This window comes from Dromaius novaehollandiae, chromosome 11 (genome assembly GCF_036370855.1).
Source record: "Dromaius novaehollandiae isolate bDroNov1 chromosome 11, bDroNov1.hap1, whole genome shotgun sequence".
In the NCBI taxonomy this organism is placed as follows: Eukaryota; Metazoa; Chordata; class Aves; order Casuariiformes; family Dromaiidae; genus Dromaius; species Dromaius novaehollandiae.
The window spans coordinates 3,671,245-3,732,192 of record NC_088108.1 but is presented as its reverse complement, the minus strand read 5'-3'; the positions used below and the strand labels follow the sequence as shown (position 1 = coordinate 3,732,192).

The 60,948-nt window shown below is 52.2% G+C and overlaps 1 protein-coding gene across 6 annotated transcripts; it reads left to right on the top strand.

The window, feature by feature from the left end:
• The first annotated feature begins 6,709 nt into the window (after nucleotides 1-6,709).
• Nucleotides 6,710-44,966, top strand: LOC112983309 (Krueppel-like factor 5). Of its 6 annotated transcripts, none has more exons than XM_064518065.1 (6): nucleotides 6,710-7,183; nucleotides 27,507-27,551; nucleotides 28,391-28,471; nucleotides 30,918-31,821; nucleotides 36,479-36,538; nucleotides 40,274-44,966. In XM_064518065.1, exons 1-6 carry the CDS (start codon nucleotides 7,016-7,018, stop codon nucleotides 40,450-40,452), a joined length of 1,437 nt encoding a protein of 478 aa, XP_064374135.1. In that variant the 5' UTR covers nucleotides 6,710-7,015; the 3' UTR covers nucleotides 40,453-44,966. The 6 variants fall into 6 exon arrangements, with proteins under 6 accessions (XP_064374135.1, XP_025956138.2, XP_064374137.1 ...); XM_064518067.1 differs by lacking the exon at nucleotides 6,710-7,183 and adding an exon at nucleotides 7,541-7,610; XM_064518066.1 differs by lacking the exon at nucleotides 6,710-7,183 and adding an exon at nucleotides 7,676-7,881.
• Nucleotides 44,967-60,948: the final 15,982 nt, after the last annotated feature.

Genomic DNA, 60,948 nt, shown 5'->3' with positions numbered 1-60,948 from the left:
TGTGCCACGCTGCTGGGCAGGGGGTCCTGTGTCGGGCGGGGCTGTGGGAAAGGTGCTGCCAGCACTGCTCCGAATGGTGGGGGGTTCCTGCAGGGATGCCCAGCCTCGCAGTGTCCCTGTCCTGCTGGGCCCATGCCATGCACACCTGATGTCTGGGGAGCAAGACTTGTATGCTGCAAACATGCAAGAGTGGGATGGAGCTGCGAAGGGACAGAGCAAGGGAGCAGGACAGATGAGCATTAGCCTCATCTCAGGCCAGAGATAACTGCTGGGACTAGCAGGAGGTAGAGGATGGGCCTGGAGTTGCCTTCATCCGAGAGGGATCTGATGCTCATCAAGGTCTTTGCTTTGGGGGGGTCACACAAGGTCTCTCCACTGCAGCTGACCAACTAGCTGATTTCTCAGCAGTTTCCTGGTCCTGTCTCTGGCCCAGCTCGTCGTCCCCGCTGATTCCTGTTGCGTCAGGGAGGTGGGGTGCCGGAGGCCTCCCTTGTCTCTCCTGGCCTCTCCTCGGAGCCAGGACCGCAGTGATCAGACTGGTTTAGCAAGTGGATGGGCTGCGAGGCTTGGGGGGCTGGGAGGGGCGGCTGCTTTCCCTTTGAAGGGCTCCCAGGAAGGATTTGATGGCTGGAAATTTCACAAGGAGGAGAAAGAAAAAGACAAAATAGGTGGTTTTGGGTTTCGGTGGGGGAGCGGGAGTCGAGACAGCCGGCCACTGGCTGTTCTGTCAGCTTTGCAGACCTTTGTTTTCTGGCTGTGCTGAGAGGCAGGCGGCAGAGTGCGTGCGGGGGGGACTTTCCCCCCTCTCCTCTGGCCAGTATGCCTCTCCCGTAAGGCTCCAAATGAGCATCTGAAAGCACAGAGGCTGAAGCACAGCTCCTTGCTCAAATCTGGTTTGGAGTCACCCCAGTGAGCTGGAATCGGAGAGGATTTGGGGACATTCACTTCTCTGCCATGGTGCAGCGAGAGGTTGGTGCTTCGGTCTCTGAGCAGTTCCCACTGCTGTGACACTGAAGCTCTGGCTGGCTGTAATAACAGCGGGTGAAGGGCTGTATCAGGCTTGCAGCAGGTGCAGGGAGCTTGGGTTTTGCTGCGTGTGAGTTTTGGACCATAGCAAGGTGGGGAAAAGCCGCTGCAGAACGAAAGCAGGGCTCAGCAGCCCCTAGCTAGATATCCACAGGAGAAATCAAACCTGCAGCACCTTAGACCCCAAGTGTCATCCCCCCTCCTGTTCCCCAAGTGTCAGCCTGCCACAACCTCCTTGGCAGAGCATGCTGTGCATTCGCAACCTCCTGGGGACCCCAGGCAGAGCTGCAATCTGGGGTTTGCGGCTCAGCTGTGACCCCCTGGGGGTCCTGGGGTGGGAGGGAAGTAGAGACCCTCAGGGATGTGGCTACCTCATGACCTGACTCAGTGGGGGCTGGGCATATTGTGTTGCACAGGCTGGGACCCCACTAACTGGAGGGGTGGGGGGAAGGATCTAAATATCTGGGTCCCAGGAAACAGTGCTGGGTACTGGCCTGGAGGGTTTGGGATCATGGTTCTGCAGCTGCCAGCAGTGGCAGGGATGGTTTTGGAGGTGGGATCTGAGATTCATTTCTCATCCTGATCCAAACTTCCTTAAAGTGCAGAGACTTTCTTGCTTCTATCTAATCAGTAAACTGTTAGCTCAAAACTCCACATAACTCAGTCCAGGGCTTTTACCTCCTGGCTCCTGCACCTTACTCCTCTGCTTGCTGTTGAGGAAAGGACCTGGGCATCCTTCCTCACCATTCTCACAAATCCTGACTGCTTGATTCCCCACCCGCTCAGAGCCAGGAGGAGAACTGAGGGCCAGCTCCCTAGTTCTTCCCCCCTGACCACCAGAAAGCCCCCTTCCCTTCCCTCTCCTTGCATTAGTGAAGGGAAGATGCCAGATATGGCCCTAGGTTTGAATGTCTGATGTCCAGTTGCCTCTGTCAGCTCCACAGTGAACCCTCCTTAAGCCTTTCCAGGGCATTCCTGATCTAAAATCCCTTCAGCACCTCGGAGTCAGCTTTCCACCACAAAAGAGATTTTAACAGCACTTTTTGTACTCTCAGAATGACTGGAAGAAAGTGGATTGCGCAGTCAGGTCATAAGAGAGCTGCTGTTATCATTGTACCTCAGTTAAGCAAGACATGTTGTCCTCGCTGTTGCGTGACACATCAGGACAAAATGGAATTTTAGACCAACGCCTCTCAGGTTTAGTCTTACTTCACGGATTTGGTATCTCAGGGCCTCCTTGGAGGCAATATCTGCCGTTGATTGGAAAGGCTGCAAAGGCGTTGTATGAAGCAAAGTGCCCTGAATGTTGATAGACTCAAGGCCATTTCCTTTCGATTGGACTCATGGCAGATAAGAGTGCTGGAGATTGCTTTGTCTGATTCCTGAAATCAAAAGCTCCTCTTCCTTGGGAAATCATTTACAGACAGAGCTCTCCAGGGGCCCCCATGGCTCGGGTGGCCTGGATGTGAAGTGGGCTCTGAAGCAGTAGAGAGCTGGATAGGCCTCCATCTTGAAGGCTCAGGCCCGGCTTTCACTCTGCTTCCAAGAGTAGGATTCATCTGGTCTCACTTCTGAAGTCTGCAGGTCTTGCTGCTTCCATTTAAGGTGATCACCAGGCTCTCTGGATAAGCCCAGCAAGAAATGAGTGCTTTCTGGGCCATGTTTTGAGTATCTTCTTTAGGTGAGATGAATTGCTCTCCCCAGTGTCTCTGTCAGCTGCAAAGGGAGCCCATGGCAGTTGTCACCCTCCGCTCAGATGAGTCCACCCCAGGCAGCCCTGCTGCGCTGGCAGCCTCGTGGGGGCTATGTGCTGGGGACCTGAGCTGTAGCAAGCTCTGGCCCATGCCACCTGGTCCATCCACACTGTGGGGCTGAAAGCTCAGCCCCACCGAACTGGGACAGGCATTTTCCTCTCGGGGATGCTCCAGAGCAGGCCCTGTGCTTGTCCTGACCACGTGCATCTCTTAGTGCTTGGTGCAAGCTGCACTGGGGTCCGGTTGGTGTGCGGATAGCACGCTGAGGCCCTCCACCCTTAGCTGACAGCGCTCACTGGCTACGGCCTGGCAGGGCTCAAACCGGACACAGCAGCGACTGAAAAGAAAAACACCTGATGATCCCCTTGAACTCTTAGGGAGCCTCAGGAAATCTGAGAGGCAGTGGAAGATCTGTTTGCTGCAAGGGGAACAGTCTGGGTTATAGTCACCTTAAAATGAGAACATGAATATCTGGTTTCAGAGCCGGGGTCCTCGGAAACACCCCCTTCCTCGGTACTTCACAGGCCCTGATAAAGATGATCGGAGATACTGTTTTTTTTCCAAAAGGGGGGTTATAAAAACCACAAGATCATGTATATTTCTTTATCCTCAGCTGTGCACTGGGAACACTTTTAACGCTGCTGGAGGAGAGTTAGTGTTGGAAAGTGCTTGCCCTGCTGATGTTGTTCCACTGACTTGTTTCATTCATCACTGACGGTGAATGCTTGTTTTTGCTTTCACTTCCCTGCCTCTGGTGTTCATTTCATGGCCCGAGGAACTTTCATCTGAGTTCATAAGCTCTGTCGGTTGCTTGGTTTAAGTTTCCAAGTGTGGCTATGCACGTTCTGCAATGTTTTGTGGAAAATGTCCCAGATTTCCCCACCAGCCCCAGCATGATTTGAGAATTATGAGCTTTGCACTCGGACTGCTCCTGTCCTGGTTCCCAGTCTGTGGTGCTGCAGGTATACGGCCGGCTCCCAAGAACAACACTTGCTACAATTCTGCCGTGACTGGGTTCCCTGGAAAACAAAGAAACACCAGGAAGACTCTTCTGTCAAAGCCTGATTTATTTCCACTTGTTTACTATGAAAGGGACCAACGTTTCTGAACATCTAGTCCTTTCGCCACATTAGCTGGACTTTTCCTCATTCAGCTGGCTCGGAGCTGCTCCTGGGAGGATCTGAATGTTGGTTGGTGTCCTTGGGTCCAAAGTCTTGCATCTGATATAACAAATATGTAAACCAGATATGCGTTACACTGCCGGAAGCAGAGGGTGATTAAAAGCTATCATACATTGCTTTTCCAGTGTTATTGAGTGGTGGTTGTGTTCAGGGCCTCATCCTGCTCAGGGCCGGTTGCCTTCGTTTCTCACATGCTGCTGTCTGCTGCAGGGCCGTTGGGTACGTAGCTGCCTGTCCATACAGCTACGACTGCAGTTTACTCGCACTGTTGCTGTGATGAGGGGCCAGGGACTGGCTGTATAGAGGCTGTTGATGAGTGTGCTAGTGAAAACCTTTAGATGCTTTGGCTTATTAAAAAAACACCCTACTAAAGCAGCTGTGATGGCTCCTGCTCTGCCCCCATCAGCAAAGGTTTCTTGTAATTGGAGGATGTTTTACGCCAGGCACCGAGCATTTGGTCCAACTCTTCAGACCTGATGCTCTAAGGGAAGGCATTTCCCAGGCTGAAGGCCTAAAGCTGTTGTCCTGGTCAGCTAGACCCGCTTTCACAGTGCACAGGGTAACCCAGGGAAACTGAACACAGCTGGCTTCTTAGCATGACCCCAGCATCTTCATCCCACCATCCAGATGGCTTCAGCATGGCCAGGCCCAGCCTGGCCCACCAGCAGGTACCTGGCACAGGGTTTTTGTACACCAGTTTGGATGCAGCAGCTCCAGCAGGGTAAAGAGTCAGCTGCAAGACCCGAAAACTCACCAGCCACAGATCCAGGCATGGTTTGGTTTGTAAATAATTGTGGGCCTCAAACGTTTGTATGGCTGGTGCTGAAGAGGTCTGCATGGCCTGAAAGGATGAGGGAGAAAAACGTTCCATGCTCTTTGGGAAGGTAGCAACCCCGTGAGAACAGGCTTTTTCCCTTCCCTTGCAGGAACCTAGCTCTTTTCTGCCTCCCTTTGGCATGGGGGCAGAGTGACCTTAGGTGGGCAGGTTTCCTGGGACCTACTTCTGTGGTCCATGCATCACCTCAAGGTGCTGGGGATGTGTTGTGAGGTGGTGACAGTGGCAGCACTAGGTATCTGATGTGCCCTTCTGCAGGGGCTCAGCCTATGCTGGATCACGTTCAAGAGGCAAGGGGCTGCGGCAAAGGGCTGAGAGGGCGACTAGAAATCAGGGAAGGAAGTTCTTGGGGTTGATTTGGGGTTGAAAAGCAGTAAGGAGAAGGAAAGAGCCTGGGACTGGGTTCCTTCTTAGTGTAATGGTGGCTTGGATATAGCTTGGGAGGGAAGGAGGGTGAGAGGGTGCTGGGGAGACATTGGGCTGGGGATGTCTCCAGCGTGTCTGGAGGAGAAGTCACTGAGCTGGGAGCTCCAGTGGCACCAGACCTACTGCAGCTGGCAGTGCCCCCACCACTACACTGAGATGCCACAAGGAGAGGCTGCCAGGGAGCAGAGAGACTCTGCTTTGCCCGCAGTGGCAGTACTGATGGTTGTGGCAAATGCTGGAGGAGGCGGGAGCCAGAGGCACTGGGAAGAGGCAGTGTCCTGGCAGGGTTGGGGAGGTGACCTGCAGACCCTGGGAGCAGCAGTGCTGGGCAGCGGTGCCTCTGCTTGGAGCAGAGGGAGCAGCACCTTGGGGTTTCCTCTGAGAACCCATGGAAGGGACCAATGGACAGATGATTTTTAATTCCCTGGCTTTTCATACTCCATTTTTCCCACTCAAAAGAGACCAAAAAATGACTGCTTGGTTTCTCCATAGGAACCGAGCTGGAAAGTGCTGTGTCCTCTTCTCACATATGCACCTTTTGAACTTCTCCTTTGCTTTTTTTCCTAGTGGACGAAAAGTAAGATTTATTCTCCACCTCTCCTCCACTTAATCTATTTATTTTTAATCCTTCTTCTTTTCTCCCTGGGAATAAGAAATGAGATGAAGCGGGAATCTTCTTGCCATTGAAAAGGGGGGGCAGAAGTTTTTCCACAAGCTTTTGTGTGAAAAAACGAGATATTCATGTGAAAATGGCATTTTCTCATAAAAATGCCATCCCTTTTAAAAAATAAGTTAAAAAAGATCACTTTTCAGTACAGGGTGACCAAACTCGGGAGGTACAAAAGTTTGTGCTGCGCACTGTTTTGGCCTTGGAGGGCAGGGTGGTGGGGTGGGGGCCGAGGCCAGGGCTGGCCGAGGCGGCGAGCAGTGGCGTGAGCGGGGACCCAGCTGTGGCCAGGTCCTCTCCAGCCAGCCGTGGGCGCTGGTGGAGACCCAGCTTGTGCAGAGAGAGCTGAGCTGTTGTGCCGGGCGCGAAACGTGCCTTTGCCCCGGGGTTGCACCCGGGCGGTCTCCGCGTTGTGCCAGGCCCCGCGGTGACGGCAGCAGCTCTGCAGGGGGATTTGGAGGCCTGCAGCTCTCCAGGAGCCTCCCGGGCACCGTGTCCCCCTGGGAGCGCGGCCGGGCTTTGCTGTGATGCCGGTGCCTCTGCCCATGCCCCCAGGGGGAGAGCGGCCACGGGGCACGCTTCCCACCACCGAGGAGATGCTCCTGGGCCGCAGCCCTCGCCGGGAACGCCCTCCCGCAAACGCCCCGAGACGGGGAGCGCCGTCCTGCAAGCGGGTGTTTCTGCCCCGGCGGGTGGGGTCTGGGGCGATAATCCCCGCCTCGGGGGCTGCCGGGCGGCAGCGGGGAGGGCGGCGGGCGGCAGGGCTCCCGGCGCCCCGCTCGGGCTCCCAGCAGGCCTTTTATGCGCCCGTGGCCCGCCGGCGCTGTCAGCTGGCTCATTGGCGGGGCGGCGGGAGCCTGATTGGCTCGTCCCGGCGTCGCCGGCTTCCAGGTTGGCGTTCCTCCTCCCGCAGCCCAGGTAAAGCCTTCCCGCACCGCTCCGGCTCCCGGCCGCACCTGGCTCCCGAGGATTAGCTCACCAGCTCACGCTTCTGGGTTGCGTGTTTTTTTTTTTTTAATTATTTTTTCTTTTTCGCCCCCTCCCCCCCGTCGCTATCTTTTTTTCAGATCTTGTTTTTGCTCTCGGGGCAGCGGGGCGCGGGGAGCTAGCGGGGCGCGCGGGAGGAATGAGCAGCGGCGGGCTGGTGCTGCGCTCCCCGCTGCCCGACGAGAGCTCCGCGTTCGCGCCCCTGAAGCCCGTCGCCATGTCGGGGGAGTCCGGCGAGGACGCCTCGGTCTTTGAGGACATCAAGCCGGCCGGCCGGAGCCTGGAAAGCCAGCCCGACTTGGCGCAGGTAAGGCGGAGGCCGGCAGCTCTCCGCGCGCGTCGGTGAGACGGGGCCGGGCCCCCTCCGCCCAGAAGGGGTTCGTGTGCCGGACTTGGCGTTTCCCTCTTCCATCCCTGAGTGATTTTCTTCCAGGGCCCCCAAGTTATTTGGTGCTTTTTGACGTAACCTTTTGTGAGGCCGAAGGGATCACAGATGATCCGTTTGGGAACAAGGAGCAGAAAACCGGGGAGAGGTACCGGCTGCTCCGCAGGCGTGTGGTTGGGCGGGTGCCGTGGTGTCCTGGAGAGCTGCGCTGATTTACAGCCACAGAGACTTTTTTTTTTTGCCCAATTAGGTGTGCTCAGACTTCTAATGCCTTCAGCTAAAGCCAGTTGATTGCACAATGATAGCTGCGTGGCTGTGATTTAATTCTGCCCTTTATTTTTTTTTTCGGGTAAGACATTTCCGTTGCTTCGTACACTTTGTTTCCCCTCCTGCTGGCTTTTCTCCTGGCTTTTGGGGCGGGTTTTGTTCTGTATTTTGCTTCTCCCTTTTCAACACCCCCAAACCATTGAAACCCTTGGAGGAGCGTGCTGCCGGACGGCTTTGCTGCCGGGAACAGGTTTTGCTCGCTCTCCGGAACATGGTTTCGCCTCGTCTCTGCCGGCGGGTTGCTGTGTGCCGGGGAGGGCTCCGGCCCCGCGGCGTCCCGGGGAGGCGCCCAGGTGAGGGGGCATGGCGGGGCCGGGAGCGACCCGGCTTTGCGCTGCCTGTTGGGAGGACGTGGGAGCGGGCTCTGTCCCGCCGTTGGAGTCGTGCCGATGCGTACGTGCGCGCAGCGGGGGGATGCCTCTCCCCCCGCACCTGGCGGAGGCAGGGAAGGAATTCTCCTTGAAATTCCCTGGCTCCGCCGCTTCCCCCTGTGAGCGGCCAGGCCGGAGATAAAGCGCAGGATAAGCGGCTCCGGGACGGAGCGGTGCGCGGCCGCACGCGCGCAGCCTGCGGCGGGGGCACGCGCGGCCTTGCACGTGCGCGGGGTCAGGCGCCCGCGGCGGGGCCGGCTGCCCCACGGGGAGAGCGGAGGCCCGGACGCCCCGCGGCAGGCGGTGGCCTGTGGCCTGCCCCGAGGCGGTGCCCCGCGGCGACGCGCCTGGGCACCATGTTACGGCCCAGCCACGCTGCTCCCCCGCGGCCGCCTCCCGGCCCCGTCGGAGGCGAAGGCCGGGCTCCCGAGGGCTGGCGCCGTATCGCTGTTTTCCCCTCCGGGTGGAGGGAGAAACGGCCTTTCCCCCGTCTCGGCCCCGCTGCGGGGGGACAGGGAAGAGTTTGGAGCTGCTCGTCCCGGGGGAAGAAACCCCGGGGCGAGCGGGGCTGGCGCAGCCCGGCCGTGCCCCTGTGCCTGGCCTTTCCCACGAGGCAGGACGAGGCGACCTGGAGGGCCGCGGCCTGGCGAGGCGGCGGTGCCATCCTGCCGGGGCGCCCGCGGCCGCGTGCTCGCCTTCGCCCCCGCGGCGGCAGCTAATGATTAACCCCGCGCTCCGGCTCCCCAGCGCCATTTTGGTTCGGGGTCCCCGTTCAGGAGCGCCTTCCCCGGGGCAGGCCGTGGCCGCGGTTGCCCCCCCCGGTCCTTAGCTTCCCGCTGCCGGGTCGCCGTGGCTCGGCCGGGCGCGTCCTCCGCCAGCCCTCCCCAGCAGCCCCGGCCCGGCGCCGGGAAGCCGCCTGTCCCAGCGGGCCGGGACCGCCGGCGCCGCCCGGGAGGCTGCAGCACGCAGCCCACCCACCGCGCCGCCCCAGCCCCCGGCCGCAGCCGGCCCCTCCGCGGCTGCCGGGCGTGCAGAGGGGGCGGCTCCCGGGAGCCCGGCGGCAGGGAGGGGGACACGGCGCCAGCGCTTTCCCCCAGCCCCAGAAGGGCTCTGCCTGTCCCGTGGTGGCTGCGAGACGGCCACCTGCTCGTGGCTGCGAGCAGCCCAAGGCCAGGCTGAGGGAGGCCCTGGATGGCAGCTCCGGAGGGACCCCGGCCACCGGCAGCGTCGCCAGGGTTTGGCAGCCCGTGAGCTGCCTGTGCTGGTGCACGGCTCGCTGCTGTGCCCCAGGCACGCAGCCTCCCCGCAGACCCCGGCGGGGACTCATCCCACCCGCCTCCCGCCCTTCCCCTCGCCCCACCCGCCAGCCACGCGGGGGGCCTCGGTTTGCAGAGACCCCCCACTTGCTCTGCCCCAGGCACCTCACAGTATTTCCTTGCATACATTAAAACCCTCCTCCGCAAGAAATCCTGCACCCCCTCCGCTAGCGCTTGCTGCTGGGGGCTGGAGACCCTCCGGCGGCCCAGCCTCGCCTCCAACAGCCGTTCCCTTCCCGCGCCCTCCCAGGGAGGCTCTAGTACTGGCGGCACTGCAGACTGCCTTGATGGGGATCTCAGGAAGGGATCCCCAAAGCCCAGTGTGTCCATGAGACGGGTGTGTAATCTGTGAGAGCGCTCACCCCATGCAGCTTGGAAAGGGAGCTTTAATTTGGGCTCTGTGATGGATCAGGCCCGCTCAGGTTGTTATCCCCATGGCAGGTTGCTCCTGTCTGGGTGCAGGGCTTGGGCAGAAGTGCGGAGCTATGGAGAAGGGGTTAGGGCTTTGTCCTGCTCTTTCCTCACTCGCTGTCCTTGGTTCACGTCTCCCAGCAGCAGCAGTGCCACTCCGAAGCCTGAAGGGTCAATCTTGGGGCTCCTAGCCTGGCTTGCTTCCTAGCTAGTTGCCCTCCACCAATTGCAGGGCTTGAGAACAGCAGCCGAATGGACGTCTGCTCAGGGAGCTCTTTCTTTTCCTAGGAAAAGTAGCCCCAGTGCAGAGAAGGCCAAGAAGGGAGTTAGAGCCCAGGACGGCCGTCTCCTGGGGAACTGCTGTTCTCCCTGCCCGATGAGCTGATTGCTGGATGCATGTGCTGTGCTGGTGGTCCTGAGTGGGGCCAACCTACGTCCACATGTTGCTTGGGCCGAGGGGCTGCAGTCAGGGATGTCCTTCAGAGGAAGGTTGTGAAATGAAGGCAGTGGCTCCTCTTATTATATTTTCATTTCTATAATTCCCTGGTGATCCAGCAACTAAAAGAAAAGTGCAAAACAGTGGCAAGAGGTCGTTATGGATGTGTAGGGATCAAATCAGGAGCGAGAGAGCATTTGCCACCCAGCCCTCCCCTTTCCCAGCAGTCCCTGTATTTCTCATTGCTCAGAGCCGCTGTGTTCTCCCCGTCATCCACAGGCTTTGCCACTCCTTGTGCTGCTCCCTTTCTCCCCAGAGCCCCTGTCCCTCAGTGCCTGATTTGGGCAGGTTATCTGAAGTTGGATAGTAAAGAACCACTGCTTAAAAAAGGAGGTGTGGGTTATCTTGAGTGCAGGTTATACATGTGAAAGTATGGTAGCTCCCTATTTGATCTGGGAGGAGGGTGAAGTTTGCTTTCTCCCCGTTGTGCGGCTCATTAACAGGCTGTAACCCAGGCTGCCCAAGGATTAGGCAACAGGGCTGGTGCTTACTACTGCACCAAGGGTTCAGCACGTGACCGGGGGAGCGGAGCTCGCGCCTTGTCCCTGCCTGGTGGGAAGCGCTATGGGGAGGGACGGGCAGCGGCTCTCTCCGGCGTGGTGGCTCCTCTCTTTGGTCAGCCCATTGCCACATCTTGTCCTTGCATGGGCATGGTGAACGTGGGGACGCAGAGTCCACCGCGCCTCTTCCACTGCAGCTGGGAATGCCTTCGTCTCAGGATGCTGTCCTCGCTGCCCTGCAGAGGGAAGAAGCATTTCTCGCCCCAGTTTGGTCACTGGGGCAATTCAGCCCCACTGCCAGATTCCCTGGGTTGGAGGCAGACAAGGGGAAGGGTGGGTCTGGTGGAAAGCCCTAGGGGTAGCAAATTAGCCAAGTCAGCTTTTTGGCACAGAAGCACCGTTGTGCCACTCAAAAAGTCCCTATTGGGACAAAGGGGCCCCTGATGCTGGGGACCGTTTGGATGCTCAGATCTGTTGGTGGTGACTGGAGGCATTTCCATGGGAGCGTGACGAACACCTCGCTGTGGGCATGCCCCGTGTGTTGTGCAAGGTGGTGTGTAAGGGTGTGTGAGGCAGAGATTTCTTGCCAGCAATCCGTATCCAGCTGGAAGGAGGCTGGAAAGCGGGGAAGCTGTCCTCAGCAATGATGTCCTGTGCCTCGCCAGCTCAGCCTCCCACAGCTGTGGCAGGACTTTTGACCAAACCCAGCTTGGGCCCTATAGCTAGGGGAGGAAAAACCCTCAAGGAGCAGGACTGGCCCCAGATCTCCCAGGGAGGAGCTTTCTATGACTTGGCCCACACAGCTTTTATGAATGCCAAATGCTCTGATCGCTGTAGAAAAGAGACACTGAAGAAGCTGCCATAGCTGCAGGGTTGAAAAGCCGGATTGCTTTAAGTTTGGGAAACCCTTTGCTTGAGAAGGCTGGGGTTTTTTTTGCTCCAGGAGGCTGTTTTTTCAGAGCCATTTGACAAGGCTTATGAAAAGGGCTATGACCTGTCAGAGATCCAGCAGTGGCTGTTGCCCACAGGGCATTTCTAGCTGTATAGTGCTTGAGTTGTCCTGCCTCTCTCTCTCTCTGCTCACCAGCAAAGACACTAACAAACTCCAGCCATTCTCTTTATCTTATTCATTGGAAAGTTCCCCCCTCCTCCACAAATAGTTTTTCAAACAATAGGGGGGGGGGGCGGGAGATATTTTCTACTGAAAATATTATTCAATATCTGGTTCAGGTGGAAATGGCTCATTTGTGGAGTTTACGGATAATTTTACCCTCCTCTCTGCCTTTCCAGCCACCTCTTCTCACCTTGCCTCAAAATAAAAAAAAAAGAAAAAAAGAAAAAAAAGCAGTGTGGTGAGAAAAAGGATCCACATTTATAAAAGAAAAGTGTTTTCCCTTTCTGATTTGAGTCGGATTGACTGGAAATAGAATTTTCCCCTTTTAATCTCAAGAGATGAATGCTAGAAGGAAGATAAAGAAGAAAAACGAATGAAACCAAAAGCAAAGCATGATCAGGGAAGCGTTTCAGAACAGAATGGCAAAGTATGGTGTGTAGATCTGGAGCGAGGGGACTGAGCGGGATGCCAGGGCTCGTCTGCTATCCTGCCTCGAGGGCTGGGCTTGTAAGGCCAGTCCCTGCCCTTGCAGGGTCTCTTGCCCTGCCTGTTCCTTGCTCTTCCCTCCCACCCTGAGCTTTGGGGGCCTGGGAGGTGTGGGAGAGCAGGAGGGTGGCAGCATTTCCCCTCTTCCCTGCCAAACACATGCAGGACAGTAGTGGTGGACGCTGGCTCCTAATACCCGGTCATGGAGTCAGCGGAGCAGGTGCTGGTGAGGTGGAAGGGCTGGCCCACACTCATCACCATGACTGGATTTGCTAAAACTAAGGAGGTGGGGAGAACTGGGGCCAACACGAGTGTTAGCTTGCTGGTTGCAATAGCCTGTGCTCAGCGGATCAGGGGAAGGAAGTAGGAAGTGCATATCTCAGTGAGTTGCACTGCCTGCAAATTCAGGCCTGCTCTGCTGATTTTGGAGGAGTCACTCATCAGAGTTACCTGGATGTGCAGCGACTGAGTGAGGTCAGGACCCAGGGAAGGGGAGGAGTGACTGGGAAGACAGATGGGAAAAAACCAGCCTGTCCCACTGGGTTAATCCCTCGCCTGCCTCCATCAGGAGCAGTTGGGTTGAGGCCAGTGGGCACCTGGGGGGGGCACAGGCTGTCATGGTGTGACAGAGGAAGGCCTCGGTGAGTGTAGCTGGGGAAGGCCCTGAGCTGGCATGTCACTCATTGCCTCCATTTCCTTGGGTGCACTGTGCAAGTAGAGAAACAGGAGCACGTGGCTCCCCCAGGCTGGCTCCAACAGCTGCTGAACTGGGTTGGGGCTGGTTTGCTGCATGGAGCTGTCCCATGAGTGGTGAGGAGGTCCTCCACTTTCAGCTGCTCCAGAGTGGAAAGTTGGCCCCTTGGCCCTATGTGCTGTCTGCTCTTCTTTTAAGCCCCACAAGGCCCCAAACTGCAGGTTGATCCGAGCTCTCCTTGGGTCCTCTAAGCCCAAGTTCTACCCCACATGCCATGCTTGGCACACCTTCCTTCTGCCCTGCCCAAGGGCCCAGTGCGGGGCTAACACAGGATGAAAACAGCTCCAGCATCAGGGAGGCACTTGAGCAGATTAGGTGCTATCAGAATGGTACTGGTCCCTGAGAGCTTTCCTTGGCACTTCAAGTCCTTGCTTCCCAGAATGGAGTTTCCCAGGCCTTTTCAAAGGAGCAGAGGTATGTGTTGTGGTGTTCCTTTGCCTCTGGTATCGCAGGAGACATTGGATGAAATAATTTTAACTGTGCTCTGGCTTTCTGAACAGTTTTGGAGCTGTTTCATTCTTGCTCGCTCCATGCTGGGCCCTTTGTGCTGTGTCCTGCTTCTCACGGGTCTCAGCCCTTTCAGCCACGTTGTTGTTGTAATGCGTGTGGCTGCCCTGTAGTGATGACTAGATGGTTTGCCTTTTTTGGACCGGGGACTGGCCTCCCTGGTCTCCAGTGGTACCGCACCTTGCATGGCCTAGTCGGAACCTGGGTGACGGGTCTTGCTCATACAGATACGGTTTGTACTGGGGTTGCAAAGCTTCACTTTATTCATTAGTAGAGACACAGAAGTCCACGGCACAGCCATCAAAGAGCAATTCTTTTCCTTGGGCCATCAGGATTTTCATGTAGTGAATGAATGCAGCTTTTCTGGGGGGGAAAGGAAAGACAGCAGCTTTGGAATTTTACTGCAGACCTGAAATTTGTAAAGGGATATTGACAGTTAGTTTTGGCTGGGGGTGGCTGATCTTGTGGATCTCTGTGCAGTTTAATGCCACTCCTTGGATGGCCTGTGCCCAGGGAGGACTGAAAGCATTGTGCTCCTTCATCCCTTCTAGCCCTCTCCTGGTTTTCTCATAGTACCCAGCAAACTGAGGTCAAGGAGCTCACAATACTTCCCTGAACACTGGCCCAAGTGTGGGGACACCGCAGACGTGAGCTCAACAGTGCAGTGCCCATTTTCAAGGCTGTGTCCATGTTTGAGGAATGGCTTTGTGTGTAATGCTGAGCTCTTGATGTTGCAATGTGGAGGTGTTTCCTGGCCTCTTTGCCAAATCATGACATTGCAAGGGGACTGTGCAAGCTTTACACCATCATGCATCAGGCAAGTCATGATTCAGAACAGTGCACGGGACCTGTGTGCTGCCTTGAAGCCTCACCCACCCCTTGCTCCACATGCAGAACAGGGAGCTGAGCCCAGACATCTGTACCAGGATCCCATGACTATGACTGTGCAAACAGGTGTGGAAACGGAGCGGAGTGGTAGTATTGCCTCGGATTCGGTGACTCAGTCCTTTCTTCCTCTTTTCAAGCTGTCTAGTTTGCATAATGCACTCTTTTGGGCAGTGTGAAGTCAGGGCACGCATCTTCCTCCTAGGTGGCCAGGACATTCTGCTCTCTCGGATCTTCCTGACTTTGTGGAAGAGGTTAGAAATGTCTGTGCATCCCAGAAAGGAGTGCAAAATGTTGCGTGCCAATCATATTCATTTTTCAAGGGTGCCAGCAACCCAAGCAGGCTCTACGGCTGTGCAGGAACAGATCAGTGATACTGAGATGTAGAATTAAAGGCTGGGCAAGGAAGAACTTGCTCACTTCATCCCTCTTAGTACAACTGGAGATTGTCAGTTGACAGCCCTGAGTCAAAAAGAGCTGGTGCGGCTAAAGGGATCTCATGAGGGGGTGATCCTCTCAGGCTGTTTTGCTTGCGGGTCAGATGGAGCCTGATCCTTTCAGGGCCAGCTGCAGTTTGCCAAGTCTGATGAGCCTTCCCTGTCTGCTAAGTGGCTGCAGGGTCAGTGGAAAATAAGGTGAAGCCCCCAGAAAGAGGACTTTGTCGCTCTGCTCCTGCAGGAAGATCGCATCGGAGCCCATCCTAGGCCAGATGCCTGCCTGCCATAGCCCTGTGTCCAGGTGGTGATGGGTGCTGTGACTTGCGGATTGGATCCTACCGTGGGGGCAGGGATGGGCAGGTTGCTCGCCTGGACAGATGCTCAGTTCCTGGCCATGCCACAGATTCCCTGTGTGACCGTGGCCGGACCTTGTTTCAGTCCTTCCACTTCCTGATTCGCACATCTCAGGTGAGAGCCTTGCAGAGCCTCTGAGCTGCGCAGATACTCTGGCATCATGGTTGTATAAACACTTGTGTCTGCCAGAGTTGGGAGAAGTTGGGACTTTGCTATTTTGCTTCCTGGTGGTTTTCTGTGACCTTTATGGCCAGGTCCAAAGTCAGTGGTGAGCTTCCTACTGCTCAGCAGGCTTTGGACAACACCCATGTTACCGGTGAGCCAAAGACTGGGCAATTTGGGGGAACTTAGCCACCACAACTGTTATTATTTTTTTTTTTAAGTCCCCCAAACCAACAGATTTCATTGTGTTTGTGGGCGTGCGCACGCAAGAGCTGCTGGAAGCAGACAAGGTATAGGATGAAATGGTTTGCTCGAACTTTGAGCTCATTCGAGCACAATGGCTTTGTCCACGTGATACAAAGGCCGATTGTTCTGCTTCGGGGAAGTTTAGCTCTGCAAGGTGGGGAGCGAGTGAAAGGGACAACACAGAAAAAGAACAAGATTATAGGCCTGCAGTTCCTTTTCCTCCTGCACAGGCCTTTCTGGAACCCGGTTTCCATTTCCTGACACAGGAGAGGCTACAGGTTAGCTAGAAAAGCACGTTTCATTTTTGAACATTAAAAAAGCAGGTATTTAAGTGAGGAAATGAGCAGGGGACTCCCACTCTATAATAAATGTGATGGATTTCCCTTTATCGCTATTTCTGAGTGATCTGTGGGAAGCAAACACAATCATCTGAAATTAATCATGAATGTCTTGGAAAGTGTGTTTTTGGCTGGTGGTGCATCATCAAATGTGATTTTTCACATCTCAAACCTGTTTGGTCAGATACGTGTACTGCTTTACTCTCATTCCCTGGTCCAGTGAGTTCCTTTATCTAACCCATGCACTGCAAATAATCACACTTATGACCGTCTTGTTAGCTGAACTCCTTGATTAGAATATTTGCTTTTCTTGTGCTCTATTGGTGAATTACATAAGTCACAGGGTACAGTTGGTATTTGGGGATTGGATAACTAATGTTTACAATTCAGATGTTCTCGGAACTTGAGCTAGCTTGAAAACACTCAAAAAACCATGGGCTGTTTCCCACATCAAAGAGGTTCAGCTCCCTCCAAGCTCGAATTGAAACTCAAACAAAGAAACCTTCATTAAGTTCAGAAATGCTTGGAGAGTTCTTTTAAAATTATTATTACTTTTTTAAGGTGATGGGGACCTTCAAGTTTCCACCAAAGACAGGATTTCCAAGTATTAAAATATATTTAACAGCCTTGCTCTTTGTAGTACTTCTGATGCACTTAAGAGAAGAGAACTGCAAGTAATTGGTCATAGTATAACCTAGTCAGATCTTTCAGCTTCCAAAGCTGCAAGTACTTATCCCTTGCTGTAGAGGACATCCATCCATTATCACGTCTATCATGTCTGTGGCAATTGTTTCACAAATCTGAATGCATCCAGGAGAGGGCAGAGATCTGTGGATACCTACTCACCAACCAGTTCAGCCCATCACTTTAATGTTGCCAGTAGAGCGTTATCATTTTCCATTTTGCTGCTCCTCAAGGACAGTTTATGGAGCTGAAGCGATAGATGGTTGAACAGTTTCAAGTGAAAATTCTTCTTGTAATGAATAGAAAGTGTGATGGTGTTCTTTAAAGTGTGGAAATTACCCAAGTCTGTGACACTGAATGAAAAAAATGGACCATTTCTCCTTTCCAATTCACTATTCAAAAATTTGGCATTTTAGAACAAAATGTTTTGTTGTGAGTAACTTCCGTATTTGATACTGTGGTGGTTCTGTGTCGTGCTTCTGGGAGAACTCAAAATGTTTAGTTTGGTTGACTGTTGTAGCTCACCTTTTGGACACAACCAGTGTCACAGTCCTCACATTTCCCAGGGGTTGGCAATTCTAAGTCTCTGAAATGCTCCTGCTGGAACTTCTCCAGGGCTCAGTGCCTTCTCCGCAGGAACTGCCAATTGCTTGTTAATCAACCTGTGCCATAATCAGTCTCCCTTAATTAACATCACTTGGCAATTCATTTCCATACAGGGGACATGTGGAAAAGAGAGGGTTTAAACTGAGTTTTTCTCTAAATTCGCTGGCTGTGGCGATCTTGATCTTTGAGGCTCTCTCCTCCTGGGCTAAGGGAGAGACTCTCCTAGAAGCACACATGCTAGGAAACACAGATGGTAGGAGCACATGCAAGAAGGGGCTGCAGCAGGCATACCTGCTCCCATGCCATGTCACTGATTCTGGTAGTATTTAATTGGCCCTATACGGCGCTAGGTGCTATGCAAGCCTGTAAGAGAGAAGTTGGCCCAAAGACCTGTTCACTCAAACACCATGTTTTCACATGTCTTAGTTTTCTCTTGCTTGCCATGCGATGCCACTTTCTCCCAGCAAGGCTACCAGTCTTGTCAAGGGCCTAAGCAGTGCCCAGCCTTTTCCCTTACATCCGTCTCTGACTGGCTTACCTTCCTCTTCCCCTCAACCTCCCGCCGCCCCTGCCTATCAGCCAAATAGCCCTTAAGGACTGAAGAATCAGGAGGGTTATTGTAGCTAGGGGGAAAGAAATTGCTCAATATTACCTGAAGAGGGTTCAGACTCCCGCACTAGCTGGGCAATCCCTACGCTGCTTGCCTAATCGTTTGACAAGGAAGCTGAGGGCCATGCTGATGGAAGGATTTGCTGTCTGCGCATGAAACCTGACCTGCTTTTCCCAGAAATGCATGGGGTATTGGGTCTGCTTTGCTGCTTGTACGGGGAAGAACACGCTTTATGGCCTGTTTTATTACTTGCTGAATGCCATGAGGACTTCACAAGCCCCAGCAAGCAGCAGATGACTCATTCTGCCTTTGTCAGACCCTGCTCTGGGAATGTGCATCATCTCTTCTGATCGGAGGAGACTAGATGACGTGTGTGAGCTTTTAGGTGGTGAGAAGTGGAATGAATCCCACCCATCATTCAGGAGGGTCTGGGGAAAGCTCCCCCTGTGCTCTAACAGCCTCTCCCATGCCATGCTCAATTCAAGACCTGCAGCATGGATGCATAACTGGAAGAGAGCTGGAGAGCTCAAGGACACACCCTGTGTCCTGTGGCCATGCAATAGCTAGAAACAGGTGGATGAATTTGTTCAGGTAATCCTGCAGACTGGTGACATTTGAGATGCTCCATCTTCTCAGGTGCAGAAGGGAGAGAAGAAGAGAGGGAGTGCTGGAGCAGAAGCTGCAGCCAAGGAAGAGAAATGAAGCTGCAGGTGGGCCTTCTCCTAGCTGATGATGCCAGCTGGGGCTATGTGGCTATCCAAATTCAACTTTTGATTGTATGCAAGCATAAACTGGGGAAACACTTGAGGGCCTGGGTGTCGTGGTTGTGGCTGAAATAGCTCCAAGCCTCCTGATTTTCCAGGAGTCGAAAGAACATTAGACCATCTGATCTTTCCAGAAAAGTATCCAAAGGGCTGCACCAGCTCATACCAAAGTCCACCCAGCTCAGCCTCCTGTATCCAACAGTGGGTGCCCTCTTAGGCTGATGGAAAGCCTCCGGTTGGCTTTGATGGGCTTGACCCAGGCCTTTGCTGAGCAACAGCAGTTTGGAAATAGAAAATTGCATACAAAAACATGAAATGGGTGTTTTCATGCCCCCCCTTTCCATACACACTCACTTTAACAGAGTTGCCCTCCTTTCAGGGCAGAGCAGTGAGCAGTGGGTAAGAAGAGAGGGCTGTTCTCCTTTCCCTATCTGCCTTCAGACTCCCTCCAGCTGTTTGTTCTGTGCTGAGGTTGTGCAAGGATTGCGTTTGGCAGATCTGGGAGAGGGGAAACCAGTGTGGAGATATTCTAATATTGACCTGTGACTTCCTCCCACGAGTGTAGATCTATCTAAGGCCAGACGGGGAAGCTGCCTTCAGCACCTGCAGAGCAGTCTGTTTATTCTGGTATCCTGCTTGGTCTCAGCAGGGAAGGCCAATGTTTTCTGCCACAGCCAGTGACTCTGGATGGCCACAGCATTCAGTACAGCCTAGAGATGATGCAGCAGTGCCACAGCTTCCTCCAAGCTTGCTCTCTCCAAGGTTTATTGGGGTAGTTGTTTTTCAGTCCAGGTATGGCACTATCTCTGGAAAGATTTCTGCTCACTCTCTCAAAGCTCCCCTTGGAGCCTGGCTGTTCCAAACTGCTCCTCTTCCAGGCACTTGATCTTGGACTGGAATGACGATTTTCTCCTGGTTTCTCTCTCCCTTGGGATCACTGCCTGTAGTGGCATGGTTTCTGTGATAAAAGATCAAGGTAGTCTGCCTTTTAGTGAGTCTTTCTAAGTTGTAGGAGGAAAGGAACAGTGAACAGAGTCACCAAGTCTGCTGGGAACGTTGCAGCCTACTGTCTCAGCCAGAGACCAGCCAGCATCCTGGCTGCCCACATCTGCCCTGATGGGTTTCTTGGGTTCAAAGGAAATTGCTTACTTCTGAGAGGTGCTAATTAACTCAGGTAATTCAAACAAAAGGCAGAAGAGAGTCTTCTTTTCCTCCAGAATAAACCTCCAGAGCAGTGTGGCTCAGGAACTGAGCCACTTAGGAGCTCCCAGCAGGAAGCTGGGGAAAACGCTTAACTCAGTGGCCTTGTCTTGCTCCAGAAAGTCCCTTTCAAGTGGAAAGGTGTGAAAGCTTCAAGATGGAAAGCTGGCAGAGTAAATCACCTCTGGCGGTCTTCCCATGGACTCCAAAGAGAGCCTGCACAGAGAGTTCAGCTTAGATACTCACTTTACAGGTGGCAAAAATTAGTGAAGATGTATCTTGCCCCATTGCATGTAATGCAGACACAGCTGAATGCTTTGAAGACAGTGCTGGCTTCTTGGAGTTGCTCTTAACTTCTTTGGGAGCCTGTGATGAGCGAGCAGAAGACTCCAGCTGGGCCCTTCTGCAGGGCAGCAGCCCTCGTACATAAGCATAGGGTACCGCTCTGCTGCCCGCGATGGTGCTCTGGTTGTTTACAGCAGCCAAACTTTTGGCCCTGCGTGACTGTGTGTACTTGAAAGGAGAGTCCTGGTGGTTCCTTTGCTAATCCCTTTTTGCAGAGAGTTCCAGAAGACATGAGGAACAAACAGAAAATAACGTCGATTGAGGTCAATATCAAAACTGAATGATCAGAGAAACAAATATTTACTCAGGTCAATATTTAACTAGAGAGACAATAAATGCTGATATTGAACCAAATCTGTATATAAATACAGTCTATTTATAACGTGTCCCCTTCAGGGGGTACTGCCAGGTACTTGCCATGGTTTTTGATTGATGATTTTCCTCCCTATTGTTTGCTGATTCCCTTGGAGGCTGGAGTTTCATGCAGGTGCACGTATGAGAAACAGGCTGTACGGCGTAATCCCAAGGCCCGGGCAACAGGCGCAATCATTGCCCCCATGTGTGTGCTTGGGGAGGGTCACTTGGCTGAAGCAAGGGCTGCCTTTGCACCTGGAGCAGGTGCCCTCCCTTTCCCCATGGGTAGCCGTGCCCACGAGCTCCCTTGCCCTGAACCTCCATGTTGCAAATACCGCCCACACAGGGGTCATGTTGCTGGCTGATCTGCAAGGGGGAGGCTGGCATCTTCCTTGTACCCCCCTTCCCTCTCCCGAAAGCTCTTTGCCTCTCTGGGTTTGTGCAGTGACTAGCAGAGCAGGGTCCTCTTGGATGTCTTCCCCAGATATTGCCATGGCCAGGGCTCACTGAGCAAGAGCCTGAGACCCAGCTGGGGTCTGGGGAGCATCAGGCTTCAGACTCAGGCTTGCTGTGCTCCCAGTATTGCAGAGTGGGGCTGAGGCCAGATGGAGGCTGGCACAGGGCTTGAGGCCGCCGAGTGCAGAGAACCGAAGAAACTCCTTCCCCCCAACCCCTCCCTCTAGCAACTTAACAAGCTCGTTCCCTGTTTAGCAAACATTGATTTCTCTCCATGTTCCCTGGTGCTGCCTGTGTGGTGACAACATTTGATGTTTCTATGGCGGTTTGTTATTTATCAACTTCAGATTAGAAAGCGTTTAATCATGGGAAAGACATGTCCCGCCTACTGTCTTGGCTACTTGCAATGCCAGCACTGTTCTAACGATGTTCTTGGTTAATCACTAGCAAAATGGCATGATTAGCTGAAGCATCAGTTTTACTGTGTCCTCCCAAGAAATGGTTGTCCGAGACACTCTGTGTATTGATCAATGCCCTGGTAACTTCTCAGCCTGCCTTTGGCCAAATCTGCATGAGGGATGGTGGTTTCCAAGGCAGTAGGTTCCTGCAGCATTTGTGAAAATTGGCAGATGGGTAGAGGAGAAAGGCTCCTGTTGATGCTTTGCTATTAGCCATAGGAGAATCCACTCAGCAGAGATCTACTGGAACCAGGGCTTCATAAACTACTTTCTTCATCAAGCAACTGGTTTTCAGGGCTGGGTTTGTAATGATTTCATGGTGCTGGGCACTTCTCTGTAAATAAATCTTCCTCCAGCTGAGGTTATTTTGCCCTTTGTGGAATTTCAGTCTCAAGGTTCCAAGTTCGAATCCTAACTGTGCTGAATGTAGTGCAAATGCTCTCTTTCCTGCTGCCCTGTGGGACTGAAATCTGTGTTTGACAGCCTTGTTTTCAGTGGACAAAGTGCTCGTTCCAACCCCTTTCCTTTTTCTTGCTTTCTTTGCTTTCTTGCTTTTTTGCTTTCCTTCTTCTGGCATGTGGCAAAGACCCTTCCCATGGAGCAGGCCAGAAACAGGTACTTTGATTTTGAGGGGAAAAAAACACAGGAATTCAGTGCTTTTATTCTGTTGAAAGCTATTCTTATTTGTTTTCCCTTTCTGGCCAAACCAAAAATCACAGTTTGGAGGAGACGCTTCCCCATGTTCCAAATTCACAGATGTTTTTGCTGATGTGTGCTTTTCCTGTATGTCCCCTTCTTTCACTTTTTTTTTTTTTGCTCCACTGCCTGAGCTACTGACTCCCTTTACAGTCCCTGGAGCCCTTGTCAATGCAGTTGGTGGAGTCTGGGGCATGTGCTTCTCCAGACTGTCATATCTCATCCTTGTCTCCAGGGACTGCAATGACTGGATTGCTAATGACTATAGTGGAAGCAGGGCCCCTGTACCCACTGAAGAGCTGGTTGCTTTTAAACTGGAAGGCGCTGGAGGCTTCTTCCAAAGAGCCACAGTGGAGTGTCTCTTGCTGCTGTACTGAGCTCCATGGCTAAGAGGCAGGTTAAGCCCTTCCTAGAAAGGCAAGAAAATGGTTAACTCCTTGCCTGTGGTTGGCAGGCAGGGAGGAAATGATGGACTGAGTACTCCCGGTCATTCCCTTCTCATGTGAGCCGCCCAGCGCATAGCAGAGCCCACCGCAGTGTCCTCAGCTGCCCTTTCTTGAACAGTCCCTCTGCCAAAGGTGGAGTCCTGCCGTGAGGACCTGCTCCTGGGGATGGGTGAGGAGTCTGCAAAGAACATGCATCTGTGGGGTTTCCTCCTGGCTATGGCCAGCTTAACCCTGAATTGCTTCCTTGTGTATTTGTGCTGCTTAATAGGGCAGGCCTTGAAAGCAGCTGTCTGGCACAGAAGGGCTGAGGCAGAAAAGAGTTTTGTTCATCTTCTGGGTGGGGTGATGTTGGCTCCTGCCTCTCCAGTTCCCAAAATAGGGCTGCTTCAGCCCTCCCCTCCTTTCTCACCTGTACGAGGCTGGACCATCACTTTCAAGCTCAAATGTTACCTGTGAAAGAGTTTGGCAGAAGCAGATAGGTGTTTCTGAAGGTATTTTGTCCTATTCCAGCTGATGGGCATGAGAAGGCACAGCTCTTATCCCCAAAGCCCTTTTGGCTCTGACCTGAAAATTTCACGTTAAAACATCTCCTCATAAGCAGGCCTAGGCAGCACATGTGAGACCAGTGGTTCTCCAGGGATGGCTGGTAGTTCTCAGTGTCCTCGGCCCGATTGGCACCCATCCTTTCAAGGCCATATGGCTCCATGGGTTATCAAGGCCTTGCGAGGAACACCCTCTCATTTAGAAGCAAATCCCAGAATATGGGTGCCCAAAAGTGGGAAAACTGAATCCAGAGAGTTGATTTTGATGGTTCATTGGGGGAGGCAGAGAGGCCTCAGCCCATTTCTAGCCCTGGTTGGTCCAACCGGCTGGTCTATAAAATGTGTGAATGATTCTGAACTTGGAAGGCAAGATGAGGATTTACCACAGTGCTGATTAATTGGAGAAATGCTAATGGTTAGGGTGAAGGCAAGCGATTGAGGAGAAGAAACTGCACACACTGATTAAAAACAAGCAGGCAGCAGCAGGGAAGAGAAGGATGTTGAGTTAAAACAGGGCACAGGCTGATGCTGAACTCACAAAAGCCAGACAAATACTGTTTTGGGCTGTGGAGATAATTATTCCCCATTGCTTGGTGCTAGAGGACTGTGGCCTGTTTTCAGCACTGAACTTGGAGAAAGAGTTCAGGCCAGGGTGGGAAATGTGTGAAGAGACCAGGTCCTTAGCCCTCTGTTGAAATGTGGAGGGAATCCACTCTGGAGAAGAGAGGGATGCAGGAGATTTTCAAGCACGCTGCAGGAGGTGTGGGGAAGGATAACGGAGATTTAAGTCAGGTCCTGCCAAAATCTTTCTGCCTTGGAGGATGGCTAAGCACAAGAACGAGCTAGCCAGAGGGGGATTGCAGAGGTCATCGCTGAGGAGTCCCTGGGGACCCACCTGCTAGGGATGGCCAGGGGGCATGGGATCATGTGCCTCAGAAGGCAACACAGTAGAGGGTCCCGTGGGATGCCACAAGTCCTCTGTTCGTAGGAGTATGGCAGTGGTGTGATACTGAGAACTTGACCCTCAGAGGGGCTGAGTCATGGCTGGATCCACCTTGCAGTGCTGCCTGACTACTGTAGGGAAGCATGGCCTGGCTGAGCCTGACGGGCTTGGCCAATGCAGCTCTGAGGCTGTTCATGTGGGAAAGCTTCTCCTGTCCTTGCTCTTGTAGACGCCACGGGCACCTCTGGCCCATGGCACAAGGGGTTTCTTGTTTGTCTGAAGGACTGTGGCTGAAGAGCTTCTGGAGGAGGTGGCTGTCCAACTGGGCTCTTGCCCAACCTCTGTCTCAAAGCAGGGCTGACTTCAAAGCCAGATCTGTCCATCTGTGCCCTTTCCTGTTTTTGCCCATGGGCCCGTGGTAGGGCTGTGGGTGGCTGCTGCGGCCCAGGGGAGCCTGGGGAAGGAGGCACTTCCTGGGAGCTGTGTCACGGGCCTCTCTGCACCAGGGGACGTGTGTTGGGCTCCGCAGCAGCATTTGTGTTGCACAGCTGGTGGGGTGGTCTGTCCTGCACACACAGCATGTGACTGCCTCTTTTCTTTCTCCCCAGAGTAGGTGTCCTCATTTTTAAGCTTGCCTTGTCTCTTTCGATGAGTTTTCTTCTCTGGAGAAAGTCTGCTTTACCTCTGCCTTGCGAGAAATGGTTGTGGAGACCAAAGAAGTAGATGCACGTCCTGAGGAGTCTCAGGAAGCAACCCCTTCTCTCCCAAGCTACTATTAGGCAGAGGAGAGGGACAGTGTCTGAGGCCCCAGTCATGCAGCTGAACACGGCCTCTGCCCAGTCCTGCATGTGCTGGATGTGGCAATAGCCTGGGCAGAGGCTGCGTTCAGCTGCATGACTGGGGCCTGTGCTGGGGAGGGGGTGTCAAGACGCTAGGGGTTTGGCACAGCCCCAGTCTTGGGGGTGCAGCAGGTCTCTCAGTCTTCGTACTGTGCCTGAAAGCCTTCTCTAGAAAGCTTGTGTTTCTCAGCTATCTTTTTCCCTTTCTCAGCTATCTTTTTACCTGGGAAAAACCAAGCATTTACCAAACTTTGCAGCCAGATTGAGCTGCTACCTACATTGCCCAAGAGGACGTCCTCCCCAGCTGAGCTCCAAACACTTCGGCAGATCCCTCTCTGCCTCTTGGCAAGGATTAAGAAATAAAAACAGAGACTTGTTGTGCAAGCTGGGAACCAGGTCCCCACTCCTCCAGCGGGTTGCTCTATCCCTCCTCCCACCTGCCGTCAGGGCAAGTGCTGTTCAAGAGGAAACAAAGAAAGAAAAAACCCCATGTTAGTAAACTGAAGGAAGATGATGTCATTGCAAAGCCAGGCTCTGTTCCTACCTCCAGACAGGAGGAAAATGGAGCTTTTTTTTTTTTTTTTTTTTTTTTTTTTTTTTTTTTTTTTTCCCTTTCCCCTGTGCTAACTGCCTCAGGCCTGGCTCTTGAACACTGTGTACCAAACTAACCTTCAATACAGGGAAGCCACTGATAAATAGCGTGCCTCACTGCTATTTTCAGACTCCCCGTGCTCTCCACAACCCAGCCTACTACAGCAAATACATGTTACCCAGGTCAATATGGAGGGAATAGAGGCAGGAAGCCCTTCAAGTGACTTGACAGCAGCCATACCTACCCATAGGAGCTCGTGTTTTCTTGGCTTATGCTCCAGGGGCTGATCCAACCCCCTTTTGTTGTTAGCTCTGCATGGCATAGTTTGGGAAAACCAAGCTCAAACCGTCAGGGCAGATGAAGGCATGATCCCTGCACATCTAGGGCAGCCAGGGTCATCTCTTGGTGCACTCAGCACAGATAGCACAGATAGCCCATGTTTTCCATGATCTTGCACTTCCAGCACTTCATGGCTTTTCTCATAGATCAAACCAGAAAGGGAAAAAGGGTGCAGGAAAGGAGATGGTAGGAGCGAATTTCTGCTCACCAGCTCCTTTCCCAGATCTGCTGTCCCCTTTGCTTCTGTCTCCAGCTTGCACAGTTTGAGCCCCAGAGCCAGAGAGGCCCAGGGCTTGTTGGGGGCTGTGGAGGCTGTATCAGCACCGGGAGGCTGGGCAGGGGTCCCAGTTAGCTCCTGCCTGTGTTCCCACTATGGAAAAGGTCTTGGGGAGCTGGCAAACACAGTGATCTGCTACCACTATTTTTCCTACACCTCAACTGCGAACTGTACAAACCACCCCCGCAAGACACGCGCATTTCCCTGCACACATGGACGCAGAGATCTCCTAGGTTTGCTTTGGCCTTTCCCCCACTTCCTGCAGGAGAGGCACGTTTTTGCCTGTCACTGCTGCCCAGAAATCGCGTTTGAGACATTTCTGACCTGTGGCAAGGCAGGACTGTGGGTCCCCCTGCCCCGCCGCTCCCGCCAACACCCAGCTCCAGGCGCTCTCTGAATGGCCTTCAAAACCCAATTTTCCTTTCTGCATGCAAAACTTTGCAAAGCACAACTCTGCCAACGGCTCTAGGGAAAACAAATGTAAACTGATTCCAAGTGCACTGAAACGCCGTCGGGTTGGAATGTATTTCTGAGCAACAGGAAGCGAAAAAGGCACCAAACCGAGGTGGGGGGGGGGCGATTGCTGCCCACAAGGTAACCACTTTTTAGGGACTTCGTAATGCTGGAAATTGTTTTCTGTAGATGTACTCTACCCTTAGCCAGTGAAGGCCTTAAAGGGGAAAAAAAAATCTCCATTGCAGCGCTCATGCCAGCCTGGCACCGTGGTGTTTGCTTTGTGGCTCTGCAAGTACCACTTCGGAAGGGGCAGAAGCTCTCCCTGCCGAGCCCTGCCCAGACCGCGGGTGTGCGAGACACGTGGGCAGTGCACCCACGCACCCGCCTCGCGCGATGGGCCCTGCAGGGGATGGTCACCCACGAGGGGCCTGGGCCTGCGCAGGCTGCCAGGGTGCCAGGCCGGGGACAAACATGGCGGCCGCTGCGCCCCGCCCACAGCGAGTCCCGCCCACCGCGAGCCCCGCCCACAAGGCCCATCCCCGCCCAGGAGGGGCCGGCCCCGCCCCTGGTGCGCCCCCCACGCTGTCGCTCCTCCGGGGCTGCAGGGGTCAGCGCGGCGCTTCTGGGCGGGGAGGCGCTCTGGCCTGGTGCTGCCTAGCAACCGTCGCCAGGCGACCAGTGGCCTCGGTGGCCTGGGGGATGCTGCAGGCCCGGCGGGCAGGTGGGAGGGAGGTGGGCGATGGCGATAGCGGGGCGGTGGCCCCAGGCTGGCTGGGCTGTTTGAGGCGGGCTGGCCTCTGCGAGGCTGGGGGGAGGTGCATTCCTCTGCGCCCCATGGGGTGCCGGCAGGACCTGTGTGGGAGCTGGGGCGGAGGTGCCCGCTGTCCCCGAGCTGACGTGCCTCCCTGTTAACCCAGTTGTGTTTACTCCACAGCTTCACCCCATGAGGATGGAACAGCGAATGCCGCTCATTCTAGAGGTGAAGAGCTTTCCTCACTATTTCCTCATCTGCGTGTTTCTGCCCCACCTCCTAAAGCTATCTTAGAGCCTGCATGCAATTCCTCTGGGACCCCTCCACCCGCCCCTCTCGGTGGAGGACATGCAGCAGTCCCCTGAGGACCCAGATAGTGTGACAAGGACACGCTGACATCCCCACTCACTCCTTGAGTCCCCACACTGCCACCCAGGGTGGACTCCTCCCACTCAGCTGTCGGTGTCTTCATCTGTGCTAGCTGCCCTAGGCACCGGTGTGTACGTATCTCCTTTAAGCCAAGATCAGTTGCTCTTGAGCCTGCATTAACTCTGCCCGCTGGATCAACATAAACTGTAAAAAGAGCCCTAAGTGACAGCTCAGAGACACCTGCATTCAGGACAGTCAAGCTGGATCCCAACCAGGCATGTCAGGAAAGCACCTAGTACTTAGTCATCCCAGCTATTGTGCCAGAGTTGATTTTTGGGTAAAGCAGTGGGTGGGAGCTGCTTAGACAAGTGGCTTGGTATTTGATATTTGCTCAACACCTAGCACAAGCAGTGCCAGAGCTGGCTAGGGTTGCCAGGAATTCCCGGGCCACAAACAAAGAGAGTGCCCCTTCCTCCCTCTTCAAAGCATGCTGTGGCCCTTGGGGTCATGTCGTAACTCTAACTCATAAAGCAGCATTATGACAATCTGCATTCCACCAGGCTGGGTCCTTCACCTTCCTGGCCTGGCCCTACACTAGCCAGTAGGTCTACAGCTAAGGTCAGGGCTGGTAGCCTTTCCTGTGAAATCCCATTGCTCGCTGTCCTGACCCGTTACACCTTAACACCCCCTTTCCCCAGGAACCTGGGGCTGCTCAGGATCAGGAGAAGTGGATTTATCAGGCTTCACTGGAATGGCAGGAAGGAGACGTTGCTGTGCAGGTAGGGGTGGTTACTAGAGAAAAGGAAACTGGGAGACACTGGACAGGGACTGATGGTACACGGGGGCAGGTAGTGGTAGTAGGCAGACGGGGTCATCTGGCTGAGAATGCAGTTTGGGAGCTGCAGTTAGGGCCCTCTATACCTTTCTACGTCCGTACGCCTGTCTGGCCACCTGCTGTGTAAGGACCTAATGGAGGTGTGGGGGAGACCTTCCCTGGGAACTGAAGGTGAGAAACTTAAATGTCAGAGATAAGGGAACTCTAGAAGTAAAAGGTATACACCACCTTCCCCCTCCCCCCACTCCTAGCAAGTGGGCCATTTCATTGCTCAGGTATGTGTGGCATTCAGAGCCTCAGGTACTATCTAGCAGCAAGCTGACTCCCAAGGGTAAAAATAATGTGCCAGTGTGAGTGCATAGTGCAGGAAGAGGCGGGAGTTTGCAGGGTTCAGCTCCAAGGCTGTGGTGTGGTTCTCCCTATGGTTCTCCCTTCAGGAAGAACCCAGGCTGGAAATGGTGGAGTGGGCGAGGGGAGGGTAAATCAGGAGTTCAAATCTAAATGACTCCCTGAAATGTTTCTGGACCAATTCCTGAGACCCATGCTGAGAGTATGTGACACTCTACCCCATCTCTCCCCGACACTAGCTCTAGGATGTGCTTGGGATGTCTGATCCAGGGTTTCCTCACTGCAGCACTGGGTAGGTGTTGCTGGAGGCAGCACTGCTTTGAGCAGAGGCAGTTAGGTTAGGATGTGACAGAAGCTGTGTGCACCAGCACATTAGCCATCCTCCTCCACTATGGGTTTCTTTCATGAGAGCAGGGAGGTTTCAGGGCTCCCCGAATGCGGATGGCATGCAGAGTGCACCAGATGGGGGTGCCTGAACCTCCTGGTTAGGATGGAGGTACTAGAGATGGTGGGGCAGTGTGAATAGTGTAGGGTTGGGAGCTTCAGCATAGCTGTTGACCCCCAATGCAGTATAGGGTTCACAGCACAGTGTGTACACACAGTGCAGTGAGTACCATCTCAAAGGTACAGTCCCAGTGCGGTGTGCTCAGTTCCAGTGCAATGTGTACAGCCCTGCTGCAGTATAGCACTTCCAAGCTCAGCTGCTCTGGGCTTGGTGCACCTTGCAGACACTACCCCTATCGAAGAGGTAGTATTTGGCATGTACCTGTGACTGGGTGGAAGCCAGCTTACCCAGGCATTGCCAGTGTGGCTTGTAGAGGTGCAAAGGCTCTCTGAATTAGCTGGAAGCACATGTGATGTGTTTCATTGGGAAGGGTGAGGAAAGTGATTTGGCTCCAGTCCAGCTTTGTGAAGAGCACTGAAGTTGCAGCAGGGATGACTTTGGCCCATTGCACTCCAGTAGCGTAGTTCAGAGCTGCAAAACCTTCAGCTCAAGTGTGCTGGGTGTGGGGTGAGATCAGCTTGCTCTCCTGAAGTGCGCTGCAGGCTCTGCCAGGGAAACCAGGTGGTTTTGCCAGCTCCTCTACATATGAATGTGTCTACAAGGGCTTTCCAATGAGCTTGACACATGGATAACCACATAATTAAAGGCTGTAGCTTTATAGAGGACTATTAGCAGTGGTATCTCTAACCACAAAGAGCAGAACTTGAGTCATCAAATGCCAGGGGATGAATTTCCTAGAGGATTGCTCCATCAGGCTGCCGAGTTATTGGGCCTGGATCCAGTGGGATGCCACATCAGACATGAACCGGGAGAGAAAGATAGCTGACAAGTGGTGATAGCCTCAGCTAAAGCTCTTGTTAGCTTGGAGAACCTAGACTGGTAAAAAGGACCCTACAAAACTAGAACTAAACCAAAGATTAGATAAGAGCTGGGTAATATGCCTACCAGTCTCCATTTTAGACTTACAGTTCATTGAATTATTGCCCAAATCACTTCAGTTGCTATGGCTGCAGCCCAAGATACTCTCAATTAATTAAAGATGTTGCCCACCTTAGTCTTAGAATAAAATGTAATACTCCTTGGGCTCCTGAGTTAATAGCAGACCAGAGTCAGTATTTCTAAGGTGGACTGCAGACCCAGCTCCAAACATGTTCAAAACATGAGGGTGACTGGACCAAGATTTCTGATTTCATCTCATTTCTAGTATTAAATTCTCATTGGTATGACTGAAATATTGTACCAAAAGCTTGGCTTTCTATCAGGCTCTATCTTTCTCATAATTGTATCCTCTTGACTAGCTTTGGTACCAATGCAGACAGGTAGGAGGGAAGGGGGACAGGAGACAGATCGAGCAATTCACCCCAGGGGAATCTGTGGCTGAGTCAGAGACAGAATCTAGGTCTCTCCCACCTGTGACTCCTGGGCCATCCTTGCTGCTCTCTCAGTGTCTCTCTAGTTTAAGTACTTGTTGAACTCCCACCACTAGTGTGTAAAGCTCACTTCTCACAAATTCTCTCTTCTGTATCTGTCACCATAGGCACGGTCTGAAATGGATAAGTATCTTTCAAACCAGGTGCCACCCATTTCAATGATACCAGACAAGAAATACCGCCGGGAGAGTGCCTCAGTGGTGGATGAGTTCTTCTCAACAGAGAAGCCAACTTCTACACCGTACAGTGTGAACATCAATGTGATTCTGCCAGACACGACACACCTGCGCACTGGACTTTACAGGCCACCCAAACCTATGACGCCATTCCCCCAGATCAAAACAGAGCCTGGCACGAGTTTTGCCCAGCCCTGCTCTTCCACCTCTGGCTCCACACAGACCCTGCCTGATTTCACCAGCGTCTTCAGCATGCCCCAGTCAGTGGCAGTGAACAACATCTTCATCAAGCAGGAGATGCCCTCCGACATCCCCTTATCTACCAGCCCACAGCAAGCCCAGCTTTATCAGATGCCTCTTGGCAATGGAAGCGCCGACATTACCACTATGACACCGTCCTCCAACAGCACCACAGCCATCAACTCTCTCAGCGGTGTCACCATGTCCACAGGTAACGCCATGTCCAGTGTGCTCCACAGACCTGTTCAGCCAGGAGGGCCAGTTAAGCAGTACCCGCATGTGTCCCAAGGACAGGGAAACTTCAACATCACAGGGCAGTTTTACCCTGTTCCAGGAGTGAGCCTGCCCCCCTCGCCCCCCAACTCACAGCCTGGCAGTCCAGAAAATCAACCAGAGCTCATCAACACCATCTCTCCCCCACCATCCTATGAAGCCACTTTTGGACTGAAGCTGGTCCAGTCATCCCAGGTCCCCCCAATCCCCAATGGCCTTGGGACCCTCTCCCAAGGGCACATTATCATGCAGCCCCCCAAATACAACAGACGCAACAACCCTGAGCTGGAGAAAAGGAGGATCCATCACTGCGATTACCCAGGTATGGTCATGGCTGCTGTATTGGCTTGGTTTTGGGGTCTCTTCTTGACACACTGAGACTGGGGGCTATCTTGGGCCTCCCCATGAGTTTAAGCAGAATTGACTTTGTCTATCTGCATGACAAAGGGAGATATGGAGCAGTGCGGAGAGTCCCAGGGAAGTGGGGTTCCTTCTGCCACCAATGGAGTAAAAAAAAAAAGAGGCTGATCCTGTCTATGCTGGCTGATGCCCTTTCCCCCCACCCCTTTCTCTTTTCCCTTCCCACCATGCAGCAGCAAGCCTGACTCTGAGAGGCAGAGAGCTCCAACAAAGCAGGGGAATGCTCCTGAAAATCTGCTGCCCTAGACAGCTGCCTGTTTTGCTCAGACCTTGCCTATCCCTGTACAGCTGTGTGGTCCCTCTGTGCTCTCCACTGGTGAAACCATGCTGTCTTTCTGACTGACCTTTCCTTTCCCACTCTCCCATTAGGAGTGGCAAACCATCTAGCAATTTCCATAAGCAGCCTTTCCAATCTCTTTGTGGAGCCTGAACTCTCCTTTCCAAAGAGACTAGTGAGCTGACTATCTCTGAGTCATAATTCAGCAACTTCATGTACCGAATGAGGATGGTGTGGGAAAGGCATTCAGGATAACGTTCAGCCCAGAGCTGTGTCATGCCTACAAGACTGGTGAAACCATTCCCTTTGTGTCTCCTGATGCCAGGAGCATGTGCAGGGAGAGATCCATCCAAAGACCTGTAATGCCTTGGCACCTTGCAGGAGCAGTTATTGCAGGATTTCCTGCACTGTGCACAGGGAGCTTGTGGACCCACTGCCGAAAACTCTCATTCATGCCACACACGAGAGCTGTGTCCCTCATGAGAAACTCCAGCGACACCAGAGGGAGGGCTTGAAAATTACCAAGCACTTGTGAAGGGACACAGACGTCCTGCTTCCTGGGCCAAGCCCCCAACCATCAAACTATTGGGGATTAGCAGAAAACTTTCCCATGGGGACTATGTGAATTGGGGAGGTCATTTCCTAACTGCCTCCTGCAAGATTTATTTGCTCCTTCCGTGGCACAAGAATGGCTATAAAAGGTCAGCCCAGAGGCCTGTCTAGCCCAGATCCTGTCTCCAGCAATGACCAAGGAAGTATATAAGAATAGGGTATATTTAGAGAGATCTTTCCCTGCTTGCACATTCCCAGCTTTTGGCCGCCTTCAGGTTAGGGACTTTCTGAGCCAGAAGCTGCACCCATGTTTTTGTGGTTAACAGCTTGTCCTGCATTTTTTACCTTGTGCTGGTCACTGTGGGAAACAGAATATTGGTGTAAATGAACCACTGCTCTGAGACAGACTGGCAGTTCCTCTGCTTTTGTCAGAACAAGAGTCACATCCCTCAGGATGCATTACCAGGGCAAAGCTTGCCTGTTTTCAACAGGATTTTGGCCTGCACAGTAAGGCAGGACCACATATGTCATGCAGAAAACCTGCACTGAATAAACACTGCGTGGCTCCAGGTAGTGTGTACGTGCAGAGACAGTGGAGGGCTTCTCTAATCCTTTCTCTGAGGTTCAAACAGAGGTTAAACCAGTCAGCACTGATGGCAGGGAAAGCAGTCCTTATTGAGGTGGTCTGAGTGAGGAGGTGACAGGAGGCATGTCGGATTCACACCAGTAACTGCATGAACAGAGGAGACCTGTTTCCAAAGTCCTGATCCAGTTTTCCAAGTGGTGGCCCCAATACTTCCTTGCATGAGCTCAGCCATGTTCTGCTCTGGCTTCTCTGTGCTACTCCCTCTGGGTCTGAGCAGCCGTTCGGAAAGTGCTCTGGGTCGCTCTGATAGCTTCTGTTCAATGCCCAGCAGGGAGGCAATCTTTCACCTCATGCATGCTCATGTCTCTCCTGAGCTCTCTGGTATGAAAGACCTCTGAGGCTTCAGAGCATTAGAAGTAAAATTGAGGGAGGGAAAAGCATAGGGCTGGACTAGGGAGCTGTAAGGAGAGAGACTGCAAGCCAGGTTGGCCTCTCTGGGAGGATGAGGGGAGAAGAAAGGGGTAATCCCCACACCTTGGTCTCTCCTTCAACAAGAGTAGGTTCTGCCATAGGTGAAGAACAGGGTTCTGCCATAGGTGAAGAATGATCATTTTGCTTTCTCTTCCTGTTGATTACCTTAGGCACAAGCCTGCTTTGCTACTTCTTAGAGCTGAACCTGTTTCAGCCATGTTATCCATTAGGAGAAAAGTGCAAATAGATATGAGTTGAAATGTAGAGGTAGACTTGAATCTTCTTCAGCACCTGTTGCCAGCAAAATCGTGTGCCAGGGAATTCCACAGACTGGTTGTGTGCCATTGTAAAAAAGACCATTTCCCTCCATGAGTTTTCAGCATTTTACCAATTGTTAGCCTTAGCTTTTCTCTGGTGCTGTGAGCTGAAAAGGGATAGTCAGTCTGGGAGGAAGAACAGAGCTATGTCCAAGTGGGATTTCTGCTCCATAAGCTGGCTACTTGCCTTCCTGCTTGGCTTGTGAGGCAGTGGGCCTCAGGGGGCCTGGGATATCATGTCTTAAAAAAGGGAGCTTCCAGAATTTGGCTGGGGAAGTACTGATCAGCCATTTTGATTTCCATGGCTGGGAGCACAGCCACTCAGAGGAGAGGGTGAGTCTCATAAATCCCTGCTGATCAGGAGCTGTTAGATCCAGCCAGGAGTTACCAGATGGCAGGGAGAGAGTTCCCTTTCAACAGAGTGAGAACATGCTCTGTTCTGGGGACATCTTTTTCTAATTGGCTTTAATACTGTATCTAAACTGGGCTCAGTAAATATAGCGTGCTCAGCCTTTGTAGCTGGGAGCAGTGACAAAACGGACCCTGGCTGCAGGTAGAAAGACAAGGTTCAGCATAGGCTTGTGTGAGCTCTGTTTTGCCTGCCTCCACCAGTGGGACATAAATTAGCTCCTACCAAGAGTCCTAAGATCCTGTCTATGCTGCTCTGAGCCATTAATGCTGTATTCCTCAGTGCTGTGCTAACACAAGCATCTTGTTGGTGTTCATGCCATGGTGTTCACTCCGCCATGGTGATCTAGTGCTGCGGCCCCAGTCCAGAGCGAGCCCCAATGCTTGCTTGAGGTTGGCTGTCCACTTTGGGCTTCTATCTCCAACAGCAGTGTAGTGTTAGGTCGTTTTAATGCCGTGAAGTCTTCATGAGCTGCCGCCAGCTGTGGCAAGGTATCTGAGGCACTGAGAGCCTTGCTGGCAGACAGGAGATTTCCTTGTGAGAAGGTTGCTGTGAGCCAAAGCTGATTAAAGACTGCTGATGGTAGGAGATATTCAGCCCATTGCTGGGGGGCCATGAATAAAAATCCACTGAGGAATACAGCTTTCCTCAGAGCTCAGGCATGTTTAGATCTGGGCTCGTCTCTCTTGGTCAAGGACCATACAGATCTTCTCTAGGGCAGTGACTGTTATTATTATCTGTGCAAATTCCAGCATGAAGGAGTACTGCTAATCAGTTACTTATGAGCACCCATACGTCAGGATGCTGAACACCATCTGCAAGCTTGGGCTTATGCTGGTAGCAACTCCAGTACTAAGAAAAAACAATACTTTGCAAGGGGCAGACAAGATAGGGAATTTCACTGGCAGCAAATAGAGAGTCTGTACCACAGAAGGAGCAGGAAAGATAGCTACCTCTCCAAGCATTTGGAGTCTGGAATCCCGAAGGTCGGGGGGGCTGAGGGGAGCTCCCTGTGCCTCCTGTGCAGGACAGGTTGGAGAGCAGAATTCGAGAAGCCTGGGAAGGAATTTGGCTGTTTCTGAATGAAATGTTGCTATTTGGAAATTCTGAAAAATGAGCAAAAAACTTCTTTAGATGACCAGGAAACACTGGAACAAAAAATATGACTATGTTACTTACCCATAAAATGCATGTTTGAATATATATGTCAAAACAAAATGAAACATGGCCATAAAAGTAGTGTGAGGAGTTTTCCTAAACTTTATCTAAGTGAAATGCACAGCAGCATGGAAATGAGGAAGTTGCGATGATTCATTTTGACATGTCTGTTGTTGAAACTTTTGTCAAAATCACGGTGTTTCTGTTTCTTTGAACAAACATCTTTGTCCGATCTTCTGAAAGCTTTATTCTGAATCTTGAAAACTGAGCTGTAACTTCTCAGCATTCCTGCTTCCTGGAACATTTACAGCTGCATCTACTGGGGCTGGGACTATTACAAAATACATCTTCCTTGAAGGCTTGCGATAGTGATATCAGTTATGTCTGGAATCCAGAAAGACAAAAAGCAGCATAACGTCAAAAACTAACGGTGGTGAATTTAATATTTTCATCCTGCCTCAATGATGTGGTCAGGGGAGGGGAGGTTTTGGAAGCTTAGGTCTGACTTTCTTTTAAGTCCCATGAACTCCTCCATTCCCAGCACAATGCACATAGGTGTCAGGATTGTGTGACAAAACACAGAGTGTAGTAAAAGTCTGTCGTATTTGGAGATCAGATGTTCTTTTGTTACTGCTGAAACAAAATTAGTATAGCCAGAATTATTTGCATACTGTTACCCAGTGTCCTTTTCATGCCTGCTCCATCCATAACCTCAAATATAAGTGTTCTAGATTAGTTTCAACAAAGGCCCCTTTTCACAGGGAAGATGTGTCTTTTATGTTTTCACAGGTTGCACAAAAGTTTATACCAAGAGCTCCCATCTCAAGGCACATCAAAGGACTCACACAGGTAAGAGCACCAAATCATCAGCAGACTCTGCCCCCCAACAGGTTTTATACTGGCCCCATTACTGCCTGTGATGGTATTGCTGAGCTGATTAGCAAAAACCTGGGGATTGATCTAGGGTGGTTATTGGGTTAAGGAGCACAGTTTGGTTAAGTTGATGTTAATGGTGAAAATCCCCAGTGCTTGCACTGGGTTATAGTGACTGTATATTGCTGTGTATGCTTGCATACCTTCTTGAGGGATGGCCTGGGATTCTGGAGATCTCTAGGAGGGTCTTGAGTCAATGGATTTGGAGGAGGAAGTGTCCCCAGATCACTCACTGTAATGTTGGGGCTCTTCCTTCCAGGTCTCCCAAATCCTAACCAGGTCTGATCCTGCTTAGCCAAGAGAGAAATTACCTAACGTGCATGTGCATGACCTCTAAAGAAAGAAGGGCTGTCCCCTTTGTGACAAGCTTTCCCTTAGGTCCCAAAAGAGACACCTCACATTCACACGGCTGCATTTTCTGGGCTCTTAGTAGAGCTGGAAGAAACCTCTTGTATCTTGTTGTGTAACAGCCGCACAGACCACTCGTATCCGGTGACTGTATGCTCGGTCAGTGCAAGCGGCGCACTAGCTGCAGAATAGATGTACAGAATGGCTGTGCCCTCATTCCCAGAGCCAAGGTGCAGTGGGCTGGCAGTGAGGAGAGAACTGCATCCCTTACTGGCATAAATATGGTCACTAACACAAAGGAATACCCACCATAACCAGCTTGCCCTGAACAAACCTAGCTCAGTGGCACTTGTGCATTCAAGCCCAGGTCTTCTCATTACGGCATTTATTATACCTGAAGCTTTATCAGATCCCCAGCTAGTCCAGGAACCATTGGTGCCCTCATAAATCTCTTTTATAGAAGGGCTGATCTTTACTGAAAGCAATTAAGCTGGCCCAGAGTTCACTTTTCTTTTTTATTAACAACGAACAAAACCCGTCCTGAGGCTGGGAATCAGTTCTCGCACTTGGCTCTGTTCTGTTTTCATCTTATCAGTTCTCCGAACAAGCCAGTAAAGAAATTTTCTTTGTGCATGAGGTACAATATTTTTTGGCAGGGCCCGGGGTAGGAGCAGGCTAGACAACAACATGGAAGGGGCAGAAGAAAGGAGCAGGAAGGACATTGTTGCAGCTCCTGAAGCTGGGTGGTGATAAGCTTTTGTCACAATAGCTTTGTCTTCAGGGCTACATTGACGCTCTCTAAAATTGAAGATCTCCTTTTCCCTTCCATTCAGACCACTGGTGTTAGTTCTGTGCCTAGAGACATATGACCTATATGAGACATTCACCATTCTTACAAGCTGCAATATAAGGTTGCATCAGGCAAACTTGGGCCATTTTTGAGTCCCCCCAAAATGCAGTCATTTTTGGGAATGTCATAGTAACTAGGCTGGAAATCCAAGTGTGATTGTCTTTTTCCACTTTATCTCCTGTAAGTGGAAAGGGCAGAGAGCCAAAGAGGATGTGACCTGAGTAGTTAGGAGGGTCAAAAGAAGGGAACACAAAATAGCAGAAAGGAAGCCAATAGTGAGCCTGCACTAAGAGCCATACTGAGAGGTGGCTCAGATGAATCAGTTGTAGATTGTCCCATGGGCAATCTCAAGGTGGCCACGTTCAGCTTATAGCCTCAGCCTCACTGAACACAGATCACCACTGCTGCAAAGGCAGGGCAGCCTGTCTGCAACTCTGAATTCTTGCCAAATAAGAGCGCTTGATGCTGATTTAGCTCCATCACTTGAAGGGTTAATAATGCCATTGCTCTAGATTCCTTGCCTGATGGGAGCTGGGCTGAGAAGTACATGATCTCTAAGATCTTTTCTTGCGGTTTGCCTGTTGCTATGGGCTGGGCTGTATTCATCTCCTGGAGACACCATTCATTTCCTGGGTGCCATTGTGAGATTAAATATATAACCCGATGGCTGCTCACCCACCTCCCAGGGGCTAGGAATGCCAGTCTGGCTCCTTTGTTTGAGCTTGCCCTGCCGTGCTGTCCTGGGAGATGGAGCCAGCTTGTGGGACAATGGAAAGCATTTTGTTTCTATCCTGGAGATCAACCTGTTATTGTTTGAAACTAAAGGGCCTTGGTAAGGTTGACCCAGCCAGGTGACCTGGCTGGGACAATGTCTGTGGCTGAGCAGAGCAAATCCTGCCTTTGTCTTAGCATGCTAACACAGATGATGACAAACCCCCAGAGATCCCCAGCATACCGTAAAATATCCAGCGTGCGGCTTGTAAATTGACTTTAAGTTCTGTATTTACCTGAGTCATAAAAATACATAAAAATACAGCTCTCTTCTCCCCACAGTGCAGAGACCAGGAGCTTTCTGGGGAGCAGGATGTGGTCTCAGTGCCCTGTGTGCTCCAGGTTCACGTGTCTGTGCTCTCAAACCCTGGAATATTTTGTAGGGTGCACGTGGGGCATTGCAGATCTTGCCATGGCTGTAAGATTTCTGTTTCCTGTGCAAATCTGCAGCCTGTCTAGCACAGGGGCAGGGGGAGGAGGAACATGCCAGTGCACAACACACATGCCTGTGCATGCATGGTGCATGTGTACGTGCACTCATGCTGTGATGGTGCGCTCAGCAATTGGCCAACGAAATGGTAAATATTTGAGGTCGGGAAAGTCAGCACATTCCCTGAACTCTGCCTGCTTGTTCAGGCTGTTAAGAGCGAGGGCTAATATTTGAGAGTACCACACCCATGCACGGAGAGGGCTGCAGCCAGGGTTCAGCTCCACAGTGTGGGCATGCAAGGAGTTGGAAGCGGGCACAGTCTTTCCAGCCCAGTTACCAGCTGGCTGAGAAGCTGCACAATGTTATTGATTTCAGTTTGGGGATAGGTGTGTATAGTGGGGGGGAGGGGAGGGTGGAAGCACTACGTCACCCAAATGCTCTGAAGGAAACACCAGATTTTGTGTACACCAAGCTATTGCAGGGCTGAACTTTGAGGCAGAGTGAATTAGATGGTGGGTTCAAAAATGCAAGGTTCTGAGAAAATTCAAACGGCTTAATCTCCTTCTTTCTCATGATGACCCCTCCACAAATTAGTAGCAAATTTTTCCATAGAAATTTTTGGCTTTTTAGTTAAAAAAAAAAAAAAAAAAACTCAGAAAAGTTTCTACCCAGAAATGCTCCAAAATCCAACAGGAACTTGAACAGCACTGGGGAAACTGGCAGGAGTGAGCATGCCAGCCTTCAGAATTGGTAGCCCTCTAAGAAGGATGTAGTCTGAAAAGAGGCAGTTAGTAGATATCAAGCCTAGAAAGCAAGGGGCAAGGAGTAGATGAACAAGACCAGGCTGCCACAACTGCTCAACAATTTATGGTCTCTCTGTGGCAACTGACTGCGTTCAGCCTTTCAGCTAACCCTAATGAGAAAATGAACCCTGGTAGCATAAAGCATCAGCGTGGTCAAGTACTTTATTCTGCAGCTGGGCAGCCCTAGTACGGGTGGTGCTGGAGGAGACCTCCGAACAGAGAGCAGGCATTCCTTAGCCCTCAGTAACCTGAGTGCTTTTTACCCAGCAACCAGCCCACAGATGGATGTCCATCTCGTAAGAGATCTCCCAGCTCTCAGAAGGACTTCTGAGATGAAGGGATGGGTGTTTGGGAGGCTCCTGGCTGGGCAGATGCGTGTTTTTGCAGGTCCTAGCTCTTGCACGCTGTGGCTGCACAGCCTGTGACTGACCTGTGGCTCTTTTCCGCAGGGGAGAAGCCCTACAAGTGCACATGGGAAGGCTGTGACTGGCGCTTCGCCCGCTCTGACGAGCTGACCCGGCACTACCGGAAGCACACAGGTGCCAAACCCTTCAAGTGCTTAGCCTGCGGCCGGTGCTTCTCCCGCTCAGACCATCTGGCTCTCCACATGAAGCGGCACCAGAATTAGGAGCTGCCTCATTCACCACCTCTCCTCTAGGAGCAGCTGGAACACTTTCTTTTCTGAGCGACCTCTCCTCTTCTTGTACATAGGAACAAAACCATGCTGTGATCAACCAGCAGGGCAGGGGCAGTGGGCATGCCCCCTCCACAAGCCCTGTCCCCATTATTTCTCGTTTTAAAAACATATTCATTAAAAAAGAATAATAATTACAGACTGATCTTGTGACAAGCCTCCCTGCAGCACTAGGTAGATGGGCCCTGGATTTCAAAGTGCTTTCTTCCAGCAAATCTGCTATTTATTTGTCACTCAGGAGCAACTGTCATTCATGTCTCAAGCTCTTTGGGATGTTTTTTCCCTTTTCAGGGCAGTGTTTTTGGTGAGGACAGGGAGGGTTGTGACAGGTTGTTAGACTGGCTATGCATGAGAGGTCTCACTTCAAGCTGTCAGTGCAATCCTCTTGGACTGGTCCATGGCATGGCCATGGATGTGGCACCTGTGACATTTGTTAACAAGATCACATGCCCAGCGCTGTTTGGGTTGACAGTCCCAATCTCTGTGGGGGCACAGAAGAATGGGCGTATGAAATACCCACCTGACACGCCTTCAGTCAAGGGACGGCACAAAAGCAGATGACAAAAGCCATCATCTAAGTCCCGTTGATTCCACCTGTGGTTTTCTGGCAGCCAGCTCACTGGGGGCTGTGAATATCTGCCCTACTTGGCCAGGTTTTCCGGTTGTGTCCTTAGCATTTCTGCTTCCAAGATGAATTTTGACTTCAGGTGTCTCTGGGAGGACCAGGGTGGTTTTGGAGCCAAGCAGGAGACTGCAAAAACCCACCTATAAAGCTCTGGTTTCCCAGAATGCAATGTGCCTTTCTCCAAAACGCACTGTGTAGGTTCCGCTCATGCCTTGAACACACACACACACACAAGGAACCAGTCATTGCCAATCACATTGGTCTTTTGCTGTTGTTGTTCCACCACGTTCAGACAGAAAGGAGACAAAAAAAAGCATCTTCAAAACAAATTCTGATAAATCCTGCTGTTCAGACTGTAATCGTGTTACCTACCTCACAGGTTCACAGCCTTGGGCTCTGTAAAGCACCTTCCCTCATCTTCCTTATGGTGCCGTGATGCATGGGGCACATCATCTATTCTTCAAAGCCTACCAGGGGTTAAACTTAGCAGAACAAGAACTAGGCCATGCCAATTTAAACAGCAGCAGTGTAGGTAATAAATAAATCAGGAACAAATAATGGGCCTGGTGTGTTCAACAGAATATTGATTTTTTCCCCCTTCTCTTTTATTCTTCCTTGAACAAATGTAAGTAACATTCAGACTGTGACGAGTGTTTGCAAAATGAACTGAAAGGCCTCACTGAACCACGGCATCTTCAGGCAGTGGAAATTCAAAGGGCTCCAGCCCCCCACCCCCTCCACTATTGCCTAACTGTACATTAGCTGAAAACTCCGGCAACGTTCCTGATCGCCCTTTGCCTTGGATGAATAAAACTGATCACACCTGCAGCGAACGCAGCCAGTCTGGCATGACAAGACCGGAGGGAAGAGCAGAATTTGGGATGTGTGCGTGCATTACAGGCTTTGGGATTACACGCCTGGTACTGGAGGTGCAGAGCTGTGGTGAGATGCCCATGGGGCCTGTTGTGTTGTGCAAGAGCCGAGCTGTTCTCCGTGAAGCGTTGTTTAATCTTCCTGCCTACCTAATCCATGTGGAGGGGGAGAGGAGGGGTGAACTAAGGCCATGATTCAGACCCCAGCTACACTGAATTCCTGGAATCTGACTTGAGTGACTTCCCATGGCAGTGCCTGGAAAAGGTTTTCCAGACCTCAGTTCTGAGGCCATGACCAGCTCTTAAGTTCATGCCTTGGCATGCTGAGCTCTGCTCCTTTCTTGGTCTCAGAGCTTCAGGCTTTCTTGCTTGGTTGAGTGCCCGTCTGACTGGCTGGGAAACTCTGGTGCCCTTGACCTTCCACGGGGTTTGATGCCAGCACCCTCTTGATGCTGATTAATAGCAGCCATATTTAGACATGGACTGGAGAGTCTGGCTCATAAATGAGATTCTCCTAAGTGTAACCACAACAGACAAGGCCTGACCCCATGCATGAAGCTTTGGATGTCCCCCACGTCCTTTCTCCAGCTCTTCTTTTATCATCACATGCCTGCACAGCTCCCTGGGGGTCAGCAGGTGCCCTGTGCCCTGTGCACTGTAACAAATGCGGTCTTTTGCCGTGTACCTTGTCGACTGGCGGGGCTGGGGGTCCTTGTGTGCCCTGGGGACTCAATCCCCTTCAGGGCACAGAGCAAGGCCTTCCTGTGCTGCTGCTGTAAACTGGGCTCCTTCTTTCTCCTACCTCATCTCTGAGGTCAGGCTAATCCTAACAAATGGGTAAGCCATCTAGTGCCATCTCCCCGCTAAATGCAGAGTGGGTTTTAAGTGATGCATGGCCTGAAGCCCTTACGCTGCATGCAGATGCTGCCAGTTTTGCCTTAGTAAGGCACTTGCCTCTGTTTAGAGGCCGTAACCCACAGAGCAGAGTCTAGAGAGGGTCAGGGCAGACAGGGAGAGTGTCTTATGGAAGAAAATCCCTTTCAAGAGTGGTGGCTGTTCTGAGCGTATGTGCATGCGGCGCAGACACACACGCACACACACACACGCGTGCACACACACACACGCGTACACACACACACACACACACACACACACACACACACACACACTCCCCTTTCTTTCTCAGGTAGGCTTAGCTCACATCGTAGGAATTTCAGGGTAACACTGCAGATGCCTCAGCCAGGTGCAGCCAGTGTCTCCAGGAAGTTCAGGCTGGTTCAGTGGTGTTGGTGGGAACCCAGAGCAGCCGTGCCGGGACCTGCTGGGCCCCACCCAGGCATCGCTGGCGCACGCTCAGCCACTCTGCGGGTGCAGCGTGTTGCAAATGTGAGCCTCTGCTCACCAAGCGTGGGGCACCAGAATCTGCTCCGTCCCCTATGGGAGCTGTATCACGGTGAGCCGTATGGGTAGAGCGGTCCCCGCGTTCCTGCAAAATACAGCCTTAGGGCAGGAAGAGGTTGTCAGCTGGTGCCTCTTGCACTCACCTGCACCTGGAGTGGCTGAATGTCCTGACGCTGTGAGCTGGAGACCAAAAGCCAAGGGCCACAAGCTGTGTCCCATGTTCCTTGGCGAGGCGTGAGGAGGGACTGCTCAAGGAGCACTTTGTGGCTGGGAGATGTGGCTCCTGGGAGGCTCAGCCGTAGCCTCCTTTGCTCACCCGCACCCAGGGTGCCACTCCAGCCTTCCCGCCAGGCTTTGGGCAAACGGTCGACACAGTCACCACATGTGCCATTGGGCCAGTTGTGGGGTTATCCCACGCCCTTGGCCCTGTCAGAGGGGCCTTGTCTTCCCCCCCCGCCATAGCTCTTCTCCCTTATGCTATTTTTCTTCTCCTGTGCTGCGGTGTGCTGACAAGGTCCACAGCCTGGGCACAGCCTGTTCACTAAAGTACAGTAAAATCCCCCAAACCCAACAGGCAGCTTTAAATCTGTTTCTTAGGGGAATTTTGAATAATTTTCCTAATGCTTTTTTCCCCATAGAAAAAATGTACCTGCTCATCGTCACCTCGACACCTATATATATATAGTATGTATATTTGCATTTGAAATTATTTGCGGGGGGAGAAGTGTCTTAAAAAACACTCCAATCCAGTACTGCTTCCCATACGTCACTTCTGGTCTGCATACAAAATGCCGACATGCAAATGTTTTACTAGCTCAAAGGCAGCGCTCCAAAGAAAATGTTTGAAACAAAACCACAGGCCTTAGCTTTTTTTTCTTTTTTCCCCCTTTATTTTTTTGTGTCCACAGGAAATGGACAGCTTCTATCACTGCATTTCACCGATGTTTTCAATGGTCAAGTGCAGCTATTTGCTCCTGAGCCCCGTAAGACAACTGGGGGAGATGAGGAGTGATGCTGACAGGGCAAAGCCCCTCTGTCCTTTGGGAGACAGCTCAGAGCCAAAGACATAGGTAGGGATGTGCTAACCACAGCGGAACGAAGGTCCGTCTATCTCCTGTCCTCATTTGTGGGCCTTTAGGTGCCAGGGCCATTGGAGAAGGTTTGCAAGCACACTAGAAGACTTGTCCTTGGCGGGCGCACTGCAAGGTCTCCTGTGCTTTGTGCAGAACAAACGGGGGTGACTTACCCGACCTTTCGTCAGCAGGGAGAGACGGGAGACGGTCTCGTTGTCTCTGCTGAGCCTGTATCATAGCAGAGGAATCTGTGTAAATAGGAAAGCATTGTATCGCTTATCCGGTTTGTATGTGGATTGAAAGTGATTGTTTATTGTCTAAGACAAATACAACGTGAAAAAAATTGGGACATGGAAAACTTGGGTGGAAGGTTTATTTTCTGGTGATGTTTTTGTTTGTTACATAACCCCTCCCCACAAAGCTCCCTTACGATTATTAATCTATCTAATATTTTGTAATAAAATTTTATTACATGGAGACTTGGTATTGCTTCTGCTCCCGCCCATTGCAGGTGCTGTTCTTGCCCGCGCTAGCTGCTGCCCTTCGTGGCTCGGCGTTGCTGGGGCTGTGCCGGACACGCAGGGGCTCAGGAACCTGAAGATAAAGCGACCGGGTGCTGCTGGGCTGTGGTTTGGCCAGGCAAGCTGATCTCTACCCAGCAGAGATGGGAAGGCACACGTGTGTGTGCGTGTGTGTGTGTGTGTGTGTGTGTGTTCCTGAATGTGGGTTATACAAGCTTAAGAAAAACAAAGCTTTTTTTTTTAATTAGATTGGATTAAGAAACTGAGTATCCAAGTGCAGCAAGGAACTGTGCGCCGCATAAACCTGGAGCACCAGGCAATGTTATGCTGTGGCCTAGGCTGACGCTCCAGGGGATACTGAGCCCTCCTTCAAACTAATTTTACAATGCTGTGAAGGGAAAAAGTGGGGACAGGACATGCTTTCTTATCTCCACGATGAGCTATCTCATTGCCTGATGCACAACACACGTCACTTCTGTATTTACTTACTGTACGCTCCCATTTTTTGCCCTGGAAGGCAAAATATAGAAAGGCAGTTAGAGGGTTAAAGAGCAGCTTCCCCTAAACCCCAGACTGTGACCCAGTATCAGGCTGGGAATGGGTGTGCTGAGTGCACAGATCAGGGCAGATCTGAAACAATTTCTTTTTTCCTTTTCGCTCTCTCTCCCTCGCTCCCCTCGTCCCAGGCCAGGGACCAGCCAGCTCCCGTGCGCACATGCGCGCACACACACACGCGCGCGCACACACACACACACAGCCCCCCTGCACACCCATAGCAAGCGATGAGCACGTATCATATCTCCTTTGAATGCATGACTTCTCTTTAGCATCCCAGTTCCTGTAAGGGGAGAAGGGAGGCATTCACAGGCCAGGCCATTTAGAGGAAGCAAGGCAGGAGAATTAGACTCCCTCCTCTGGGTCAAGCACGGAAAAAAAGAAACAGAGTGAGAAAAAGAGAGTGAGGCAGAGACGGGGAATGGCCAAGGAAGTGCTGAACCGGTGTCCTGGCTTTCAGAATCTCCTTCTATGGGCTGTTGTACATACACACACGTGTGTGTGTGTGTGTGTATGTATATATAAATGCATGCATATATAAAAATATATACTGAACTGAATAGCTCTTTATAAACTCTCCCTGGCTGGATCCCATGTGTTTTCTCCAGTGTCCTCTTTGTGGCAGCTTCCCACAGTTGGCTCCTGGCCTGGCGACGCTTGCAGGGCAGCGAGGGTGCTGAGCCCAGCCCAGCCCTCATCCATTTCCGAGCCACAGTACCAGTATTAGGAGGCCCCTTGGTGGTACCCAGGTCCCTCTGGCTGGGCAGCACCCCAGAGATCCTATCTGTGCGCCTCCAGGCCCACCTGCATCTGTGACATCCAGGATGGATGGTGCACAGGTGGGAAAGGGCCACCCCAGCCCAATCTGCAAGAGTTAGCTGGGCTTGGCTCTCCTTAGGCACAGCAGGACTTTGGCACCAGCCCATAGCCAGGCTAAAAGTCGGCACTGAGTGGAGAGCACATCACAGCTCCTTCAGAAAGCTCACACCTTTATGTGAGCTTCCATCAGCTCACAACACACTGCTCTGTTGTCTCTCCTCACCACGTTCCTCTGAACACCACCAGATAACTCCCACATAATCCAGCTGCTGGGACATATGATCATGTCTTCTGCTTACAGCGAGTTTCCATGAGTGCTTGCACACATGGGGGTTGGTCTGTGCAGGCAATCTGTGGGCTTTGAAATCCAGTCTTACAGCTGCGCCCAAGGGGAGACCTGTTGCTGCTGGCTCCAAAGCAGTTGTAATCTCTGCCACAGTCTACAGTTTTATGAGGCCCGTTTACAAGAACTGTTCAGAAAAATGATGATTGTAAACATGGGGAAATCCACTGGCTTTGTCCCACAGTGGCACACAATGTTGAGATAACAATGATGTTTCTGTGGAATAAAAGTCAACAAAAAGTGTTTTCGAGAAGAGCAGAATGAAAAGGGGAAATAACATTTTTAAGAAAGCCAAGTGCTCAGTTTGGAGGCACTTTCTTTTTTCTGCTAGGTTTGAAGCATTCATCTTATTTTATGTCTTCATCTCATGATATGGCAATATAAATATCTCTGTCAAATGGGTCATTCTTAAGTTTTTCTGATTAAAGGACACCCTACCCTCGAATCTTGTAAAATCAACAATTTCCTATTGATTTCCAAAGATCTTACGTTTCAGCTACCTTTTTCATTTAAAAATCCTCGTCTTTCCTCTAGTGCTCATGTTCCCTCATTTTGAACTTCATTATGCTGCTAAGTTGTTTTACATCCATCTCCTATGTTTTTTATACCCTGTTGACAGTCTTCAGGCATTGTACAGTTTTACTATTCAAGTCCTTCTCTTCCCTCTGTTATTTCCAGACTTAACTATCATTTGAAGAATAACTTGAGGACAGAGATCTAATTAAGATTAGGGAGGCAGGAAGAGTAGGATATCAAGTCCTGTCATCCACTGGTTTCATCCCACAGTGGCATACAATGCTGGAATAACAATGATATTTCTGTGGAATAAGTCAAGAAAAAGGGGGCTTTGGAAGAGCAGAATGAACACCTTCTCTCCAGAACGAGCACCTTCTCTTGTTGTCCCCCATTGGGATGGAAACTCTTGTCCTGAAGCGCAGGGCTAGCACAGTGTGCCTGCAGCACAGGAAGGGTGGTTTGCGGCTGGAAAAGGAGACAGGACATTTCTACGAAGCTAGCAGTTAGGAAGATGTGGGTGAGTGTTTGGAGTCACTGTGGAGGTCTGGTTGGCTGAGAAAAGTCTTGTGGAAGGTCCCCAGAGGCCCATGATGGACTGACTGACTTCTCAGCACAACCTGCCTTCTTTGAAGCCATCTCCTGCTCTGCAAACATTTGCGGAAACTAGTTTTGACACATTGTCTCATGCTGGCTGGTACAGACAGTGCTTGGATCCCATTCATCTTTGTTAAATATGTTCCTGGTTCCCATGGTGAGAAGCAATCACATGCCTGAACACCTGAGCATTATATTGAACCACTCCTTCGGGCCACTGCTTACTGCAGCATGTCCTTTGGCACACAGCTATTCTGTGGACTTTACCCTGGCGGTGAACGCAAGCTGTTCCTGGCGAGATCACGAAGATCAGTGAATAACGGGAAAGATCTGCTGTGACGTCATGAAAGTCCAGAGAACGACTGTTTATTGCATGTGAAACTTTCTTCCTCGACAGAGCAGCTGCTGGTGAATGCACCCGGGGCACCAGAGCTTGCGGAAAGCTCCCTGCATTGCTGGAGAGCTCAAGGATGGGGTCTGCCACTGCTTTCTCTCCTTGCTGTCTCTCGATGGTTTTGTTATTACATGGGATTGGGAGCCGGTCCAACCCCAGGTGCGTAGAAAGGCTTCCCATAGCCACGGACCATGGCTGTAGGTAGGGTGGAGGTGATTCAGGACGTGGTTCATGGGCGTAGGAGGCCTTGGGATGAAGCACCTGGCGAGGAAGGGGGGTGGAGGCAGAGCTGCACCGGAGGGAGCTGCTCACCAACCTGCCCATGCGTGGGGCTGGCCCAGGACCATGGTGAGGAGCAGTGCATTTCAGAGGGGGGTTTTCAGAATAGGCACACTCAAAAACAGGGCTAACTAGAGTACCAGGGAAGCTTTAGAGAGAGTAAATCCTGTTGATATTGGCAGAAGGGCAGCCAGAAAAATAGACACAGGAAAAGGGGAACCTGAAGGGAACTGTGGGTGGCTAAAAAAGCTCAGAGGCTTGAGAGGGAAGTGTGCCATCATCGCCCCAGGACTGGCACTGGAGCCACCTCTGCAGCCCAGTGGTCCCTCCACCAGTATGTTCTGCTGATGCCTTGCCCGTTCAAGTCCCAGATGGACAAAGTGAGGCTGAACACATTGATGCTGCAGGACAGCAGGAGTTGGCACCGTGCACCAAATTAGGGGTTAGTAAAGGGTGCCCTGTGCCCAGTCCTTCTGGGCTGCAGTTTCAGAAGCAGCCTTTCTGCTTTCTCAGGGGTGTGCTGAACAGGGTGTTCCTCTGGCAGTGTGTGCCTTTGGCTCTGCTTGACACCTCTGAACCAAGGTGAGAGGAAAAAGCACATATCCTTACTTGTCTCCATTGCCCCACAAACAGGCTGGCAGCCAATACTCCATGGAGTTGCAGTAGCCAGCACAGAGAGGGCTTTCTGTCTGCTCAGCTTTCCCATAAGGAGGAACAATGAGGTGGAAAAGGCAAGAGAACTGTGCCTTCAGGAGCTAAGGAAACATGGCCAACTTTGCAGCCCATAAGAGCGAAACGTCTCTGGAGAGCAGAGCTGGCACCATGCAGATGCAACACATAAATTCACTTGTCCTTCCATCCATCCACCTGTCCATGCACCTATCACTGATGGCCCTTCTCTTGCCTCACATCTATCGTAAATGATTTTTCTTCCCAGCTGTTGCCATCTCTTGCTTTTGTCAGCACCAGGCCTTTTCCTTGGCTGACATAGCTCCTCTAGGCCAGTGGAGCAATCCTAATTTACTCCCCTTGAGGATTTGGTCCTAAAAGGCAAGTCTACACCTGCCTACCAGAGGGATCATCCTGTCTCCAGGTTTCCCATTCTCGAAGTCAGCCTCTGGGCCTCCACCAGGCAGTTCTGACCACCTTCAGGCCCTGAAAGACCTTGCTGATGTTGTAAAGGATGCATTCCTCTCTCACATCTCTCCATGACCACCTTTCCTCTTCTTCCTGCCTGATTTACCCACATATCTGTTCCCCCCAATGCAGACTGAGCCAATTTTAAACTAGTTTTTATAGTTTTTGGTGAGCAGGATTAGTTTTCAGATGAATCAGTGAGCTGACCCAGCTCACGCCACACTTCCTCCATTGGAAGCAACAGTGAGCTGAGGACAGGGCGGCGAGCAGGGACGTATGACCAGGGGAACATGGGTGCGTGCATTCAACAACAGCCCTTCTTTAAATCAAACTGATCTGAGCATCCAGCCGCTCTGCGATGGCACTACTGCTGAAGAAGCTCTCTCATGTGAGCAACTTGTAAATATACCACCCAGAAACAGATCTAGAGCGAAAGCTCCCCAGCCAGCTCTGCTACAAACTCACTCGCTGGCTCTCAGACTGTGCGCACTACTGCCCACCAGATCACCCCCTCTCCCTCGCAACACTGCGGGGATTAGACTAGAGAGAATAATGCAGCAATTAAACTTCTAGGAACGGACCGGCTGCAGCTGGGAAGAGCTGAGATGGGTGTCCCCGACCAGCCCATGGGGAAATGGGCAGGCGTGTGCCCTCACTGTGTCTCACACAGGTCAGCTGATGTGAGGCATTTGCAGGGTGCTGTGATGTTCCCCACTTCCTCTGTTTGCTTCTATGCTGGAGCCACTGGAAACAAATGGGTGCTTGCTCCAAGGAACGCAGGTGTGAAGGGGCAGGGATATTTCCCCTGAAACAAGATGCAGAGGAGGGTATATATTCCCATGAAACAGATTGTTACATTGGAAAGACCCAAAGGAAAAACAGAGTTTTTCTGAAAGAGAGGAAAAAAAGAACAGCTACAGGACTTCGCTCTTGAAGGAAAATGAGGCTGCTTCAAGTCATTGTGTGTTTCTTCAGCCTCCAAGTACTTTTGAATTCTTCTGATCTGTTGTCCTCCTTTTCCAACATACTGATTGTGGCAGGCAAAGTAGGCTGCATATGAGAAAGCTTGTCAAATACATAGCCTGTTCAAGTGGCTGTAATTTTTCTTCTGAACTCCTGAGTAGATGCTTAAAAATGGCCAAAGCCGCCTGCTCCCCTGCTTCCCTGGAAACTGGGACAAGACATGGTGCTTAGAAAGGTTTGGTGGCTGCGAGTTCTTGGTCAAAGACTGTTCCCCGTTGCTTCCAGGATGTGCCCAGGTTCGTGGTGAAGGTGAACACTTGGAGGTCTTTGAGCATCCCAGAAGTCAAAGCTGCCCTGGGACAGTCAGTACATGCCAAAGCAAGGAGAGGGATGCAGCCTGCCTTGTCCAGCAACCCCAGCGACTGGCCCAGGGCAAGCAACCCCTCAACCTTAGTTACCCTAGATGCATTTTTCTACTTGCCCTGGCAAGGCTGGAGCCCATGGCAGCAGCGCTGGGCAGTAGAGGCCTGGGGAAGGGAAGAAATCCCCGTCCTGACGTGCCCTGGCACTGGGAGGGAGGAATGTCAGGGCTGGTGGCTCTTTCTGCGTGTCAGGTCCATGCAATCCTGTGCATCCCACCACTGGGTGGTGCTTGGGACTTATCACATTATTGGGTGAATCAAAATAAAATGCTGAGGGCAGAATAGCCTCAAGAAGCCTAGCAGGGCGGAGGGGAGGGCAGGGGAAGGGATTGCCTTGGAGCTAGGAGCTGCAGCTCGTCCTGCTGCCCTGCCTTGTGCAGGAGGGGTGCCGCTGCACCCGTGCAGTGGTCTTATGCCCAGGCTGCAGGCCACTTGGCAAGGCTGCCTATGAGTCTAGTGTTTCAACCATCAATCATAAAAGCAGGGTGAACTTCTCCATAAACGAGGGCTGCTGTAACAAATCTATTCCACCAGGGAACCCAGGTGTCTGTGACCCCTGGGATGCCAAGGCTCCAACCCTTGCCTTGCCCTTGGAAAGCTGCTTCTGGCTGACCAGGGATTAACATCGAGCCCTGGCTGTGTGGAAAGTGAATTTCAAAATGTTCCAAGCCCGTCTTTTTGGAACACAACATTTCCGACCTGCCCACTGCAATTTCTGCTCACTGGTCTCTACCCACTTGCCAGAAGTGATTTGAACCACCCCCAGTTTTCAGAGGAGGAAACTTAGGCAGGGATGTGGGGAATCTGCTCACGGACAGGGCTGGGGGATGCAAGTAGGCAGGTGCCAAGGACAGCAGACAGCTAAGGACACCAAGATGCCCACTGACTTTCCTACTTTTGCTGTCAGAGCACTGAAAAGCCAAGAAGGGGTTGAGTATCTCCTGATGCCCCACGCTGGCCCTGGGCCTTTCCCTGCCCGGTCCCCCCAGCCCCAGCCGTTCAGCCTGGGTGCGGTGAGACTCTGCTGCATCCACACTGCACTAAGGCCCTGAGAAAGCCCTGATCTGGTATGAGGAGCAGCTGCTCACTCGGTGTTTGTGAGTCCATCTCAAAGTCGGGCTGAGACATCCTGGGAGGGCACAGTCTCTGGGTAATGGGGAGTTGTTTTACTCTGGGTCTTGGCTGGGATCCAGAGGAGGAGAGGTGTGCACTGGGCATTGTCGAGGAAGAGGTGCGTGACCCTGAACCAGAGAAAACATTAAGATGCAGTAGTCCAGGTGACCTCTGGGTCATGGCTCTCCCTGAAATGCAGAGGAGAAAAAGGCAGTTAAAAAAAAAATCCAAATAGTAGCAAATTTCTCTTTTGGGTGAATCAGAGCTGACCATTCAGGCTCATCCAGTGCGGGGGCCCTCAGCACAGCTCTAATCCTGGGACAACACACAAGGATGTCATGCTGCTGAAAGCTGATCACCCTGTCTGTAGAACCAGCTGGCAAACAGGAGCCTCTTGCCCTCCCATGACTTTCACTGCCTGCAGTGTCTCCCCAGCCGCCAGTACCTGCTCCTTCTTAGCCTTGTTTGTGCTCCAGTGATGAAGCAACACTGGCTGTAAAACCCTGGCTCAATCATATTAACTGTTCCTGAGCAGTTATGGGGTTGTTAAAGCTGCAGGAATGCCAAGAGCACTGCTGGTCAAGGACAGGGAGGGAAGGAGGAGACACAGGAGGAATAAAAAGATGAGAGGTGAAATCCCGGAGAAGGAGCCCTGCACCGTGGTCTAGCATGGCAGCACTGAATTGTGCCAGGAGATGAAGGAACCTCCGTGTCACCCTGCCCTCCATACTCTCTGGGGAAGACCCATGGATGTACTGGTTTTGTGGGGTTTTTTTTTGTCTGGCATCAGAAGTAAGCAAAGTGGATGCCATTGTACCATCGGTCTGTCTAGCTCCTGGAAAGAGATGGAAGTCACAAGGACAGGATGATCTGACAGGTTTTGTGGAGACAGGTAGCTTGGTAGAAGAGCCCCAGCTAGTGCCCCGTTACCCCCTCCACCTGCCTTGGATGTCTTCTGAGAGGAAGGCTGGACGCTGAGCCCACCCTCTGTCAGACAACAACAGACCCACACAGCAGCACCCAGGGACCCCACTGCTGCTGTGCTCAGTGCTGCACATCTGTCCGGGCCTGCACACAGCTGTCCTGGGGGGCTGGCAACGAAAAGAGGAGAGCAGGGGAGGAGGAGAGAGGCAGAGGGAGGGGAAGTGGCCCTCCCAAGGCTAGGTGGCTGCGCAGACCAGATCCCCTGTGGTGACAATCACCTCCGGCCACCACAGACCATCTCTGCTGGACCTCCACACCTGGAGTGAACTGAGCCCTGGGCACAGTGGGACAGGAAGGGCAAAAGCCCAGACCAGCTTCCTCTGGGATCTGGAAAAGATTCTGCAGCACGGATGTCTGTGTGGCCAGCCCTGCCCCGTCCTGCCTCTGGAGAGGCATCTCCTGGCATTATTTTGGGGATGAGGGCTCGCAGAGCTGTCCTGCAGCTGAGCGCTGAACTTTGCCCCTGGGCGCCTGCCAGATGCGGCATTGACTTTTAGGATGGTTTTATTTTTGAACTTTATTGGCCCTTCCCCCAAATGACTAACTCGACATGTCTCTCTAGCATTAGATAGCTGTCTCCCCAAGGTTATTTTGTTTGATGTTTTCATGGCCTGGGCTGTAAAGTTATCCATTGACTTGGGAAAACACAATTAAGAGAGAAAGAGCTGTAGGGCGGGTTATTCAGGTATCTCTGCAGCTCAGCAAAGGATTCCAACATGGGCCCGTAAAGCAGCTGCTGGTGGGTTACAGCAGGACCCTGCCTGCTCCTGAACAGCCATCCCAGAGTCCGAATGGCGTCTGTGCAGGTTCTACAACAAGAAGGACCAGATGCCAGCCACGGACTCCGGGTGCTGGTGTCATCAGCTGCAGTGGGGACTCAGCACCAGTACCTGTGCCTGGAAAACGTGAAAGCTGGGAAGTGAATGCCAAAGGTGAACTGATCCAGGAGGTTTTGGGGAGAGAGAGGGGGAGAGAGAGAGAGAGACTGTGTGTAGTGCTCACCCTACTTCCCAGCAACAAGCTACTCTTCTCTCCTCTGCTTTTCCACCTGGCATGGGTCCCCTCTCTCTAACAGGGAGAAAGCGCCCATCTCACCCCATCCCCATGCAGAAGCTGGATCTGCCCCCTTGGCCCATGGCAGGCCAGGGAGGGAGACGGGATTTCAAGCCCCTCCATGCTGCGGTGCTGGAAGATTTCCCTGAGAGCTGTGCCTGGGAACCTCAGTAGGAACAATCACACTTGTTTTGACAGCAGCCATGAGTGTTTCCCTTCAAACTGAGACATTATCTCCTTTTCCTGACGACTATAAACCCCTTGAGTCTCCCTGTGGTGCCCTATCATGCAGCCAAAGCAAGGGCCGAGCCATTAAAGTTAACTATTACCCAAAGTGAGTGTTTATTTGGGGTAATACAGGCCCTGGGGAAAGTGAAGGAGGGGAGGAGGAAGGCTCTTGTTTCTTTTCTACAAGATATCACCAGTCTTGCAGCGCAATGGGCCAGCCCTTAAGTGGTGCTTAAACAAGATGAATGCTTAAATAACAGCCGGCAAACAGTGCTGCTGGGAAGGTGGCCTGGGGGAAACACTAGCCCACCCTCCAGCTGGTGGCTGGAGAGGGAGCCCGAGCAGCTCCATACAGCCCCAAGAGGTCCTGAAAGGCCTCAGGGCTTACCTGTTCCTGGGGCCTCTCTCCATCCCCGCTCCATGCAGAGGTGAGAGGGACTGTTTTGTACCTGCCAGAGGAAAAGCCCATACAAGGTTTCTCCCTGCTTTTTGTCACCAGACAGGACAGATTCCCAGCACCAGATGCCTGGGCATGCACTTGAGTACACTTCTTGGGAGAGGAGGCATCCCCAGATACCAGATTTCTTGCTGATTCTCTTTGTTTCCTCTTGCCCCCAAAGCCAGAGAGGCTTGACATTAAAACAAAGAAAGGCCTTGGTGAGCATTAAGGACAGAATCCAAGACATAAGCTTGCAATCCAAGAGTTAGGAGTAATTCAGGGGTTTGGAGCACTGCAGTGGGCTGTAACAGCAGGCCTCCCAAACAGCTGCGGGGGATATTGCTGATCTGGATTTCCTTGCGGCATCATAGCTGTGAGAACTGGGGACGCAGGAGAAACCCTGCCCTCCCAGATCTCCCCCCCATTCCGGATATCATCTCCTTCTGCCTGCACATCCCCTTTGTATCTTCTTCCTCTGGTCTGCTTAAAGGCAGCTCCACCAGGACTGCTGGTCATCCTACTCCTCGTCCCTCGTCAGCCGTACACGTATCACACAGGGTAAGGAGCTGAAACCGAAGACCCTCAAAGGAGAGAGTGTGGCTAGATCCACAGTCCCAGCTCTGCCCCAAGCAAATCACTACCCCAGAATCCAACGAGTGCTCCAGAAAGTAAGTACTTTTCCACCAAGACCCTTTCTTTCTCTTCCCTCTCTCCCCTCCATGGAGAGGACCCCATGAAGGAGCACGTGTGAGTCTCTGTTATAGGGCAAAGGACCTGCTTGCTGTGTTGAGAAAGGGGCAGTTCTTGCTGGCTACTGTGCCCACTTGGTTATGGACAAAAATAACCCCTGGTGCTGTCAGCAGAGTTGTAATAGTGCAGAGAGATCTCTAACCAACAGACAGATCCTGTGGCCCCAGTGTTACTGGCGCAGTGTTGGGATTTACAGGCTGGTGAGTGCATTACAAGGAAACAGGGAAGTCTGCATAGCCTGATTCCTGGAGGAAGTTTTTGGAGGTGAAAGCAACTGGCGGATACTGATAGGGAACCTACCAGAGAGCTTCAGGAGGGTCTTGGGAAAAATGTGGAGAATGGAAGAGGAAGGAAAGTGTCTAGGGCCTTCAAGAAAGACAGCAAAGTGCAGTGATGGGATGCATAAGGCTGAAAGCAGCCCATGAAAATCTCATAAAGGACATGGACACTGGGGAGCAGAAAACACTTTGATGGGAGGCAATGCTCAGGCAGTGAGAGCTAAGCAGTAGCTGGCCTGCGGGACCATCTGGGGGACAGAGGCACACCAGGAAGCAGGGTCAGAGTGGCAGGGAGAAGGGTGATGAAGGCACAGAGCTCTGCTGCCTCCGTCCTGCTGGGGGCTGGCGCAGGAGCCTGGGCAGGGGACAGAGTCCTCTTTGCCGTCGTCTCCTGTTTGACTGTGAGAGTCACGCGTGTGCCCAGAGCCCTGTCTGCAGCCACCAGCAGGGTGGAGAAACCAGCACAGTGAGTCTGGCAGACTCACACAGCCGGAAAATCTTGGGGTCTGTCACCCACAGTGATGGAGAGGCATCTCTGCAGGAAGTTGGCCTGGACAGGAAGAGGGCAGAAGAGCATCTCCAGAAGCGGTATCACAAAAGTCCACAAAGAGGGGGCTGGGAAACAAAAGAGCACCAATTTCACACTGAGTTGACTTGCTGGGAACAGCGGGAAAGGAGAGAGCTTTGCTGAGGCTCTCACAGCCCCAGGAGCACGTCCTGTTGGTTCTTGTCCTTCGCAGGCGTGTATCTAGTCACACTGCTTCTGTGCCAGAGAGGTCGGGAAGGGCATGGGGCCACCGTTCCAGCTGGAGAGGGTATTGTCACTCTCCTCAGGGCTGCTCCGGACAGCTAGCAATGCTGGGCCCTCACCCTAAGCACCCCTAATGGCCATGACCTTAAGCTCACACTCAGTGCAACATGCGCTAGTTCACCAATCTGAATGAGAAGGACCCTTCCCCTCCTGATTCCCCACCCTCCGCCTATGTGCGATTCACTCCTGGGCACGTGGCAGCAGCAGGGAGGCGTCCCACAAAGTGTCGAAACAGTGCTGTTCCCCAAAGTAACTGAAACGTGTACACAATAGCTAACCTGAACCCTCTAATCCCTCGTAATCCGTCGCCAAGGAGACCTGAGCATTACCTGGTGTCACGGAAAGCGAAGGGGCCCAGGAACAGGAGAATCAGTTTCTGCCACCGCTGTAAATTCCTTTCGCTTTTTGGCTCACCCTGATGCCTCTCCTGGGCCCAACAGAGCTCGCCTTGGGTCACTAACTGCCGTAGACAAACCAGAGGCAAGGAGAGGACCAGAGAAACCATTGCTTTCCTCAGCAACTCGAGGGGAGACACCACTTCAGCAAACAGCTCCTGCATCCACCTTGTGCATACTCTGCAATCCGCTTAACGGCATTCCTATAGCAGTCCCTCTGGCTCAGCCATCATTAGCACTTAACCATCCCCACTTCCGAAACCACTTTTCACCAGGGTGGACACTGGGCTAATGTCTTTGTGGCAGCATGAGGGTGGGAAGTCTCAAGGGCAGCTGGCTTCAGTCTGAAGGGCACAGGAACCTTGAATCACTGGCCAGCAGGGCTGTGCTCTCCACGCTCTCCTCTGCCCTAAGCCCTGGCAGGCTGGGCAGAAAAGTGGCCCTATGCAATTCATCTGGGTAAGATTTTGGTGAAACCTTTCTCCTCACAACTGAAAGAATCCGGGATTTCTGAACTGGGTCGAGAACATCCACAGTGAAGCTCAGATCTATCTCAAGCACCAGGTAAAGGGGGAAAAACTCAGAGGTGGAGAGTTTCACAGAGGCCAGAAAACATGCAGGGGCTCGGTCACTTACCTACAGCCAGCTGAAGGGGAATATTGAGTCCAAGCTTGTCACCAGGGCTGTCTGCACAGCCAGCAAGTACACGTGTCAGGAGGGGATAATTCAACCCACTTGTCTCTTCCATTTGCCTTCCGAATTCACCAGCCTTTCTCCAATGATTATGAAGGAAGCAAGTGGAGGGAAGCAAACTTCTATATAGTTAATGTGAAAAGGCATTAATTTCACCGTGTATGGAAACTCCCATTCTCACAGCTGTCTCCTCTGACTTGCAAGGGCCATAGGACGTTTCAGCCCCTGCACTTTGTCTGCTCCTTGGCACCAACAGGATTGTCCTTTGAAGCTCCCAGCTCTTGTGATGTGGACGCCAGCTCACCCTGGGTCTGCATAAAGATGCTGCAACTTGTTTCACCAGTTAATTGATTTTTTTCAGTGACTAACTTTATCTAAAACCCCTAAAGTGCCTGTCAATGCCTCCACTGGTCCCTCCCTCCATACTTGGGTCCTGAATTACCCAGGCTGATGTCTGGGGAAGGAATTTACAACAGAGACTACGGCTTGGAGCAAGGGCAAGGAACCTCCGTGCAGCTCTTGAGGCTGCTCCTTCAGGGAACCAAAATGCAGAGAGCCCGGGAAACGCGGTGGCGGGGGGTTACCGGCTGTGAGGAGGAGGCCCATGCAAACAGGCCCAGCGGCAGTGCCAGCGCGTCTTGCCTTGTGAGAGAGGACACGGAGCCAAGTATGTCTTGACCAAACAAACCGAGCCACAGGGCTCCACGTCCTCCAGCTCACCGGCCGGCTGCAGGCCTCTACACGCCAGCACGCGCAGTAGCGCAGGAGAGCCGGCTGCAAGGCAGGACCCGCACTTCGCAGGGGTCCCCCTGCATCAAGGGGCAATGCCTCAGGTCTTTAGGGCAGTAAATCCACTGGTGCCCACACCCCAGCACCAGTTAAAGCTTCTCCCAAGCACTGTTTTTCCGTTGCTGTTACCAATGGTTTACATTGCAGGCAGCTGTAAAACAGGATTCCCTCTCGGGCTTGGGTTAACTGAGCCGACAGCTCACCTGGTTTAGTCAAGCACTTGAGGGCCCGTGGTTTCGTGTAGCTGAAGAAAGGTGTTTATTAGCATGTTTCCTCACTCACAAGCAGGCCTTTGTGCTCGGTGCTGTACAGTTCAGACAGATGATGACTCATGCTGGCACTTAGCCTGGGAGAGATCCCACCCTGTCTCCCAGAGCAGGTCTCCTGCTCAGGAGGAGTCAATGCATTGGGTGGCAATGCTGGTGCAAGGAAGGGCGGATGCAGTCCGTCTCCCAGCCACCTCTCTGGCTGGCCTAGGGAAAGGATTAGCTAGAGCCACAGTCTTCATGCATGAAAGCGGGACTCATGGAAACTGAATTCTCTCCCCTTGCTGCTTCAGCACGTTGGTATCACCTTCCTCAACTCGCCTGCTTTAGCCCTCAGCTCTTAAAGACTCAGGCTGCCTAAAGCGGTTCATCTGCATGACACTTGGGGCAGCAGAGTGCTGCTCTTGGTGGAAATACTAGCAATAAGCGCAGGGAGTCGTGACAGCATGCAAGAGCCAGGCCGGGCTGATTTCTGGCAGCAGGATAAGGGGGCCAGCAGAGCTAATACCTTTTTAAGGAGCTCCTATTCTTCTTTCTCACTGCCACTGACTCTGGCTCTGCAAAGGGAGGGCGCAGAAAGTTGAAGAAAGAAGGTATTTTTCACCTACCTCCATTCAGAACAGAGCTCTGGAGGTGGACGTTAAGACAAGCGCTCAGGGAAAATTTCCTCAGCCCGCAGTGTCACAGAAAGCGGTGTTGCTGAACTGCAGCCTGACAAGGTGTCAGAAGAGACTCCAGGAAAGCCAGAGGGCCGGCGGTGGAGGGGCCCCTCCGCACTGCGGCTGTGCTCCCCGGGGCCCCAGCCCGGCGGTGGTGGCTGTCCTGCTGTGCCCTCTAGTGGGACACAGCGCGGCGCCGGGAGCAGCAAAAGCCCCCTGCACCAGGGAGCACAGCACAGCCCCCTGCAGAGCTCCCCAGACCCGCGCACCTGCCAGCGAAATCCTGATTTTACACATCCAGGGGCAGCAGCAGAATAGCCCTACTCCCCTCCTTCAGCAGTTCCTGCCCCCACTCCCCTCTCCAGTCCTCCCGCTGGTCTCACTGGGAAGGGGGTGACAGGGCTCATACGTGGCTGGCTGCAAGACAGGGCTCTGGGGCTCGCCAGCCAGATTTTACCATGCTTATTGCCAAACTCCATACCTGGCTTGGAGGACCTCTCCCTCCTTGGTGCATCTACCCCACAGCTGCCACGTTTCGGGACAAGCACATTCACCCTGCAAGAACAGAAGCTGGGGGGCACCTCCTGGCCCCAAATACCTGGCTGTGCTTGATAAGCTGTCAAGTAGCATGCATGTCTCCTCAGGACCAGGTAACTGTCTTTGCTCACCAGCTTGAGAGCTGGTCCTCTACTTGACCTGGGGAGAAGACGACACCAGATCAGGTCCTCTCAGGCAAAGTAAGGTAGGAGACTGCAAGCTCTGAGCGGGACGGAGCCTGACAGACTGCCTACAGCCCTCCCCGTCCTGCAGCTATCACTGGCCATGCATATTCACCCAGGAGGGCCAGGAAAACAAATTAAAAGTCTCTAACACCATTACTTGACTGCTTCTAGAAGCTGCCCAGAGAACAACACTTAATAAGGGAACATCATTACTTTCATGTTAATTGAATATGCTTTCAGAGCCCACTCCAAGGGCCTGTATTTGCTGTATGTATTGCCAGAGAACATAGTCCGCATACATCCCTCCACCACCAAGAACCAAAATAAAGCTCTTTGACTGTAGGACCAGAGCTCCCACCTCCAGCCAGACCCCAGCAGTGGGATAAGGGTAGCAAGTGTCCGTGCACAGCACTTTTCGGTGGAAGCAGCTGGCTCTGGCATTCCATTACCCCAGGGCAAATATGGTTGGGTAGATCTGGACACGCAAGTGTGGGGCATGCGGAGGAAAGCGGCATTGCGGGAGAATGGAGGCTTGCAAGAAGAGGCTGGGCCAGTAGTCTGGCGTGGCTTGGGACGGTACAGGAACAGGGGCAGACGAGACGAGTTTCTCAAGCTATCACACACAAACCACAATGCTATATGTGGCAACCATTTCCTGCGGTGTGTGTGATGACTCAGGGCAGGGCCTGCCCGGGGTTGTTCCCAGTGAACAGCAGCTGACTGCAGACTGGGGATG

Excerpts from the sequence above, each read along its gene's own strand:
- LOC112983309 (XM_064518065.1), top strand. The coding sequence starts at position 7,016 with ATGAGCAGCGGCGGGCTGGTGCTGCGCTCCCCGCTGCCCGACGAGAGC. Across the intron at positions 28,472-30,917 it reads AAGGAGACGTTGCTGTGCAG|GCACGGTCTGAAATGGATAA; the intron begins GTAGGGGTGGTT and ends CTGTCACCATAG. Across the intron at positions 31,822-36,478 it reads CCATCACTGCGATTACCCAG|GTTGCACAAAAGTTTATACC; the intron begins GTATGGTCATGG and ends ATGTTTTCACAG.